This window comes from Chinchilla lanigera, unplaced genomic scaffold (assembly GCF_000276665.1).
Source record: "Chinchilla lanigera isolate Chin_1 unplaced genomic scaffold, ChiLan1.0 scaffold00025, whole genome shotgun sequence".
NCBI classification, from domain to species: Eukaryota; Metazoa; Chordata; class Mammalia; order Rodentia; family Chinchillidae; genus Chinchilla; species Chinchilla lanigera.
In genome coordinates, this window is record NW_004955426.1 from 25,771,174 (window position 1) to 25,843,262 (window position 72,089).

General features: G+C 37.0%; 2 pseudogenes; one reads left to right on the plus strand and one right to left on the minus strand.

Annotated features, from left to right (window-relative positions):
* The first annotated feature begins 22,738 nt into the window (after positions 1–22,738).
* LOC102012558 lies at positions 22,739–30,405 on the plus strand (annotated as a pseudogene).
* A 27,364-nt stretch (positions 30,406–57,769) lies between these two features.
* Positions 57,770–58,125, minus strand: LOC102012878 (annotated as a pseudogene).
* Between the last annotated feature and the right edge of the window lie 13,964 nt (positions 58,126–72,089).

Here is a 72,089-nt window from a genome sequence, read left to right on the forward strand (position 1 = left end):
CGATGCCAACGTTCTTTGAATTGTGTTTCTTTGCTAGTATTGTATCTCTAGGACCATAATTAAGCTTTACTCGAACTGTTAGTGGTCATAAAAGACAGCAACCCAAACTAGAGTATCAATGGAGCTGAACATATTTTTCCTTCCAAAATTATCCAAAAGAGAGATAAGAAGTAATTTTAAAATAACTGCAAAATGACAAATTGAAGCCAAACAAGTTAATTTTTTCTTTTTATAGGAAATGAAATATTTTAAATGGATAGACTAATTGCCTTATTTAAGAATATCTTTTAAACATTTTATCATTTCATATAATAAAATGAACAAATTGAAGGCAAAAGCAAAGATATCACAGTTCCCAACAAATTAGAATTCTTCTATCTACTGTGTTGGATAATTTGCATATAGCCTTACTGAATTGTCTACCATATCCTTGCCATTCAATTAAAGCTTAAGAATCATCACTAATAAGATGATTCATTTCAGAAATCATCTATTAAATCTTACACTCTATATTTGCATGGATTAAGATAAATATTTGAATCTCACTTTGCTAACAGATTTTAAAACTAATGTGTCTTTTCTAATTTCCAACTTCGTTTTGATTCCAATTATGTCAACAATATTTGAGATTTAAGATGGAAGAATTTTTTGAGGGAAGTATTTTTGTCCTTACAGAAGTTATGTGCACTGTAGTTATATGTTTCTCACAAAACCTGGCCTGGTATTTATTGAGCATCTCTATGTTTATGACAAATTGAGTTTCCAGAGAAGTTTTGTAGCTTCACTGAGTGCACTCATCCATGTTGTAAATGTCTGGGCTTTATGTTTAGAAAATATGGATGTTACATTCGGACAGCAAGAGCTGTGCAGATTTTACCAATTTTCCAGTTTTCATTTGGAAAGCTTAGTTCAAATTGCCTGAAAAGAGAAAACTGTCACACAGTAAAAAGTGACTTTGCGAAGACCAGGAGAATGTTTAAAGTGGACACCACAGTTATTTCTTGAGCTACAACTATAATTTAACTTATTCAAATGCAGATTGAATTAGAGAAAAATATTCCAAACAGCAGTTCTCAACCAGTGCAAAAGTCACAAGTCAGCCTGAAGGAGGCACAAGCTCAGAGGCATTTTAGAGATCCACGCGTGTGCTGGGCAGCTTGTGCAGCTCCAAGACAGACCATGGGAATAGTGCAGAAGGCAGCAAGAAGGCTGAGTGTTTGAGCTGCATGTGAGTAGCCAGCCTCTCTTCCAGGTTATCCAGGGAAACAAATAGACAAGGCTGAGTTGTCATGATGGAAAGCTACTTGTGAAATGGATACAAGGAAACCAGAGGCAGTACCCTGAGAGGGCTCAGGGCGGCATTTATCCTGTTACCCTCCTCGGGCCTTCCTTCTTCCCTTGGTGTGAATGAATAAAGGAACACACTGTATTCAATAGTCTCTTCCTCCATCAAGTCCATGTTCATTCAGAATGTTAAAGCGACGTCATGTAGGAATATGGTCTTTGCAGATGTAGCTAGTTAAGGATTTTGACATGAGATCATCCTGGATAAGACTGGTTTCCAAATTCAACAACTAGCATCCCTGTAAGAAGAGAAGACACCCACACAGATACAGGAATGAAGGTCATGTGAAGACAAAGGCAAAACTGGAGATGCTTCCACATACCAAGGAATGCAGGAGCCACTAGAAACTGGGCAGAGAAAAGTTCTTCCTTAGAGCCTTCAGAGTAAGCATACCCTGCTGACAACTTGATTTCTGACTTCTGACCTTCAGACTGGAAAAGAATAAATTTGTCATCTTTTAAGAGTCTAGTCTGTAGCAATTTGCTATTGCAGCTCTAGAAAATCAGTACAGAGTGAGCAGTTCTGTAAAATGGCCTGAGATAAAGCAAGTCCTCATTAGACCACAGCACCTTGCTGCACTCAGGCTTACTCTCTCAGATTCACTGGCCGCATTTTATTTGTCGGTGGAGATCTAGAGCAGGTAGATAGTCACTGGACACATGGTGTGGCCTTTGGTGAAAATCATCTTATATGCAGTCCCATTTTTTAAAAATTGCAAGGTTGTTGAGGAGTAATATATGGGGAGAACATTCATACACAAATTGTACATAAGGTTTCCATGAAAACTGGTTCCCAGGAGATTTGGCATACAGATACAGTTTGCTGGAGATTTCAAAAAATGCAACCTACTTCTGCTTCCCCAAGGGTTAAGCAGAAGATTAAGTTTAATGTTGGGAGTATCTTTATAGCAAACCAAATCAGCACAGCAGGAACAGTTAATAGCAGCTAGAGGCTCCCAAGAGACAGCAGCTTTGATCATAAGATGTAGGAATCCAATTCAGGTTTTTAAAAACACAAGTAAAATGTGTAACTAATGCCTGAAATATAATATGTGTGATAGGTATTTAGTCGATGTAAATTCTTATTCTGGTTTCCTTCCCATGTTACTAAGAATGATTCAACCCTGAAGAATTACTGTATATGTTTTATGCATGAAATACTTTGATGCAGTGTCTTAGTTACTTGACTTAAATAAGTTCAAATGTAAATTCTAACCTTCTATTTCTCTTTCACTGAAGAGGAACCAACTATATATCTCATTGCAAGTCTTTTAAAGTGTCTTGTTTCTATTCTCCTCTACTCGAAACTGGGAGCCTCTCGTTCTTCAGCCCATAGGAACTTTTCCATCATGCTACCCAGTGCTTATCATTTTAGTTCTAACAGCAGCTCTTTTGTCTATGCTAGCTGTAGCCTCATTACACACTTCTGATATTTCTAGTTCCCCAGTTGTGGTCAGGCCTGTGGGGAACATAGCACTTCCTTCTACATTATTTTCTAAGGAACTCACATGGGAGAATTTCATCTTTTTTCCCCTTGAACAAGGGTAGAGGAAAAAGAAAATAATCAGGCAGAGTCAGGGAAAGGCTGCAAATCTCTCTCCAGTAAATACTTTTATTCAATTATATGCAACCTAACAAAACTATATTTGACTTTCTTGAGTAGCACAGTTTTATTTCCATCTCATCTCATTTAGAAGAACAGTGAGCCTTCATTTGCAATCTATTAGTCAAAATTACTGAAGGTGTATAATAGGTGACATGCTCTGGGTGAAGAAACAAGAGTAAGATTAAAAGCTTGCCTACAAAAGCATTGCCAAGAGAAAATGGGAGTGTTCCAGCATTTCCCTCTGCCCCGACATACCACTGATCTTGCTATACCTGTTCAACTTCTGTTGATTGATTAAGGCCCCCTTTCACATTTACTTCTGTTGTTGACTCTTTTTTGTGTGCCCTAGGGATAGTCTCTATCCTTGTGACCCTACATCACTTATTAGGCAGTTATTTTTGGCCTAACACTTTGTAAATTGCTGATATATCTACCTGTTTGTCCTTTATGATTGAGCATGTCTATCTTTATAGTTAATAGCGTACCTAAAAATATTCTCTAAATGTTGAAGAACTTGACCAGTTCTATATTTTATATATGCTATATTAGCTGTACATTTTGGGCATGTTCAGTTATTCATAATAAAAGCCATTGGGTCTAGGTATTTTTAATAAAGGTAATGTCTTAACTCATTTATTTACAGGTTTTCTGTTTGGAGGATTTAACATGCGTCGTTTGACTAAATAGTATGACTGAAGAGGTACCTGTTGTGTGCTCACTTAATGTCACGGTAAAAAATACCCAGACCTTCATTCCTTTAATAAGGATACCCTGGGGTCTGCCAGTAAATGAGTGATTTCTCCTTAAAAGAAAGGAGGAATGCAGAGGAGGAGAATGAAGGAAGTGGGCAGTAAGTCTGTTCACTGTTCGAGCAGCATATGAGCAGCCAGCCTCTCTCCCAGGGTATCAAGGAACAAGAATGGGCAAGGCTGAGTTGCTATGAGAGAAAGCTACTTTGTGAAATGAGTCCACGGGACAATGGGAAGCAGTACCCTGAGATCATGAGAAAAAACTGAAATGTGGTTCTTGGGGAGAGCCGTCAGCCTCTGGCCCTTTTATATTCTGGCTCCACCTTTATATTTTTTTCTCAAACAGTTTCCTCATCTATGCTTAGGACAGTCATCTGTGGGCCAGGGGCTTCTTGCGCTCAACCTCTAGAGGCTCCTTTTACACAGAGGCTTTATTTTGGTGAGGGTCATGATTAAAATTGGGAGACACTTTTGCTGTACAAGACCATGAGTCACAAGAGGGCAATACAGAAGAGGAATGACAAGAACTGAGAAATTCTTCTTTGGAAACATAATGGGATGGGAAGTTAGGCAACATTTGAGACTGGGTAATGGCCAGTAATCCTTGGGACACGTGGTAAACTAAAAATTGAAAAATGCATAGAAAGACCTGTTTTTATGGCTAGTCATAATGTTGGTTTGCTACCACTCATAATATAGATATGACCAAACATCTCATTGGAGAATTTACATGTTTATTTCAAATTACATTATCTTCCTTAACAAATACTTTGTAGGTTGCTTACCATACTGTTATTAACTTGAATGAATATTAGCACCAGTATATAAGATTGAGTGGCCCAAGGTACTGGCCTCACAGGATCACATGCTGACTCCATAGGCCAATTAGTCTACAGATATCATATTCTTTCCCCTGTAAAGATACTAACAATTTGCCAAAATTTGGGGGGTCTCCAGGTTACAGAATAAAAGTGAAGCTGTTATATTAGAGTTGTAGTGATAAATCAAGTATTGTTTATGTTAACAGTAGGAGTGCCAGAAAGCTAAGATGACTTTAAAAGTAAAATTTATTGGAAGCTGAAATTGCTGGCAGAAAAATTAGTCATGCCATTTGTCTCCTTTTTAATCCTCTTCTAGAAGAAACACAGGGGCAGAAATTTCAGGTCAAACCTTTTTATCACCAGCAGTTATACAGAAAGTGCATCAAATGACTTCCCTCCTTTTTTCATGAGCTATAAATCAGGTTGATTCTGTTTTGGACATTTTATTTCTTCAAAGAACAAGGTCCTCTATGGCCTACTAAGAACTTTTGGAATCTACAGCTTTGCAGAAGAGATTAGCTTAAAAGAAAACATTATTATCTGGCTTTACAGAAACTTTCAGCATTGCTTTAAGTCATGTGGGTCTTTTTTATTTACCCTAAAAAAAAGTAAACATAAGGGCAGAAAGGCAGATATTTAGAAGGTCATAAGCATTGCTAAAGACAGAATATATGAATTTTCTCAGTATACACTGAAAATTCCCCCATAAGTCCCTTGTTAACTTGGGGGATAGCTGGTGGGTTAGACATTGAAGAGGGATCTTTGAGGAGATGACTATCAGAAGCATGAGATACACTGGGGTGTATTGTGGAGGAAGCTCTTCTAGTACCCCCCAAAAAAGCTTTCCTGACATGATAATATATAAAAAATGACCTGAATGATAAGCATGAATAAATATTCCAAGGGAAAGGACAAGATATGTGAAGTATGGAGACAGAGAAATTGAAAGAAAACCCAGTTGAGCACAGTAAGAATGAGGTATAGAGAGACAAGAAACATTTAGATAGGTAAATAGACCTTGAAGGGACCTTGAAGATGTTACCACTGTTTTGGATTCTGTCCTATGGTAGTAGATGGGTGTTGCTCAGAAAAATAGCTGTCAGATGTACGTTTTGAAAGGTCATTCCAATTTAATACCTGATGCTGCCAGTGATCTTCCGTGGATAGTGAGAGTTTTGTGTCAACTTGGCTAGGTTATGGCACTCCATGGTTAGGTCAAACATTAGTCTAGATATTGTTATGAATGTATTTTGTAAAGGTATCACTAACATTTTAAATAGTAGTCTGAATAAATTATTAATGTGACTGGACCTCATCCAATCAGTTGAAGACATTAAAAGCAAAAGACTGAAGTTTGCCAAGGGAGGAATTCTCCTAAATTCTGCTACAAAGAAAACATGTCTTATTTTCTAGCCTATTATTTTAAAGAATTTGGAGTAAAGATTGCAGCATCAGTTGTTACCCAAATTCCATCTCAGAAAGTCGCCTTACAGCTTTCAAACTTTCTATCTCTCACGGTCACCATGGGAACTGTCTCCTTAAAATCTCTCCATCTCTGTCTCTGTCTAGTCTCTGTCTCTCTGTCTGGCTGTCTGTCTCTCCCCTGCTCTTTCTCTCTTTGTGAGTGTGCATTTAAAGTCACTTCTTACATTTACTAAATGTTGAGGGGACTGGATTATAAATATTACTTAATTGACAAAATTTTGCACTTTTTTTTGGTCTTTTTGAGACAGGGTCTCACTATGCAGTTCACACTGGCCTTGAATTCACTTTGTAGCCCAGGCTGGTCTTGAACTCCCAATAATCCTCCTGCTTCAGCTTCCCGAGTGCTGGGGTTACAGGTGTGGGCCCCACGCCCAGCAAAATTTGTATTTTAAATATTGCATTATAGCTTTGTGCTTTCCCTGAATTTGATTTTTAAATGCAGGAAATAAACTTGAGCCTGCAGTTGAGAGTGCCTCATTGCTCACAGACAAAGGGTAAATCAGAACAGTTTTAATCATGCAGAGACAAACTCAGAAATCCCAATAATTTTGTACGATTAACAGTAATGAATCAACGTGGTCTGCACACACCAATGGTAACATTTAGCACCAAGTAAGGGAGTGTTTCTGTGTTTTTCTATCAGCAAATTTTTAGTGCTTTGTTATTGTTTCTATTAAGGTTTTTTTTTTTTTTTTCCGTTTTTTACCTTTAAGGTACAAAAGGTAACAAAAAAGGAAAAACAGCTCATAACTTAGAAAAAATTTTGTAGATATGTGTCAGTGATCATTTGTTATTGCTTTCTCCTGAACTTGAGTTTCATGTTAATATTTTAAAAAGTTAGACATGATGGCTCAGTGGGAGTTTCAGGTTATCAGGGAAAATTGTTTCATAGAAGAAAACTGATACCAATTTGGATTTATGCAGGATTCTAAAATGCTTGTGGCACTTGAGAAAAGTAGTTAAACATGACCTCTACCAGAAGTTATAAGTTTATATAATTTTCAAAAGAAATAATATTAATTATATCAAAACTTCTTTGGGGCTGCATTTTCAAATTTCATCCCACTGAGGAGCATTTCAATTTATGAGACAGTTGGATGTTGTTCTATGAAATGTTAGTGCTCTGTCCAGGTAGAGAAACTGTTAAAGTTATTTCTTCTAGAGACACTAAATAATAGCAGCTGACATTCCAAGGAAATAATATTTACTAAGAACAGCAGGACAACAGGCCAACTAGAATGCCTAATATCACTTTTCTATGAGAATAACTTAAAATTGAACATGTCTCCTAATTGATTCATTCTGGTATTTTAGGAGCTAAACTTTTGAGAAAAGGCTAAAAAAGCAGAGAGCTCAATGTGGTAGCTAATCTTATAACAGTTCTCAGGATCCCTTGCAATGAAACTTGATTTCTTCAAAGTTACTCTAGGAAATAAAGTGATTTCTCATCTGGTGACTGCATGGAGTACTTAGCGCTTTAATTCAGAAATATTAATGACCTTATAGAACTGGCCATCCTTTGGAAAAAGTCATAAAGAGGCAGAAAGGCCATGAAAAACATAACACAGAAAAATGCTTAGCTTAATATGTCTAGCTTATGTCATATTTTAAACCTGAGTTCAGAACATAATGTTCTATTCAATTATTTCTAGCCTTTTCAATCTGAAATAGCTTTCTTTTGACTGAAACCATTCGCTCCTTAATTCTTTGGGCATTGAACCAGGCATAAACAAAAGCCAAGCAGTCTGAGCATGTTGAGAAATTACCAGAGAACATAAAATCTCATAGAATACCAATTCATTTCTCATCTTTACCTGATTCTATTTTTTTGTTGCCCTACCATGGAAACCAGATTCTGAAGATGTAAATTGTCTGAGTCTACCTGTAACACAAAAGCTGCCTGAGAGAATGAAGCCACATGACCTGTGGTCCATCAGAAAAGGAGAGAACCTCAGAACTGAGATAGATAAGGCTTGCATTTGTATCAAATTACCAGTGACAGAGAATCTAACGCGAATCATGTAAGCAAATGAGGAACACGGAGTCACATAAGTCAATAACACAGTGGCTGAATCCAGTGTGGAATGCACTGGGGCAAGGCAGTTGCCTGTCTGTATTATCTCTGTTCTCCTCTCCATTGCTTTCCTTGTCAGAAGGGATCTTCACCTTGGTGGGATACCTGACCACAGTTATTTGCTTACATTTAATCCATGAGAAACAAGAATGACTAAAATTCATGAAGTAAAAAGTCTAAGAATTAACTACAGGGAAACATTACATTGTTTTAAGTCCTTTGCCATCCAAAAATTAATCCTCATAGGAAGAGAGACGATTCTCAAACCACCAGGCTCAAATAACCTGTTATAACCAGAGCCAGGTCTTGTGTCAGTTCTACTAAAAGCACCTAAGCTCATAGTAGGTTAGGGTCAGTGTTTCAAGTCAAGTCACCACGACTGCAGAAAGAGCCCAAGGGAAGAGTAGGCAAAATCAGTAACTGTACACTAAACACTACTGTAATATCTGAGAAGCTTTATATAAATATATAAGATATCTGGGTATCATCCCTCAAAAATTCTAAAACATTAGATTCAGAGTAAAAACAGCATTTTGAATTTGCATTTTCAATGTGCCCTAGATGATTCAGTAATCACACAGTGCTAAAGCACTAAGTGGTCTCAATAAATTCATTTACTAAATGAATGTGGTAAAATAATTTAACATTGTCAAACTTTTCCATGTGAACCACTTACACAAGGCTAAGAACTCCACAGCACACCTATCTACTAACTCACTCATACTTCACCTGCTTCAGATACATCACTGTCATCGATATTGTTCCAGTAGGAACCACCTGAGAGAATCTCTTTTTAAAAAATTCTAACTAGGACTCTGAGCTCTGCCCTACTTACAATAATGTGCTTGCCAAGGCTACCAATGTTCTCTAGAATTCATTTTTTAAGTATAATGGAAAAATTCAGCTTAACTACATATTAAATATAGTATATTGAATTCAGAAAACACGTTACCTCTTCTTTGCTTATCCTTTCACTTAGCCAGTCTCTTAGCATTGAGGAAGTCATGTGACTCTTAAAATAATAAAATCAGCCCCATATTGACCACAGTCTTCTTTCCTTATTGCTACTTTGTTTAACCATTCTTTGTCCTCATCGGACCTCAAATTCCTTGACCCAATGAATGGGTGGGATGAAATGGGAATTCTATCCATATCATCAGACCCATTGGTCTCTACCTGTATTTATATGCCTTACCCAAATTAGATTACCAAGGCAACAAGTTCAATAAGTCTTGCTTAATATGTCTCAAGCTATCCATTGCAGTTCTGGCCAAACTCCAGCTCCTCTTCTAAGTTTGCACTCAGGCAAGTGAGCTTTGCTATAGAAAGATCCCAACATGCAAAGCCTGTCATATCATTAATGTGCCCAAATGCCCCAACTGCTTACCTTCTGATCTGATTAGAAACCAAATTTCTTCATGCCTAGGCCACTGTGTGATCTGATCAGAGTTTACACTCTGATCTCATCTTCTGTTCATGGAATTCCATGTACTTTCATCTCACTACTAAACCTTCAATAACCCAAGCGTCTTCCTGACTCGGAAGGTTTGCATTTACCATTTTCTTTACCTGTAATACTCTTCTTCCAGATGTCTACAAGTCTCATTGATCCTTCCATTTAAATGCCTTGCTCAAATGTCTCTTTCCTTGACTACTTATATAAAAGCTCTCGTCCCAGGACTCAATCATTTCTCTTCACAGTAATTATCACTACCTAAAATAATACATATAATAATAATAATACATAAAATAATAAAAATGTCTCATAATACCTGTGAGACATTTATAATTTATTTGATGTCTGCTCATCCTCCTCTATAGGAATGCAAGCTCCATAATAACATAGAATTTGTTTAATTTGCCTCTGTATCCTCACTACCTAAAACAATAACACTCAATAAATATTTCTGGAACAAAAAATAAATGAAGCAAGAATATTATAAGTTATCACTTCGGAATGAAGTTGCATTGTGGCCCAAGCCTACATGTGCAAAGTGGAAAACATTCAGTATACCCAGGTATTGACAAATATGTGAAAAAAATCACAATGAAGTAAAATTCTGCATGTGTACAACTATTTTGAAACTACTTTGAAAATTTTTCATGTAGAGGAGACCTGTATAAATAATAGAAAATATTGATGTCAATATAATTTCACAAAAACATACTCAATGATGGAAATATACTAAAGTGTACTCATTTTGTAAATCACACATGAATATCTGAAAATAAAAGAATATTATAAGTTATCAATACCTGCCAATCTGTTTTTATCTGTTTAGTTCAACCTCTCATTTTCCACAACAACTATTTGAACCCCCCCCCACTTTCTTTAAGCCTTTCATGTTCTCATGAACACATCTAGGCACTCCAGCCTGCACCTCACAGTATACGTCCTATGACCCACAGCCATCCCCTCACAACAACCCAGCTTACTACCTTAGAAAGTACATGCGCACAGACATGGAAACCCTTGCATGCTCTGTGAGAAGACATGCACATCTTACTTCATGCAGATTTACTCCTTTTGGATTGTTCACATTACCAAAGAAAGAATATACTTCCTGTTCTCTAAATTAATCTTTCTTTATATTATTACACCCTGTTTCCTCCTACTTTTTTAAAAAACTGTCTCCTTTCCAATCTACAAATAACCTCAAGTACATTCCACCTTAAAAAGCAGAATCAAAATACTCCCTTCAGCCGCACAACCCTCCACAATCACTCTGAATCTCTCCTGGGCTTCCCCTCCACACTTGAAAGTAAATTTCCTCCACTGTCTGCTCTTCCCACCCACTCCTCAGGCCATGCTCATCTGATTATACAAATGTATTTTCTAGGGTTGCAGATGACCTGCATTCACTTTGCCAAAGTGCAGTGGCATTTTTCAAGCCTCATCTATGTGAATCGCTGGAAGAATGTGTACTGTTAACCATGACTTCTCTTAAAATATTTTTACGGTCTTATTTAGCTTCTTTGACATCACACCTCCTAACTTCCCATGTCTTCAGCCAGCTCTGTTTCCATTGTGGCCTCGTTCTCCTCTGGATGGCTTTTAGTATCCACGTTCAGAACTCAGCCCTGGCCTCTTCTCTATTTATGCTGTATGTTCTATTTTGGCAATCTTATGGCAACTCGAAGTTTTAATTATCACATTACACCATAATATTTAGATTTATACCTCTATCCCTAACTACTCCTCTGAGAACCTAACTTGCCTCTCCAATTATTTTGTGTTTTCTCCAAGTGAATGCGTCAAAGATACCTCAAAATCAACATATCCAAAACTGAATCCATCTGCTTTTCCCTTCCCCAACACAGTCCTTCACCCTTGTTTCCACTGTTAGGGACTGGAAAGGCAGGAACAGGAAGTTGTTATGGATACCACTCTCTTCCTTAACTCTTTCATATAATTAATCACCAAAAGCTACCCGTTCTACATTTTAACTATGTAACGTGTCTCCTTCCACTGTGTCCTTTCTCTGTAATTCTCTGGCTACCTCTTAGTGTAAAATTCACCTCTCTTCTACTTAGTCTTCCCATTTTTCATTTGTCCACTACAACCTTGTCTCCCTACAGCAAACTGAAATGTCTTGTCAAAGTACAAACTGACGACTTCATAACTCTGCCAACATCCTTTAAAGGAAGTCTCCCACTTCCGCTGCCCTCATCTTCAGTGGTAGGTTCTTTGCTCTCCATCCACCACTTTGTATCCAACGCCCTACATTTGCTTAATTCATTCCCACTCTTGCCTCATTTTGAGAACTTAGTTCTTCAAAAAACTTTTTTTAAGAAAAAACTACCCTGAGTGACAGTCAGGAAAGTTTCTTCTCCTAAATGTTCTAATAATTCCAATTATTTTTCTTTTTGACTCTGATCATAGTAAAAATTGTAAACTTACACAATTGTATGGTCAACCTTCAGAAAATAACAACATCTGTACTTTACTTAGCCATTATTGTGGTCAGGGTTTACAAGGGAAACAATACAGGACACATAATTTATAGGATTATTTTATATAGTCACCCAAGCTAGGGATTTAGCTCAGTGGCAAAGCACCTTCCTGGCAAGTGCAAGGTCGTGAGTTCAATTCCTGGTACCAGAAGAAAAAAACAAAAAACAAAACAAAACAATAAATAAATAAATAAATATAATAGTTACCCAAAAAGTCATATACAAAGAGAGTGCAGGAAATCTGTCCGCACACTAAAAACCCAAAGAATCCAGCTGAGGGCCTGGATCCCACAGCAATGTTCTGCTTGAGTCCAGCTAAAGACCAAAAGCCCATAACAAAGCCCCCCACGAGATCACCTGGAGGCCTAAAGTTCATAACAGTGACTCAGGCAAGTCTGTTTCACAAATCTGCACTGGCAAGGCCCAAAGGTCAGTGGTGGAAGCTAGAAAGTCTGTACCAGTGGGATGAAGGATCTGTGCTAGCAGGCTGAGGGATATACACTGGAACCTGGAAGTGACACTCAAAGTAAAGACCATAGCTCCCCCAAAGTGAACTATAGCCATTCTCAGCCACAGATCCTGAGCTCCTTTGATAATGAGAACAGCCAGTTTCTTTGTTTTTGTTTTTTTTTCAGGTACCAGGAATCGAACTCATGACCTTGTGCTTGCCAGGCAGGCGCTGTGCTGCTGAGCTAAATCGCCAGCCCCAAGAATAGCCAGTTTCATCAGGAAAGTCAGCATGACAAGTTCCTCCAGGAAACCAACAGCCCCAGAAAAACCCAACAGCTTCTCCTATCAGCTTCTCTCCTTCTCCAGTTCTGCCACTTATGCTGCTGGCAACAATCCTCAGGTGGGCCTCCCACACCCAGTACCACGCCGGTTCAATTCAGCTAGGTGTTACAAGTTGACCACAAGTTGTCAATCCACTGCAACCATTATTTTTTGAGTTCATATTTTGAGGATTTATGGGTTTTTTTTTTAACTATTAAGAAATTCATATAGTGAAGATAAACTTTTTACACTGTGCATAAGGGAGGTGAATCGTTTTTAAAATAAATGCTGCTGAACAGTTAAAAAGTAGTGTTTGTTTTTCAAAAACAAAAGTATAAACACTGTCATTATGAAGAACATCACAATCCTAAAATACTAGCTAATGTCTAGAGAGATCTGGTTTAGTTGATCTGGAATGACTTTTGCGCATTGAGACTTTTTAAAGCTCCCCAGGTGATTCTGATATGTGATTAAGTTTCCAAACTCCTCCGCAGAAGATGCCTATGAAATACTTCTCAATGCTGTTTCACAAGTTGAGCACTACCGCAGTAAATGTATGGTTATGTATAAATACAGAGCACGTGGCTCTCCAAAAGAAAAATGGTGCCAGTTTAACAGCTCCATGCAGTGCTTAGCAGAGCACCATATAATCACAAACTCATGGTGATCATTACGTCCAAGTGGGGAATCATTCAGGTGAAATGACTCAGGAAGCTTTCCTTTCTCCTACTGATTTGAAATATGGCTTACTTCTGGAAGACATTGCATCGACAGAGTTGAGTCCTGCAAATCCGGGAGGCGGTCAAACCTGGAACTGATGAATTAGGACAAATGCTCTGATCCTACAACGAGATCAAGAATTCAGCTCTTAGCTCAGAATAGCTGGGTTTTAATCTTGGTTCTGCTCCTTGCTTACTTTGTGATCTTGATCAAGTACTTTAACTTTTCTAAGCCTTGGCCTCTATTTTTAATTCCTGGGAAGGGTAAAGGTACAGCAAAGTATTTAACAGTAACTATTTTAAAGGCTTGTTTTGAAAGCTAAATAATGCATGTAAAGAACTGAGCGTATTTCCTGGTCCATAAGAAGTACTGAATATACATCAGCTATCATTACTTTCTCAATTCAAAGCTGGAAATGTCTACCAAAGAATAGAAGTTGTCCCTTTGGTTTTTTTAAAGTTCATTTGTAGATCAAGGAAAGTAAAAACTAAAATTTTAGCTTACCTAGAATGTAATAATGCCGATAAGAAAACTAAATAACACTAACACAATATTCATTTCTCTAAGTCCTTATACTAATGAAGAAAAAAGGCTATATTTGATAAAATAAGTATCCAACAACAAATAGCCCTGAATAAAGCAAAAAGGGAAAGTTAATATAATATCATTGATTAATAGAGTACATACAGAAAAATACAGAGCTAAACAATGTTAATTAAAATTAATTGTTTAATTAATTAATAAACTTCTAGGTGATCTGACTTTTTTAAAAGTAGAATATGGAGAAAGAGCAAAATTAGGGTTTAGATGGAGACTTACTTTATGTTCCCATTTACTTTTGCTGTTTATTTCCTGTATTATGTCCTAGGCACGGTTTGAACTGACACCATGAGATTTACATTTTGTAAGTGTTATTTTTATTTTTATTAATCCATTAGTGGTTTAAGAAAGTAATAGTGGCACTTGCTGCCGGTGAATCTCTAGGAGAAAACAGCTGGACAGATATATTTTAGCATCTTGAGAACTAGTTGCAAAACCATCTAGCGAATTACTTACTAACTGCGGTACCTTTGTGTCAGGTTATGCTTTAGGTAAGTAAGTACATTTTTGGTGTCTGTCACTTAGGAAATATCAGTGACACACTCTGTAAGCATAAGCACAAAATCTCTAGAGAGGCCAAATGTACTAACAGCCACAGGGAAAAATATAATTGAAAGTCATCTTTACTATGATGGAAAAGCAATGGAAATGCTGAAGTTCAAGTTGCAACAGACTTAAAATATCAGCACTTAAGTTAAGCCACTGGGACTGGGGCCTACAGAGGAACTTTGGAGAACACATTTTTAAACTGAGAATCATAAGTGTTAATATGTCTTTGATGTCAGGAAAAACTGCATACCCTTGAAAAGCAGAGCCCCATTTATGTGTGATAAATATATACCCCACTGTGGTCCTCAACCAGGCAAGAGAAAGTTGGGACGTCTTCCAAGTTCTCCTATGTGGATTTGTACTGTGGGCATTTAGTTTTCAGAATGTATTATCAACCGAGTAATACCTCAGTAATAGCTGTCCTAGCTAGACTCAGCACCAAGCAAATGGGGTCTAGGAATATAGGTATTTTTGTCTTTGATTTTTAAGAAAGGACAGGTCACTGCAAGGTGATAGTTCTATTTTTAATTTTTAATTGATTAAAGACTTGCAATTCATTCTTTTCATAAGAACCAGTTGAACTAAGTTGTGTTTCAAAATTTGCATTTCTGACCTTTTTGCACTTTTGAAACCCTTATTTACAACTTTTTGCTCTTGGAAATTGGGACACGTGTATCCCTCCACACTTTTTCCCCTGCTCCTTCTCCCAGTCTCTGGTCTCTGGTAAGCACGCACACAAACACACGCTGGGATGCAGTGAAAGTGCTGATAAGCCACCTCTCCAAGGGAGGGAGAAGTCCCGATTTCTACTGCTCACAAATTTCTGTGGCAATATGCATAGTTCCACAGTGGCTAACTTTGAGCTAATATTTGAAATCAGGTTTTGTGGTCCAGTTCCACTGTACATTTTCTATATTCTGCTCTCTGCCTTTTGGCACTTAATAGTCAGGAAATTTATGAGTTTAGAACACACATAGACACTTAATGTCTAGAACATAAGTGCGTATGGGTAACATCACCGTGCTGGCTAGCTAGATTGATTCTCCTAGGATGGTGTTGTTTGTTGTGAATTGCTATGGAGTCAATTCAAATGGGCAGCCCTCTTACTTGAAGGCGTTTAGGTTGCCTGCTCTAACAAGGTCAGGAGCAAAAAGGAGGTTAGTACAGCACTGCAGCCCTCTTAATTGACAAGCGAGCTTTAATCTGTGAATGCCTAGATAGGACAAGCTTTCGCAGAGTTCTGCAGGTGGAGAGTGGTCACCAAGATCTGAAGAAAATGTATACGATACAGACTGCACAAGTGCTCTATGGAATTGCTGTGTAACCCAAGGAAGGAGTTCACAAGAGACAGAGAAACAACTCAGAGCCAGCTGTGCATATGCGGGAAGTTGTGAGTAGTCCAGAAACTTCTGGTGTCTGAAGACAGCATCGGTCAATCTCAGTATGTAGATAGCAGATGCTTGGAAGTTTCTAAAATGGAGTCGCATGGATGCCGAGCAGCCCATTCCAATTAGGACACTAGAGATGTTGCAGTAAGGTTGTTTGTGTTCCGAGTCTGTATTCACCAGGAGTCTCTGTGCAGATCTGAGGTTTATCAGCCGCTCGTAGGGTTAGGACAGCAGAAAGCAGGCCAAGGGGGCTGCTGGAACAGTTTGGCTTTGATTATTTTAGCTTTATCTCCTGAGGACTTTTTAGTCTGCAAAATACAGGGAGTCATAATTATTCTTTAATTTCCACAGCTGCTAAAGTGGTTCCATCTGGCACCTCCACACCCGCAGCTATAACCCAGAGACCTCTGCATTTCCGTGTGTGTTAACAGATGGTGTTAGCTAAGGGATAAATGGACTTACAGCGCTTCAGTTTGTTCTGTAGTTCAGTGTTCCTTCCTTTGAGTTCCTGTCAGGTGTTTTGTTCTTCATGTGTTCCTATAATGGTTTAAGGCATAGATTTAAAGGATTAGGTTTGAATTTTCCTGGAGTCATTAGATAATGGAAGGAGTTCTTTTTATCTTTTCCAGACATGGGGAGTAAGGCACAAATCATATTCAAATACATGGTGGGTCCATACACAGCAATATTCATTTTGCAAAATTTGAGAGTGAGGCATTGACCATTAACCCATGTTTGTGGAAACATTACAATAAGAATTTCCAAATTGAAAATTAACAAAGGTGGACGTGGTGGCACACGCCTGTAATCCCAGCACTCTGGAGGATGAGGCTGGAGGATCACCACAAATTCAAAGCCAGCCTAGACCCCACGGTGAGTTCAAGGCCAGCCTGAACCACAAAGAACCTACACAAACAAAACAAAACATAAAAACAAGATAAGATTGCCCATAAACAGGAACAAATGTGCAGACTAGATGGCCATAATCAGATTTAGACATGTACAGTAGACTAAGGTAGCATCATTCAAGAACCCCCAAACCCCAAGAATCAAAGAAAAGATGACTCCCATTAACCCAATCTACAGAGACAATCAGAGCCAAAACTTTTTAAAAGTTGGCAGCAAAGGAGAGCATGTGTAGACATTGTCTTAGCCTAATACAATTCTGTCTTGAGTTAGTACTGTACTATATATTTAGAATTTAACAGGGTTAGTTTAATTTTATATATTTTTAACACTATAGAGAAGAAAGAAATTGCCTCTGGACACTGAAGTTCTGTTTTTGATAGATCCTGATATTAGCAAGAAATTTTCTAATCCCAAAACTGATCCTGAGTAGACTTTTATGAAAAGTTCTACTTACATTTTTATTTCTGTGTTTATCAAAGAATCATGCCTACAATTTACAAATTAAATAAAAAAGGCAGTATAGTTTCATGACAAGGGCACAGACTCTGAACCAGCCTGCCTGGTTCAAATCATGGCTGAATTATGAGAAAATGTCTTAGTTATCTCACACACCAATTTTCCCACCTGGAAAATGAAAACAATAATAGCATCTCCTTCACAAGATTCTTCATATATGGGCTAAATTGTGTTCCCTAAATTCAGTACTTTGGAATGTGACTATTTGGACAGAGAGCTGTTAAAGAGGCAATTAAGGTAAAACCAGGTCATATGTGGGGGGGGGCTATAATACAATGTGACTGGTGTCGTTATAATAACGGGAAGTTAGGGGCTGGGGATATAGCTCAGTGGCATAAGCGCCTGCCTGGCAAGCGCAAGGTCGTGAGTTTGATCCCTGGTACCGGGGGGGGAAAAAAAAAAAAAAAAAAAAAAAAAAAAAAAAAACCAGGAAGTTAGGACACGTGCAGCAGAAGCTCAGGTGAAAACATTGCCTCAAGCCTGCAAGAGAGGTTTTCAGAGTAAAACGTCCCTTGATCTTGGACTTGAGGCATCCAGAACTTTGAAAGAAAAAATGTCTCTTATTTAATCCATCTAGTTTGTAGCATTTATTATCATACCCCAAGCAAACTAATGCAGAACTATATCTCATAAAGTGTTCTAAAAGGGTTGTTGTTATTTTTAGAAGATTAACAGTAGCAAATGTAGCAACCCACCCATCTTTTATTATAGCATAGTCTCATTCTTTTTAGGCAATACCTTTCAAATATTTAGTTCTTCACCTTCATATTTATCTTTGTATTAATTTCTTATTGAGACATAATATATATCTTTATGGACTGTATTATGATAATTCAATGCATGTATACAGTTGGTAATAATCAAATCAAGTTGACATTTTCATCTCTTCAAACATTACTTATTTTTATGTTGAGAATTTTTTTCTTGGTAATTTACTAGTCATTTTAAAATATATCTGTCTCGGTTACTTTTCTCTCCTTGCTGGGACAAAATACCTGATGCCCAAAATTAAGGAAGGAAAGGTTTCTTTAGCTCACAGTTTGTGGAGGTTTCAGTCCATACTGGGCTGGTTCCAAGGCAGGCTGACACAATACAGAGGGCAAGCATTCATGGTGGCAGAACACAGCAAAAGCCACAAGAGCAAAATGGACAGCAGCAGCAAGCAACCTCTTCTCCTCCCCGACACTGTATGCAAACTACCCACCCCAGGGTGGATGTAGCACTCACACCCATAATACCTGCATTGGATCATGGTAAATCACAAATCCTAGAAGCCTGCCCCATGACTGCATGAGGATTTGGGGGGACATGCAGATACAAACCATAACAGTATCATAGAATATTGTGCTTTCTTTTGTTTTGTTTTGTTTTGTTTTACAGTACTGGGGACTCAACCCAGATCCTTGAACATACTAGGCAAGCACTCTACCACTGAGTTTTTATTTTAAAACAGGGTCTCAATCACTAAGGCTTGCCTACATCTTGCAGTCCTCCTGCCTCAGCCTCCTGAACAGCTGATTACAGACATGTTTCAACTTTCCCAGCCCATATATTATTTAAACCAATGCTAAAGAATTAGAAGTAATTCTTCCTGTTTTGTTGTCACTTATATTCTCCTGTTTCTTCTGAATAATATGTTCTTACTAAGATTTCTAGATTTAACACATTTAGATACTATTTTATTTCCATTGTGGTATCTGGGGATTTTAATGGCTCTCAGTGCACTCCCCTACCATTAATTTAAATGTAATTATATCACTGACTGTTTAAATTAGCACTATATTTATATTACTTTGAGTATGTTCAAAACTGTTTTCTACTAAGTCAAGTAGTATAATACGATTATATTTCTTTTGTGTAGATTTTATTTTTCCTACAATGGTTATCTTCCTCCTTGATTTCCTTAATTGGTTTAATCTTCTATAAAACTTTAAATAAATAATCTCTGTTAAACCTCTTGTTTTTGGTAAAGAATATCTCTTAGTAACGTACTAAAAAACTGTATAGCAGAGATAAGGTTTCTGTATCTGCACATTCCTGAAATGCTCTTGATTTATCTTCATGTTTCATTGGGTGAAAAAATCCTTTAGAAAATCATTTCTCTTTAGAAAATCATTTCTCTTCATCTTATGCAGTGTTACTTTGGAAAATCTTGAAGCCCTTTCAATCCCAGTGTATTTCTCTTTACCCCAACTTTCCTCTCTAAGTTGGAGAGTCTTCTCCTTATTTTCAGCTTCTGAAGTTTTATAATGATGCACCCTGGTGTTGGTCTTTTCCATAAACTAAGCGGACACTCAGTGAGAACTACAATCTGGACACTCCTATTACAGTATTTGGAGAATTTTCTCATATCATTATTTATACATTCTCCTTTCCCCAACTTTTGTTTCTTCTCGTTTCTTGTTTCTTGTTGATCATATGTTGGATCACTTGAACTGATCTCCTAATTAAAGACCTCTCTCACATTCCCTCCCCCCTTTATTTCTCTTCCTCCTACCAAAACATTCCTCAAATTTAGTTTGCAGTATTTCTAATGCTCTTTTTGAAAAGTACTTCATCACAATTTTTATTCTCAAAAGTTTTTTTCTTATCCTTCAGATGTTATTTTATGCAGCATCCAGTGCTTCTTTTATAAACAATTATCATTTGTACACTTCCTGAATTTAGGCTTCATGGTGGCCCACGACAACACAGTGCTGCTGAAAACCAAGCTTTTCCTACTACGCCATCCATCTGCCCCTGCCATTCAGTCAGTCAGTATTTCTCTTGTGAATGTCTAACATGCATCAGACACCAGGCTAAGCATTAGGTTTAAAATTAGTGATGCTAACAAACATTGTAAGATTCTGCCTTGAAGGAGCTACCTAGCTCAGTTATTTCACTGAAGAGATAACTGACAAATACACTAAAATGAACACTCAGTTGTTGATGCTCTATCCCAAGAAGCTTCTTAGATTCCCGTGGAAATCAGTGCATTCAAATAGATACTTGGATGGGGGGAGATATAGCCCAGAAGCACAGCACCTGCCTAGCGAGTGCGAGGTCCTAAGTTTGAATCCTGTATCCCCTCCCCAAAGAAACCAAATAGATACTTGGAGCAGGGGTGAAGGAAAGGCACGTGTGTCTTCACAGTAGGCCCATCCAACCAAAACTAACCTCCAACTCACCCCAGTCTTCATTAAATGTACTGAATTTTCACTAAAGTTTTTGCAGAGGTAGGGTTCTTTTTTCCAACTGAAGGGATAAAGTAAAAGAAATGGAACCTATTCATCTTCCAGAGACAGTTCCACAATTTTGCTGTAATGCATAAGACAAGTATACTCAACAGCTGAGGGCGTGGTACACCACCATAAGGGGTCTGAGGTTGTTCACTTGTCTGCTCAGTCTAGGCGGGTCTTGCACACTCAATACAAAAAGTATTTACAGTCAGTGCTTCCAAAGTGACACCTGGGAAATGGAGATGACCTATCCAGGGCTAAGCAATCAGGAATCAGACTAATCACTGCAAATGCCTGAGGCTTCTTAGATAAATTATGTTATCAGTAGATGATCAGAGAAATTATTTTTTGTCGTATTGTTTCTAGTCATCATGTATATCCTTTGGGGAAAGGGATGTTAGAGACAGTGAATAATGTCCCATTTGTTTTGTGCTCCACATAACCTAGTATACATGGAAGGCAGCTGCAAGGAATAACTGAAGGAACTGAGTGTGTGAGTTCTGCAGAAGGCTAGTGATATGGTTTACACATACCACTACTCCTACTGCTATCCTTCTCTTCTCCTCCACTGGCCTTCCCTCCTGTCTTCTTTCACCCAAGATGAGTTACTAAATGCATCAACCAATTATATACCTTAGACTAAGGATGAGTCACATGCTACAAAGTTATAGTAACAATAAAAAACCCAAAGTGACAGTAATAAAAACAATGTAGTGAAATAAATGGGACTCATACATGTAAATATTGCACCATTTCTCTGGTGTGAAATACCAAATGTATAAGTAAGGAGCAAAGTGTATGAAAGATATTGTGAAAGAGGAAGAAATTGTTCAAAAGAAAGGGGAACGGGGCTGGGGATTTAGCTCAGCGGCAAAAAGCGCCTGCCTGGCAAGCGCAAGGTCGTGAGTTCGGTTCCTGGTACCGGAGAAAAACCAAAAAAAATAAAATAAAAAAACAAAAGAAAGGGGAACTATAGAGAGGGGAGAGGGCACAGGAAGGGGAAAAAGAATCTACATCTTAAATGAATAAATCGGACACACATGTCTAAATATCACATTGTTTTTCTAGTGGGAGAACTAAAAGGGTAAATTAGGACCAAAATGTATAACAGATACTGGGAAATGGGAGAAAAATATTCAAATGGGAAGGGGAACAAGGGATGGGGAAGGGGAAAGTAAGGAAGGGAAAAGGAAAAAAAGAATATGAAGACAAAGTTTTTATAAATAAGGAGGGGAAGAGGAGTAGAAGGGAGGAGAGGAGTTCTGGGAAAAAAGAAAGCTCAAGAAATATCACATAAAGATAGAAACTTCCTCTAATGAATGTGATCATTAGGTACATCTAAAATATACCAATAAAATTAATTTTAAAGAACTGTACATGACAAAAATTATGTTGAGCAAAAAAAAAACCAATGTGGTATTGGTATAAAAACAAATACACCATCTATTGGTCCCTTTCCTCTTAGCAAAAGGTGGTCCATTTGTTTTCGTGCCAGTTGCTCTAATTTCTGTATCTTTGCAATATGTGCCTCACCCCTAGCTTAGCTCTAAGAGACGGATGGAGGGGGAAGGAAAAGAAGATGAAAAAACGGTTGAGAGGTGTTATGTACATGGACCAACTCCCCATAAAGATTTGATCATTACAGAAACATGTACTAATAAAAATTGAAAAAAAAATCTAATAGATCAGAGGAACAGAATAGAGAACCTAAGTGTAAACTCTTACATACAAGAATCAAACAATCTTCATCAAAGATGCTGAGAACACTCAATGGAAAAAGGACAATCTCTTCTATAAATAGTGTTGCAAAATTGAATATCCACATTCAATAGAGTGAACTTTTGGACCCTACACACAGATTAACTGAAAATACGTTAAAGAACCAAACATAAGACTTAAAAGTATAAAATTCCTAGAAGAAAACATGCAGGGAAAGCCTCATGGAAGAAGAGGCAAGAATGACCCCAGGATCGCCCAAAGCTGCGCGTCGCTGCATCTTGTGTCCAGCACGTGCATCCTGCCACCCTGGCCACCATGCCCAAGAGAAAGGCTGAAGGGGATGCTAACGGTGATAAAGCCAAGGTGAAGGACGAACCACAGAGAAGAAATGAGGGTTGTCTGCTAAACCGGCTCCTCTAAAGCCAGAGCCCAAGTCTAAAAAGGCCCCTGCAAAGAAGGGAGAGAAGGTACACAAAGGGAAAAGCTGAGGCCGGCAAGGATGGGAATGACCCTACAGAAAGTGAGATACCCAAACAGACCGGGCACAAAAAACTGAAGGTGCTGGAGATGCAAGTAAAGTGTGTGCATTTTTCTATAACTTTGTACTTATGGCGACTGTGCAGTTTGAAATACTACTTTTTATTGAGTTTTTAAAAATGCAGAGGTTTGTTTTACTTTTTTTTAAGCTATGTTGTTAGCACACAGAACACTTCATTGTTGTTTTTGGGGGAAGGAGCATATGTCAGTACTACAGTGTCTCCAAAGCTGGAGTGATGTGGGAAAGCACCTTTCCCCACTAGTTTTAGGAAACTTCTTGACTCTTAGGAGAAGAGATTCCCTGATGTTGACACACGTGGCCACCTTGGCATAAATGCCTTGTGGTATGGGACAACTCCCAGTTCATTTATGTCCTCCTTTCCTCTGCCATCAGCATAGACTTAACTCTCTTAAGCCCAGAGACCTCTTGGGACCTGATTCCCAAAACTGATTTTACCAGTGTGTCAGGCAATCTGGACTTGCCAGTAACATTGACATGGTGTCCCACAAGAGCAATTGTTTCCTTTTCTAGATTGTGGACCTTCAGATTGGTAATTCTGCCATTTTCATCTCCTGAAAGTCAGGGTCAGCTTGTGAAAAGTTGTTAAACCACATGCTAAATGTGAAATGTCAGCCCTTACTCTAAACTTTCCCTATTTCAGAACCTCAGATGAAGACTTCATTGAATTTTATAGTGGCTTTCTGATGTTTGGTATTCCATCCAAGAAAGGAGTTTGAAAGTTGTTGTATACTGTTAAAAATTGTGAGCCCATGTCCTGCCTGAAATACCATGATTGTTTATGAAAAGTATCTTAATAAAGCTGGATACAGTTAAAAAAAAAGAAAGCCTCATGACATTTGCATTGGCAATGGTTTCTTGAATATAATACTAAACCACAGGCAACAAGAGCAACAATAGACAAAAGGCTACATCAAATTTAAAAGTTTTGTGCATCAAAGAACACTATCAATAAAAGGAAAAGGAAATCAATGCAATGGGAGATGTTTGCAAATCATATAGGGCTAATACCCAGAATATATAACAAACTCCTATAACTCCAACAACAACAAAAAAAAACTTGAATTTTAAAATGATCAAAAGATTTAAACATATATTTTTCCAGCATATGTATATGGTCAACATCCATATGGAAAATACTCAACATCACAAATAATCAGAGAAATGCAAATCAATACTATATTGAGATATTACTTCAATAAACCAATAAAAATCAGTAGTACAATTACCCAGCTATCTTTTACACACACACAAACATTATATATATATATTATATAATAGATATACATATTATATATATATACCCGTACACATATATTTCCCCTCCTTCTTTTCTCCTTTCCCCCACCTCAGCTGTTCCTTCCTTTTAAAAAAAGATAAACATAACAATGAAACCAAGTTTCAAAACTGGCTATTAGAATAATTTCAATAATCAAAACACTGTGTATTGTCTTTCTAGTAGTAATTCAGAGTAGAAGATATAGGAAAGATATCTTGTCTATAAAATATTAGCACAAAACTTTCTTTTTAATGAACTAAGAAGAACTAGCTGTGTAACAACTTAACTATCTTGTATATACATATATTCTTTTTCCTTTCTTCATTTCGCCTTTCCCCATTACAGTTTGTCTTTTCTTTTGAACAGTTTCTTCCCATTCACAGTACATCATGCCAGTGTCTGGTGATCTGAGCAGCTACTTTGAAGATAACAATATGTAATATAACAACTATTGTTAATTTCGTATCACACTGTTTTTAAATTCTGTATCATGTTTATTATTTTTTGTTGTTTTGTTTCTGGTTTTGTGGGTTTTTTGTTTGTTTGGGGGGGCTTTTTCTCTTAAAGAAAGAAATACCATTTCATAGCCATTAGGATGGCCAGTGAATTATAGAATAATAAAAAGGGTTGGAGATGATGAAACTTTAACATATCTCCTAGAGAAAGGTAAAAATCTAGGATTTCTGTACAGCCAGAAAGAGTGAGGTAAGAAGAAATAAATACACAGCACTGTCTCTGAGGAGCATCTGAGGATTTGGAACCCCTGTGCATGGTTGAAACAATCATAAAACGGTGCCATTGCTATGGAAAACAACATGGAGAGTCCTCAAAATATTAAAAATAGAACAAGCATGTGATCCAGAAAATCCACTTCTGAGTATACATCCAAAAATTAAAAGCAGGATCTCAAAGAGAAATATCCTTTCATAGCATCACTATTAACAATGTCCAAGTGAAAGTAAGCCAAATGTTCACTGACAGATGAGTGGATAAACAACGTGTAATATATACAGTGTAATATTATTCCACCACAATGAAGAAGAAAATCCTGTTACCTGGTACAACAGGGATGAACTTGATGACATTATGCTAAATGAAATAAGCGGGGTGCAAAAATTCAAGTACCATATGATCCCATGTATATCCAGTATCTGAAGTAATCAAACTCACAGAAACGGAAAGTACAATGGTGTTTACTAAGAACTGGGAAAATAGTAAAAGAGGAGTTGTTAAATGAGTACGGTGTTTCATATTGCAAGATAAAAAGCCCTGTTTCACCACAATGTGAATATCCTCATCACTTCCACACTATACATTTCAAATAGTTAAACCAGTACATTTTATGTTTTGCATTTTAACCACAACTAAGAAAGTATAAGACATGTGCACACTAAAAGAATAAATAGAGATAAATAGGGTGGTCCCCGGACACAGTGGAGAGCCATGTAGAAGTGCTGTATGCCTGAAAGGGATAGAAGGCATGGAGTTCCCTAAGTGGTTTATCCTTAGTAACTGCTGAAGAAACTACTAATTTCAGGGCTGAGCTCCAGGCCAGCCCTAAGCTTGATTTTGCTGCTTGGCCAGTACAATATTCTGAGTGGGGTATTCAGACACTCACCATTCATTAATCCATTCAACAAACATCCTGAGGCTCCTCTGCACCCTGTGATATGCAGGCATTGGATACACAAAGCACACAAAGTACAGATAGATTTACAGCCTCAAATCTGATTCCTTGAGATGTGTGTGAACTGGGTGCCCAGCTCAGACATGCGATGGATCGCAACATCCCAGTACTAAAGTGAAATCTGTTAGCTCAGTCCTTCCTCAGTGCTTTCCCACTGCTCTGAAGTAGCTCCTTTTTCTCCACTGTTGTGTTTGCTCATCATCCATCTGTGGAGAAACCCATACTCATGAACCATTTTCTATCAGCACTTTGATATTCACAAAAGTGATCAAAACCTGTAACAGGCAGATTGAGAAGTCTGCCTAGCTCTATTAAGCAAAGTTACCAAAATGCGCTGTTTGAAAAGCAGTATGGAGCTTACTTTGTTACTAACTAGGTATTTGCATATAAATAAAAAAATTTGGATCACACTTGCCTCTTTCACAGATTGTATTCATTGATCTCTGCCCCTTTTAAATTCTGAGGTCCCAGATGGATGATCTATAGAATCACCCAGTTGAAACTGTGATTTTAAATGTTTTATCTACCCCTAAAGCAGTTATTTTCAAAGTGTGGTCCATGTGTCAGCATCATTTTGGAGCTTATAAAAATACACTCACCCAAGAATTATGAGACAGAGTTGCTGGAGATGAGAGGGAAGGAATCCATGTTCCAAAAAGCCTCTGAGGTAGCTCTCTGCTTATTGAAGTCTGAGAAAGACAGCTGTAACACATGTCAGCAGCAAAATTTAAAACACCTGCTGGGGATTTTAAACCTCCTGGGTTGCTGTACTTCCAAGATAAAGTTGATCCCAGAAAGAATTAAAGCACTTTTGCCTTTTTAACATACTATTCTCTGTATGTGCATCTGCCACAGAATTTGCTTTATTTGAAACAACTAATTAATTAATTGACTGATTAATTAATATGTCTGTCTCCTGGAGAATGTAAGACCCTGGAGAGTAAGAATTGAATCTTTTTCAGCTTTGTAGCTTCAGGACATATCATGTGCCTATAATGTGCTGTGTTGGGAATGGGCACCTGAATGGATGTGTGAATGGATACATATGCGGATGGCACGGTACTTTGAAATCTTTAAAGCCTTGTTAGAGAAAAATAAAGGGTTAATGCCTGACAGCAAGAAACTGCCAATTTGGATTTTAGCAAGAGAAGTCTGCCATTACTGAGCTCAAATAATCTTTTTTTCAGCTTAAAGAAAAAGCTGTCCTGGCAAAAGTACTAATTCTGAATAAACAACTGAGATTTGCTTACCAGTCCCCCAGTCCCCCTCCGAACAGCCTGGAGACATCACACTGACTTCCAGTTCTCTCACACGAACAGGGCAGACAACACCACCTGCCCTGCGCCTGTCTCATAAGGACGCTGGGTGCATTAACTAATGACACTTACTAATTGCTTGTGAGCTTCTGACAGAAGGCTGCTATGTAGATGTATCAGCCTGCGCTTACTAGAGAAACGGATTTAATACAAGATATACAAATAAATAAGGATTTACAAGATTGGCTGACAGTCACCACCCAGAATCAGGTGTGGAAAGGTGCAAACGTGTCCTCATCATTTTGGAGCTTCTGAAAATACACTCACCCAAGAATTATGAGTGTTCCGTTTGAGCCCGTATCAGACAAAAAGGTCTGCACTGGAAGGTTGAAGATAACATCCAAAGTGAAGATGAAAACTAGAACTCCTCTGAAGAAACAGAAGTGATCCCTCCTTCTTTGTATCCCCATTATACCATTCAGGCGCTAGGCTGGGTCTTCTGTATTCGAAAAATCCCCTCAGCCTCACTCAGAACTTTGCTGGTCTAATTTACTTGTGTATACCTTACCCAAGTTGACACAAGTAGTTAACTATCACAATACACATAGGAAATATTAGTTAAAAATATTAAATGTGATAGTATTTAAAATATACCTCACCACCTTTGTCAAGGACAGGAAGAGTAGAGGGACTGCCTTCCCTGTTCTCATACTGCTTATTTCAAAGTAGATTTTACGTATGTGACTCACATAAAGCTTTCTTTTAAAATAGAAATGTAAACTGACAAGCTTGGAGGAATAGAAGGAAAAAATTAAAATATAGAGCTAAATTATCAGAATGGGATTTTTTGGGGGGGACGATACAGCAGGAGAGAAAAATAAATTCAAGTAGCTCCCTTAATTACTTACAACTACCTTTAAAGGTGGTAACACAAAATCAACCTGTGTTTAGCTAAGATTTAACTTCCTCCAGTAACACTGGCAAAATTAAGCTCATCTCCCGAGGATGTTGGGAAGATAATATAACATGAGAACAGGAGATTCAGGATTGTTTCATGGCAAAGAGACCCTTTATCAAACAATACCTTGGTTTTCATATTGCATTTGTTGATATTTCACTACAATGGGAGAATTCCACAGCACAAGTAGCCCCTTGAACATGTAGAGTAAGAAATATATATTAGAGTTTGCTAAGACATCTTAAAAATGATATTCTCTATTAGTCTACCTAATAGTTCTTTGAAGTAGACATTATTATTCCCACTTTATATATGACAAAAAATGTCAAAGAAGTTTAAGTGACAGAGCTCACACTTCCTCCAGGACTTCTGGCTGAACCTCTAAGTCAAATTCTCTCCTACTATTATAAGGGATATTATGAAGGAAGAGAGAGGGCAGGAGATAGAGATTTCTTATAACCTCATTAGATTTATGAGGTTATGAATCTACATTTACCCAGAGCAATGCTCTCAGGTGTTATATTGTGCTATTCAAAATTCTCTTTATTTGAAAACATATAAAACTTCATACTTTCAACTTCAGTAACATTCAGGGAAAAATTAAAATAATGTTACGTTATTAATCAGGTAACCCTATGTAAAAACTTAAAAGACTCTGAGGTCTTAATATTCAAATTTTGATAATTAGCTGACCAATTTCCACACTTTACAGATGTGAAACATGAGGCTCAATTATGTCAAATACTTTGCCCAAGGAAGTCCAATTTTCAATTCTTTAATATGTTTTCCTGTGGCACCATTTCTGTTCTGATGGTTTTTTTAAGAAGACCAGATGACCTGGAATCTTATTCAAACACACTTACTAATTGCCAAATCAAGAGTACCAAAAATTTTCCAAGTTGAATTGTGTTCCTTTCTTCTTAGGAGGAACCGTCACGAATCACATCTGTATTCCTCAGGCACTACTGGGGTTATGGCTTCTCTTTTGGCTTAACCTTATTCATGAGGTAAATTTATTGAAATTGTAACAAAACACAAAAATTCATGGAAACCCATACTGATTGTTAACAGACAATACATGTTATAAAGAACAAAGGGAGTTGGGTTAAGGGATACGTAGCATTCAGAGAACAAAGCAAGCCAGGTTCTAAGTAGATAAAGTTAGTTTTGAAAATTGTTTTTCTTTTTGTACATATTCTTTAGGAGACCTCATTTAGTTTGGGGGCTTTAATATTATCCATATACACACAAACCTCAGAATTTCATCTCCTGGGATAAACTCTACTCTAAGCTACATTCTCCTTTATAGAATTGCCTGCTCAAAGATTGGTTTAGATCTAAAATGGTGTGGGAGGAACTTGGGGAGGTTTTGCAATGCTGGATGGAGGAGCTCTAGGATCTGTGAGCCGTATTTGATGTGTGTGATATTCGTCAGAGTTTAGAAGACTAGAATGCTAATGAGAAAGCAGACAGTAAATGTCAGGCGAGGAGGTTTCAGTTGGGAATAAGGAGGACTCTCGTAGTAGTTGGACTAAAGACCATATGTGTTATGCTCTGGCAGAAAGGCCGTAGAGGTCGGACTGCCCAAGCCCTTTGGAGCTCACATCTCATCACAACCCATCCCAGCTTCTGCCCATAGAGCTACAGGGCTTAATGTTTACCCAGTTGCGTTTTGGTCTTGCTTTAATGCCATTCCCTTCATGCTCCTAGTCTTTCCTTTTGCAATGAAAATACTTACCTTGTGCCACTATATGTTCAAAGTATTTAACTTTCTTTTTTATTTTTATAGAAAGCATTTGCCTCGAGTCTAAGAGATTTTCAGCCTGGACTTTTCAGCAATACTGGAACTTTTAAAATTTTGACAATTCTTAGAGATGGACTAAATTCATTTTGCATTATGGGATCAGCATGCATCTTTTGGGGACCAAGGGTGGAATTTTATGGTTTATATGTAAAATTTCCCCAAAAGTCTCAAGTGTTGAGATTGATTATCTCATGGGTATCTTGTACGCATCAGTACGCTCATTCATTGGTAAGTTCAGTGCCTGAATGTGCTGTTAGGCAGTAGGGCCTGGCTGGAGGTGGACTGCTGGGGGCATAATCTGGAAAAGTATGTTCTCACCCCCAGCTCCTCTCTTTTTGCCCCGCTTTCTGTCTCCTATGAGTTTAACAGCTTTCCTTCTGCCATCACCTTCTACTGTGTGGTTTCTGCCTTTGAGCAAGCCAACCGTTATCTGGAACTGTGAACCAGAGTACACCTCCTCTGTTAAGTAGGGGGTGCTGGATAGTTTGTCCTTGCTACAGAGAGGTGGCTAAGGCAATGTCGGAAAAGCAGCTCAGACTCATTCTGTCCAAAAGTAATTGTTTGTTGTCTTCTTGTAAATCTCTTCTTCATGCGGTCTTCTATTTCTCAGTAAGTAGAAATTCCAAGCTTTCAGTGCTTAAACTGAAAAACTAAAGATCATCTTTGCAACTTCTGTTGATCTCCATGACCTATCAAAATCATCAACAAATCCTATCATCTCTACTTCAAAGTATATCTAGAAATATTTATCTATATATCATTTCTGTTTCCAAATATATTTATTTCAAAATATTTGACCCACTCTTAATACTTAATACTTCTTAGTACTTCTGTTCCTACTCTCAGTATCCATCCTATATCCCCTCAGATTATTACAAGGACCTCCTTACTGCTTTTTCGGTCTGTCCCTGCTGTCCATAGTTTATATTTCATACAATGGAAATAGTGATACTTTTAAAAATATAAGCCACATCACATCACTTTTCTGTTCAACACACACTACAGTCCTCCATCTTACCACTGCTTATGACAGCATACATGGACTTCTAGGACCTCTTAGTCCTGTCTCTTATCATTCTCGCTCCCTATTGGTGTTTCATTCATACTGGCCTCTGTGTTTCCTGCATGCGTCAAACACGCTCTTTCAAACAGAGATTTTACACGTTATACATTCACTTGGCCAGGGTTTCTTTCTACCCATCTAGTCTTGTCTTGCTCCCTTATTTTTCACAGTGTGATTCTTAAATGCCCTTTTTCATGGAGACTTCCCCTGAATGCTTATTTTCTGATATTTATACAATAAGGCAGCACACCTTCACCTCAGCCTTTCTCTTATTATATTTTGATTTCCTGCATTACTTTAACCTTCACTAGATTTCTTAAAATCTATTTTCTCATTATCTGATTTCATCCTCTCTCTTGGCACAGTCCAAGGCATTAAAATTGAGTTTGTGGGTCTGACTTATGTCACTTAACATGATGTCCTCAAGTTGAATCCATTTCCCTATGAAAGCCTCAGGTTTATCTTCCTTTATTCCATTATAGTACTACATTGTGCATAAATATATTTCCTTCTCTATTCATCTGTTAATGGACATGTACACTAAGATCTACTTAGTATAAATTGTGCTGCTATAAGCATGGGTATGCATGTATCCCTCGGACATAGAGAGAGGTTCATATATTTCCCCAAATTATAAATTCTTTTGTTTTAAAAATATTTCAATATATAGTCTAATGGGTTTCATTTATACTAGTAGTTTATTGCAGTTCATCAAAAATAAAGAGTTGTGTTATTGTTTGTTTTTTGTAAGAATTTTTTTGGTGTGTCTTGTATTCTAAGTAACTACTATGAAGATAATGATATATAATGTAATAAATTATTTTCTCATATTATTTGTTTATGCAATTTTGTTTTATTTTTCTTAAAAATGCTAATTCAATTTGAATCAAATTAGAAAACAACAGCTTTCAGTTATACTACCTACATTTTTGGTGTTTAGCAAATACAGTAAGCTATAATGCAACTTTGAACACTTAGATTTTACATGTACTATAGTTGGAGTTTCCATATCAGACATCCCATAAATAGGCCCTTAGCATTTATGATCAACTGATTTTTGAAAAATGTGCAAAGTAATAGAGAGAAAGGTAGTTTCTTCAACAAAAGATGCTGACTCAAATAGATACACAGAGACAAACAAAACAGAACTCAATCCAAATTTATACAACATACAAAAATTAAGTTTAAAGAATTCATAGACATAAATGGAAAATCTATATCTATATAGCTGCTAGAAAATAGGATGGAATTACTGTGTTGTTAAGCTAGGAAAAAACTGCTTAGCTACAACACCAAAAGCATGATCCAGAAGAGGAAAAAATCGGTAAATCAAACTTTCAAGATTAAGATTTTGCTCAGTAGAAGACATTGTTAAAAGAATGGCCAAGCCTCATCTTGGAGAAAAGATTTGTATGTTGCCTGTTAAAGAACCTCCTGTACAAAATATATTTTAAAATTCTCAGAAGTGCAATACTAAGAAACTAATGACCCAAGTTTTTAAAAGGGGAAAGAGTTTTAAACAAGCATGTCACCAAACAAGATATTCAAATGGCAAACAAGACACTTCAAGCTCATTGATGATTAGGGAAGGCAACTTTAAACTACAATAAGACACACCTTTTAAATGTCTAAAATTTTTAAAAGTTGACAATATCAAGACGACGTAGATATAGAATAACTGGAACTCTCAAGTACTTCCAATGAGAATGCAACATGGTGCTACCATTTATAAAAATTTTAGAAGTTTCTTAAAAATGCAATATATCTACCATATAGTACACTTATTCTACTCCATAGATCCAGTGGTACCGAAGAGAAATAATGTATGTGTACAAATACTTGTCCACAAATGTTTATAGTAGCTTTAGTTACTATAACAATACAAATGTCCATCAACAGGTGAATGGGTGAATAAATTATGCTATAATCATGCTATGGATTACTATTCATCAATAAGACAGAAAGAAACTATTAATATAACTGGCTAATTGATACAGCATTGACAAATCTCAAAAATATTAACTTCAGTTAAAGAAGCCAGATAAAAAGCATATGTACTATGTGATTCCCTTATGTAAAATTCTGGAAAACTAACACATTCATACTAATAAGAAACAAGACAGCCCCATGACTGTCTATAAGATGGCTAGAGGTATTTATTTGAATTATAATGATCGTTTACAAGCATTTATGCTGTGTGTGAAAACTTAGCTTATTGCAAAATTTAAATACATGAAAATTATTATATGCCAATTATGTGTCAAAATTTAAATACATGAATCTTATATGTCAATTATGTGTCAAAATCCATTAAAAATAAATACAGATCATATGTAGTACACAGTTGTGCTATTGGTATTTATTAGAGAGCTGTTTTAAAGTAGCACAACGTATAGACTACATAATCATTTGGGGGTTTTTCAATTTCTCACCCAGCTGATCTTGTTCTCTAAGTAATTTGGTGGATAAAAATGAATGACATGGCTGTCAAGATTTGGGAATGAATGTTATTGCAATGGATTCATAGATTATTTAAATTAGGAAATAGCTAAGTCTGAATATATGACAAGTTGAAAACATTCAGTCTATTTGTTCTGAATCCCATCCTTTATCCTCCATTACATGAGAAGAAACCACTCAGGAACAGGAAAACCGTAGGTATGTGGACTGCATGTGGACTCACATCCCAGCTCTGCTAGCCAATATCTGTGACTTTTAATGAATTTAGTCTTGTATTCCATCAAATGAGGATAATAATAGCACATGCCTGGTTTTGTGATAATACAGAAAGCAGATACTTAACATTCAATTTTTGTGATAATACAGAAAGTAGATACTTAACATTCAATATGTCACTGTCCCTCCTATTTATCTACTGCAGTAAGATCCCTCTCCTTCTTACTCTCCAGGCAAGCAGTGCTCATTTTTGTCTTGTTTGCTCCTGACCATGGTTACTCATACTGTAATAGAGCATGCTGTATAGATAACCAAATTCATAGATGAAATAAAATTAAAGAATAATTATTCAAGTAACCAAAACAGTGCTTATTCTACCAATAAAATCGATAAATTAGTTACCATTTTCTTCAAGATGTTAAAAATCTTTAGAGAATGTAAAACACCAAACTTTCATTTACATGTGAAATTGTTAATTTTAACCAGCATCCAATTTTCCATTAACCTCTCAATTTTTCCACAAGTATATTTTTCAAAAGCAAATTTGGTCTTATATACATTAGCTCAACCAATAATATGAAATGTAAAGTGTCAGAGAGGAAACTCTATTCGTCTATGAAACTCATTTATGCCTTGAATGCTGAAAACCTGACCCAATAGGAGCAAGTGAGGTTCCACTCACTAAGTTAAAATAGGAGAGAAAAAGAGAGAAAGAGGTACAGACTCAGCTGTGGTAACAAAGCAGTGGCAAGTTTTTCTCACATTCTGCATTTAGTTTGTTTTTGTTTCCAATTCTGGAATAGAAAAAACACAAAAGCAATAAAGCTGAACATGGATTCAGATAATATACAATAATTGCTAACTCATCAAATTTAAACACCAAAAGTTGAAAAATTGTGCCCTTAGCCTGTGGACTGAGAACCCTGGAGCAAATTTTCTGGGTTCTTGTTAAAAATGCCAGTTCTTGGGTGTAGTCCAGATCTCTTGGTGGTAGCTTCTGAGAACAGATTTTTACGAAAAACTCATGTGATTACTCATACTGGAAATTATAAGAACTCCTGGACTCTAAGGTGAAATGGGGGCTATGAGGCAGATTAGAATAAAGAATTGAGAGAAACATTCCTCTTTCTTGTCAAAAGAAAATTTAGAAGTAAGCCATGTGAAGGATGGTCTTTCATAACTGGGGGCAGTCTTGTACTGAGCCCATTTTAACAGAGCTGTAAAGCTGTCTTTAAAAAAAATCTTCCAGAGCCTGCTGGAAAAGTTTTCAAACACTGTGCTTTTAAATTATTGTCTCTGCCTAGCAAGCCTATAGTGCTTAATGCCTTTCTGTAAAGACAGAATGTCCGTAAGAGCAAAGCACGGTACTGGCGAGGTGAACAGCTTCACAGGGTAGCCCAACAAGACCTTTGTGTTCTGAACTCCCAAATGAGATGGGCAGGGTGGACGGGATGACAGAAATACTGGACATAGTGAACAGACATACGTTGGTGCACAGATGCTAGGAAAGACTGTAGCCAATAAGATAGGCAGGTGCCAATGGCCCGGCATGACTGCATTCTTGTTATTTATTCATTGTTGATCCTTTGTTCTATGGATACCACTGTAAGGGACCCTACATTGGAGAAGGACAAGCAGAGACATGAAGGTCACAAGGTCCACCACCGGACATTGCATGGGTTACTTCCAGACAATAAATGTTTACTTCAATCTCGGGAATTTTAATGGTTTTTTTGCTGTGGGTGCTCTATGCCCTTCGAACTTTGACCAGTGCCCAGGCCACAGCAAGCTGAGGTCTCTCTCCTGCATGCGTTCCTGCTCAGCTGGGAATCATCAAGCAAGACTGGAGCGGCAACCCCTGCAGACAGTGACTTGCAGAGACTGGTAAATGCAAATTCCCTTGTAACTCATTTCTCTTCTTCCCGTTTGAGAGAGTGAAGATATAAAGCAGGCACAATTTTTTTTAAATCCTACTTTCCTGCTTGGTGCTTGTGTGTGGGCAGTGCTGATAACCGTTACCTTGTTCTGAGAGCACTGCCCTTGTGACGGCAGGCGAGCAAGAAGCAACCCAAATAATACCCGATTATGTGAGGAGATGATGACGCATGATAAAGATTGTGCACAGACTCCATAAAGTCCCTCTTCCCTTGGAACTAGGGTACACATTGAAGGTTAAAAGGTTAGGAACTACAAAAGTGTTCTTTCCCCTTGCAAAGGTCCTTTGTCTCCCCCAATTTAATATTTCTAGCCTAGAGGGAAATTGAAACACAGTCATTGCAGAAACTGGACATTTGCTGATACTTCCCTGCCTGTGTTAAATCTTCCAAGGCTCAGCGTGAAAGGGAAATCAGGAGAAAGAGATGTGGCAACAAGTGACAGAAAAGAGCCCTTCAAATTCAACCTTATGTCTAATGCTACTCTTAGTAAGTTGAATCACCCATCTGCTGCACCCAGTTTCCTCTTCCTTTTCCTCCTCCTCCTCCTCCTCCTCCTCTTTTCTGTTCCTTGCACTAAGCCCAGTGGCTGATGATCATCTCTAGGCCCTGGAGCAATGGTCAGAGTACTCACAGCTCCTTTTCATGTTTTAAGCCTGACTTCCCAACTGCATTTAGCTCTTGTCATCCACTTCAGAATATCCAAAAGAAAAGCCTCCATTAGGACAGAGACCATGTACACCTTATTAGGAATTTTCTTCTTGCACAATACATAAAAGGTGCCTACATGTAGGACTCAAGGCGGAAATGTGTAAATATGAGTAAAGGAAGATCATTGGAGGCTAGTGGAAACGAAGTTGTTTCACATATTAGTCCAAGTTCTCTAGAATAACAGAACAAATAGGATGCATAGAAAGAGAGCAAGAAATTTATTATAAGAAATCAGCCAAGAAATTTTGGAGACTAACAAGTCCAAAAGTATGCAGGGTTAGTCAGTAATCTAAGCCCCAGGAGAGCTGATGGTATAGCTGCAATCTGAGTTTAAAACCTGAGTATAAAAAGAGTTGACGATGCAGTTCCAGACAAAGTACTAGTAGGTTCCAGACGCAGGATGAACCAGTGTTTCAGTTCTAGTACAAATGTAAGACAAAGGCAATCTAGAGTAAGAGTTTATCTCTTATTCAGCAAAGAGTTATCCTCCAACTGATTGCACAGTCCACCTGCACTAGGGAGGACAGTCCACTCCACTCCATCTCCCAACTGAAGCACTGATCTCATTCAAGCATGCCCTCACAGATACATGCAGTATAATATTTGACCAAAGGTATAGACATCCAGTGGCCTGTTCAAGTCACTGGTCACAGGAAGCTTAGTATCACAGTTTGCAATAGCTGAATTTTCATAAATCTGACTCTTACAAAACATAATAATAAAAAGACCATTAGGAAATATCACAATAACCGTGTTCTTCATAGTATAAAATTCTATCTCGGCAGTTTTTCACTGGAGCTGTAAGGAAAGTAGTTGCTTGACACACTATAGCTCACATCTGTAGTAACAAGATTTTGAGAGAGGAGTATTTGTATAATAGTAAAAGTTTCTCACCCATCATGTAAACAGGAATGTTAAGCCTATTTCCTCCCTAAAGGTATTTGGAATTGAAGGGTTTTCTATTAGAACACCTTTCTGACTTCCAAAGAGCCCAGTAGTGTCCAAAGGTAGTAAACAGTATGTTGGGCCTAGCCCGTCTATTTAATTCTTATAGTACATTGTTAGCTGGTTATATTGAAATGAGACTGTCCCACACATTAGGGTTATGGTTGGTCCCTCAGATTGCTTTACAGATAAAAATACTCAGAACTGTTTCAATTTAAGCTTGTATAGGTAGATATAGAATTGTATGGAAATATTGCACATGTTCTGATGCACGCAAAATTTTTGGACTTTATTATCTGTATTTTTTGATCCCAAGTCTGTTATATTTATCACATGAACAGGACTAATGTAATCCAGGTAAACCCTGGGGGATACTTTCTCACCTTTATGCCAATTTTCAAAAGAAAACATGGATCTCAACCTTCAAGGAAATTGAGCAAAGGGAGCACTCAGATATTTCCCTGACCTCCTCTTGATTGAGAAGGTCTTCGTAACTTGGACAATTTTGTCTGAGTACACTGGAGACACCCATACCTTGTGGGTCCCAGTTTATTGAGGAAAAAAAGGAATCCTCATCAGCAATGGAAAGAGCCCATCGTTACTCAAGTATATAGTTCCCAGCATAACCTTAACTACCAAAGAGCCATCCTTTATTTATTCCAGTTCACCCAGAAAAGAAATAATGCAGTGAAACTGTTTAAAGCCAAGTCCACAAACTGAACTTAAACTCCAGGGACATGTGAAAGCCTAGACTGTATTACAAATGCATAATAAAATGGTATAACTGATTTATTGAAACATTACTTCCTTAGCAACAACAAATACTCAGATATTAAAAACATTAGCCTGAAGAACAGCAGTAAAATCCCTGCAGAGGGATATGTTGTTGTCTTTTTATATTATCTGTAGAACCATGCCATCCACTGACTACTATAATAACATACACCCAGACTCTGCTCCACATACACTTAAACTTTTTTGCAGGATATGAGATGTTTCTTTTCCAAGTAGTCAGGTGGTAAGATTCACTCTATAATCTTCAATGTCCAGAAAGTGCTGTCCACCCCATTTGATTCAAGTCCAAGGTATTTATAGAGCAAAGCAAATACTCATTGCTTAGGTGTGGAACTGTTTTCAGCTCCTTTCTTTCCCTTTTTAAAACTACTTTCAATGAAAAGTAGCCGTCCTCTGGAATGAAAGAATATATAGAAAATTTATTTTTACCTTAATTAAAAATAAAGGTTTAAAAAACCAATTTTTAAATGTCATTTCATTATCTGACATCAGGCAAGATAAGGGCAACGCACCACTCTGCTTCATGTGTGACTGGAAGCTGCTGTGCAGGGGTGGAAGGTTGTAGCCTATGACAAAGAATTTATGCCAAAAGTTGAATCAATGAAATCTAATAGTCAGTCAAATCAATCAAAATATAAAATTGACTTTGTTTCCTTATCAGAAATCCATACAACTTTAAGATTCTTCTCTTTTTCAGGGAAAGTGTGATAACAGCCACATTAATATGCTGAAAAGTTGCCACCAATAAAACTCAGATTGAAAATAGTCAGGTTAAAAAAATTACTTAATGCTTCCTTTATGTAATCCCCTTTAAAAGTTTGGGGAAAAAAATGTAATTGAGATTGAGATTTTATAAATAGATCCCTTCAACAAAAACATGTGAAAGGAAACTTACTTTCTCGGTTTTAAGGATCTTTATTCAAAATAAATGTAAACTCTAGTAACGAAATGAGACATCCCGAAATTTACTATACCTATCTTGGGACTCTCTAGAAATAAGTAAGTGACTGTCTCAAAAATTACTTCCAAAGCACTTATCCCTCTAAAACTTTATACACCTCTTGGTATATAATATTTAATTATTTCTGTTTAACTCTTCTAATAAAGGCTTGTACATTTCTGAGGAGGGGCTTCTCATGGTCTACTCATAAATATGACTTTGATTTACAATGACCTCTCAGTAGCCACATGCGTAAACTGAAGGTTCTGGACAATGCATCTCAGAGCTCTCTACTTTTAATATCCAGTAGAAGGAAAAAAAACCAAAACCTGATCCTGCACTTGTGTGATTCAACTCACTCAGCCCGTGCTAATCTCAGCTGTGATGTCAGCTTGTATTGGAAGGTCTCCTCTGGATCAGATTCAGTCCTTCCCTGGTCTTGTGGGACAGAAAGGTTGAACAATAAAAACACAGGGAGAGAAGGCAGTAGCCACTGGGATAAAACCTTGGGAAGTTGCTAACTTCTCATGGAAGCTCCAAAGCCGCATGTAGATCCTGTTAAGGAGCTTCTTCAGAGAGCTAGTGGTTTTCCCTCTCATGGTCCCATCTCCAGAGCCATGTTGCTGTCTATTTATTTTCTGGCTATTTAAGTATAGCCTGGAGCATTTCCACGCCACTCTGCTCTCTCCTCAGATGAGCCCCAGAAGACTCTTTTCCACCCAAGATTTTCTCAGGTCCTACCATGCCTTGGCCCAAGCCCTCTTGGTGCTAATATGACATAGTTAAAAAAATTCAAGCCAAGTAGGGAACAATTGAGCTGATTTTTTTCTGCATTTGAAAAAAGCTAACAGTATGGCTTTTTCTTGTCTGTTTTCTAAAGAGTAAGCCAATTATATGACTTCCTGTTGATAGATGTCTTATTTCTCCCTGAGGTGTGGCTAGAACAATCCAGGCTGAATTGGCCTTCTTTGTAAAACTGTCATTAGTACAAATGACAGAAGAGATAAAAGGAGAGTTCTACATCTTGGCCTTGTTTTAAATATAATTTTGATATTTGCTCATGAGTCATGGAGTATGCTTTTAGGAATTCCTGTTAGCAGAAATGCTGGATTCAGAAAGATGTCTGACCTGAGGCATTAACTAGAGCAAAAAATTATTCCTTTTGTTCCATCCCAGCAGAGTACATTTTGAAAGTGAAAACAACCCATGTAGATTATGCAGAACAATGTGCATTGCAACAAAAGCCAATCTTTCCAAAAGCTTGAGGACCACATTTGGATATGGTCTTTATGATCTCCTGCTAGTTTCCCTAAATGACATAACACAAATACCATTTGGATTGGGAAAACTCTAATTGTCCAAATCTAAAAGCCATGGTTCAGGAAAAGATTAGCATTAAAAAGAAGCCAAGTACTTTCCATGTGGACAATGGGAAAGAGGCTTTGAGGATATCTCAGGAATGTGCAAGACCATACCCTTTACAAGCTCAAGGGTGCCAGCTGTAAGCTTTTATTTAAGAAGATAGGCATAGAATACTGTGCTCTAGAAACTAAAGAATTAGTTTTCTAGATTCCATTTATAGTTCTCAACAACCCAGATACTCAGAGGCCTCTGCATCCATGATCCATGAAAGCATGACCGCTGCTTGATCTGGTGACAGATATTGGCATTATCCACACTGTGCTGGTTTCCAGGCCTGCAGAAAGTATGAACTGTTGGGTCAGGCAGTCTTTCAACCAGATTTCAGAAGAAGGTTTTGAAGGCCAGGCAGTGTTCCCATGAGAGATAGGCAGTACATGCAGCTGTGACAGTGAAGCTGAAAGTTCTGTGGAGAATCCAGGAATTTGGAGAAGGCAAAAGCATGGAATATATGCTCAGGAAAGTTTCAGCCAGTGAGCAAAACTACTCTAAGAGAGAAGCCATAGGAGCTCAGCTGGCAATGCCATAGGGATGGGGCTGCCCAAGCTATTTGGAGTTCACACCTTTGCCCCAGGTGCTGGGCAAGGAACCATGGTACTTAATGTTTGCCCCGCTAGATTTTTAGTCTTGCTTTGGTCTGGTTTCTTTCTCTCCCTATTTTTCACTTTTGGAATGGAATGTTTTCCCTGTACCATTATATTGCAGCAATATTTGACTTTTTTTTTTTTTTTTTACAGGACCTTACACCTAAGGGTTTTCCTTTAGTCTCAGAGGAGACTTTGGACTTAGACTCTTAGGCAGTGTTGGGACTAGTATGACCAGCGATGGCAAACATTTTAGACCTTTCTATAACAAACATCCCACTGTGGCCCATGTGCCATAGGTTTGCCACCACTGGTTAATAATTTTTGCAGCTTTTACAGATGGACTCATAAGTGAAATAAATCAAACATACATGTGCAAGCACCGCATTGTGTCACTAGTGTAAAACTTGAAAGAGTTAAGTTAAACTCGGAGGTATGATAGACACTGTGAAATGATAGGAAACCACCGAAGAGTAAAGGGCTTCTGGGATGTGGGAAAAGAGAAGGGAAAGAAGGAGAAATTTTGTATGTATGTATATACAGGATAGATAACATGGTTGTTCTTCTATCTGCTGTTTCTATGCTGAAAGAAACTGTCAATGAGTCTTTGGTTGACCAGTATTGCATGTCTATATCTGTTTTCATGAGAAGCCACTTTGAAGATATCAATATGTAATACAACCACCATTGTTAATTCCCTACCACTTTGTTTGTAACTCTGTATTGTCTGTATTGTGCTTGTGATATGTTGTAAAATGTTGTATGTCTGTTAATGTTTCCCTCCTTTTATCCTTAAAATAAAAAGATGCTCATGAGTCTTTTGGGGGGCCAGGGGCCACAGTTTGGACCAAGAATGTTCCTCAAAGGCCTCATGAGGTCACAGGCAGGCCTGCAGATGGTGACTGAATCATGGTGGTGTTATACTCATTACTGTAATTATGTACTGATGAGTTCGGCAACTGAGTCTGCTGTTGGAAGGTGGAGGCTGCCTGGAAGAGGCAGGTCACTGGGGGAGGGTATATCTCCCTTCTAACCTCCTTCCTTCTCTCGCCTTCTTCTCTCTCTGCTTCCTGGCCACCAGGATGTGAGTAGCTTTCCTCTGCTATAGCCTCTGCCATACCATTTTTGCCCTGACACAGGCCAACCATGGACTGTAGCCATGAGCCAAAATAAACCTCTCCTCCTTTGAATTGTGTCAGGTATTATGTCACAGCAATAAGACAGTGACTAAGAAAAGAGACATGTTGGAGAATTAACCTTGGTTCTTCAGATTATAACTTCACTTGAAATGTAGTCATTATAACATTATTTGAAATAGAGGCATTATAAAGGTAATACAGTTAAAATGAGGTCATTAGGCTGTGTTCTACCACAATGGGACGTGTCCTTATAAAAATGGGGTATTTTGACACAATGATAGAGAATGCTATTTATGCATGAAGGGTAGTCAAGATAAGGCTTGTTCAAGCCAAGAATCACTAAAAGTTGTCAGCAAACTATCAGAAATTAGGACAGACACTTGGAACATATTCTCCCTCATTTCCTCAGGAAGAAACTAACCATGTTGACATCTTGATGTTGGATTTAACAGCTTACAGAATTGAGACAATACATTTCTGTCGTGCCAACCATTTAGTTTGTATTTGTCACAGGAGGTCTAGTGCTATGGCTTGTGTTTACATGTTTTCCTAAAGCCTCATGCAGTCAAAGGTGGGGATTTTCAGAGCTGACTGGATCTAGGTTGTGCAATACTGAGGTTAAAGGTGTGGGCTACTAATTTAGTCCACTGTTTGGAAGTAGCATAGTTCTACGTGTGGCTGAATGGATTTACTGAAAAAAGCAGTCCCACCCTGGGTGAAAGGTTTGTAGCCTATTTGGGATAAAAGGGAAATGCATGTTCACTTCTGGTGCTGCTGCTGCATGCTGGCTTCTCCTTGCCACACTATGAACTATTTCTCCTCTGCAGTGCCCCTCTGCTGTGCTGCCCTGCTTTGCAACCAGCCAATAATAATGGATTGAAACCTCTACAAACTGTGAGCTGAAATAAACCTTTTCTCCTTTAACTTTTAAATGTCAAGTATTTTGTCTCAGGAAGGAGAAAAGTAACTAAGACATCTAGAAAATTAATACAGAGAGCAAACCCAAGGCCAATTCCAGCAATATTTCTGTAGTTTCCAATAAGCCCTGAGACGAAATCTTCCCAATCACTGACTGCACACATTCAATGACATTACATCTTGCCCATGAAGTCATCTGCCACGCCTTTATTTTTTTTTATAAACTGTGATTCAAGTCCAAGAGTGCAGTTTTCTGAAAAATGATCTGTTAGTCAACCAAACTGAGGTTGTGGTTTCAAAATGACCTAAAATCAGAATGTTCAAAGTCTGAAAAGAATTCTTGGGTTCATCTTTGACTGACTAGCAGAATTTCTTAGAGAAAATACAAGGAGACTTTATTTTAATAAGCTTTAAAAGTGTGTATGTGTGTGTGAATGTGTGTACAGGTATGTATTTGTGTGTATTATAATTTATCTCCTAAATAGTTCATATATTCACATCATTTAAATTCAAAAGGTTACTTCCCATTCTGTTTCAATATCCTATGGCTTTTTCCATATCATTATCCTGTGCTCTTTCACAAGAGGAATAGGCTTTTATATATAAAATATTTGTTTCATGTACTTGTCATATGTGTTTTTTATCTAGTTTGTACCTTTCATACATTTTACTAAATGGTAACTTATAATACATAACTCTACACTTTGTTTTATGTGCTTAACCATACATCCTGAAAATCTTTTTATGTTAATACATAAAGAGATTCATAAAATCTTTGTTCAAGAACCATTGTTTCTCACTTATACCTGAAATGTAGGTAACAGGGAAAAACTAGACTGTTGTCCTGAGGTGAAATTAATTTCCCTTGCATCTGAAGTAAGGACAGTGAGATTAGTGTGGAGTAGTTACTCCTATAGAAAATTGATTCATATGCTGCCAGCAGAGACAGAAAGTCATACTATGGAAGGAAAAGGCAGGGCAACAAAGAAAAAATAATAAAACTAAAGATAATAAAAACTACTACTGTCTTAGTTCTTGTAGAGTTATATTAATGCAAGGATACAAGAGAGTCCAAAGAGAAATAATTGTCCATTCCCCAAGAAATGATTTTTAATTTTGATTGTAATTTAGAAAAATATTACTTGATTTAAAAAACAAAAACAATCTAACAAAAATTATATGTCACAATATAATAAGAACTATGTCTAACAAATTTCCAAAGTGGTTGTACCAATTTATGTTCTCAGCAGTAGTGTGTTATGATCCCAGTTGTTCCATCTACTAGCCAGTCTGTTATATTTGCTTTTCCTTTTTAGCCATTCTGGAGGCTATGTGGTTAGATTTTCTTGTGGTTTTAGTTTCTATCTCATTGACCCTACAAGAAGTTGAGGTCTCTGTAAGCTTCTTGTCATTCAGATGCCCGTTCCTGTAAAGTGTTTGTTCAAGCCTTTACAGTGCTCTTAGGTTATTCTTTTCTAATGTTCCTAGGAATTCTTTGAATATTCTAGCTATGAGTCTTTCAACTGATATAAATATTTCAGATATCTCCCTACACTATAGTTTCCCCATTTACATTTCTTAGTATCATTTGATGAACAGATGTATTTATCTTAAAATTGGTAAAATTGCTTGTGAAAGTTGTTACACAATATGCACTAAACCTGAACATATGCATATAAGCAATGAACATATGCAATTCTGCTGAATATATACTCAATAGAAACATATGCATATGTTCATCAAAATATATGCATGGGAATATTCATAATAATGTAATTTGTAATGACTGAAAACAGGAAACTATCCAAATGTGCATCAGCAACAGAATAAATAAATGAATTGTGGTCTATCAATACCATAGACTATTAGACAATGATGAAAATAAACTATGACTACGCACAACAATATGAATGACTCTCACACACATAATGTTGAAATAAATAAGCTTGTTCTCAAAACAATTGTTGAAATAAATAAGCTTGTTCTCAAAAACATATTGTGATTCTATTTATATGAAACTAAAAGAAAACTCCATCAAGATAATATCTTCATACAGAAAGCTGACAAAAGAGACTATAAAATGGGCACCAAAACCATGGAAAATTTTGTTTCTTAATTTGGATTCTGGTTACACAGACGTGTTGAGTCTGTAAAAGCTCATTGAACTCTCTCTTATAATGCATGTATCTCATATGTGTATGGTAATATGTAATATAAATATGAATCCACATAAAATTAACAAAACTAACAAAATCAAACAAAACAACTGCTAGAATATATTACACGGGAATTTCTTAGCAGTGGGTAAGGAAAGACCTCTTCCCTGAGAATATGATCCAATTGATTTTGAATAAACACAGAAATTGAGCACTTCAAGTGAGTTTAATAAATAATCATAATTGAGAACTACTATTTTCAAGTGTCAGTGTGATACACAACAAGAGTCTACACAAATAGTAAATATTCATGTTAATGAAGTTGGCCAAAAATTATTAATTAACTCCATCAAATAAGTCCTTCTACATGCTGTTTCTGGCAAAGTTTCTGCAACAGACTAAAAGCCATGAATTTTGAGTTCACTATAGAAAGCAATAAGAATACTATAGATAAATAAATATAGCCTAAAGTTAACATGGAAGAAAGGAGAATTCTTTTAATTTTCAAATCTATGGGTCTATGGTGTCTAACAGTAGTACACACTGTCAACGCTTACTACCTATTTTGTTTTGCTTAGTCAAAAATTTTCCTCATTAGGATTTTATTGCAGAAATGTTAGTCCTTGAGCTTCTCTTCATAGCAAGTTTCCAAGTAGCCTTTACTTTGCTCTTATTTTCAAGTTCCAAATGAAGAATCTATGACAATCCACAGGTGAGTCTTAAGGTGTGCACATTGTTCGCAGCCTGCTTTAAACAACTACAGGTTTGTTTTGTTTTTTTGGTGTTGGGTTGTCTGTTTGTTTTCATCGTACTGGGGATTGAACCCAGGGCTTTCAAGTTGAGCTATGTCCTACCTCTGGTTTTACTCACGGATTCAGATTCTTGTTGTTTTATCACTTTCAAGAGGAAGCCTAAAAAAAGAACCTGAACAAAGTTTCTGCTTCTGACAGCTGCCTTGTCATCATGATTGGCTGGAATCCTAGGCTAAGAAACTATGCTTATTTCTGGTATGCAGTCAGTCATTCAAGGTTTAGCTCAGGTAAATGTTTGTGCTTGACCATAGTTAGCTTGGTGGAAAGTGATCCTCTCAGTTATCATGGAACTTTTCTCACAGGCAGGTGTCTGCTCTCACCTTGACCCAACTCAAAGATCAAACACTCCCCTGCAGCTGACACCTGATTCTGTTCTCTCATTCAGCCCTAAGATCTCCACTAATATCAAAGGGTATTCCCACAGGGCGTGATGAAAAGGCCAGTCTGGTCCCTGTAATTGAGCTAGCAAGACCACAGGAGTGTGGAAGTTATGATTCCTTTGAAATATGCTTGAAACGTGGCTGAGTATGGAGACAAGAGTCCTAGCAACACTCAGTCATCTGTATCCTGCCTTTGCCAGTTTCATTCTATAATTTCTGCTCTAAAGAAAAGATATGCAAATAAACATTCATTTCATTAGATGTAAAATATAGAAGGTTACATACCGTATTTTGAATGTAGTATAATACACATTGGTAGACATTTTGTGTTTCTCAACCCTTTCCTGAAAGCAGTTTAATCTATTCATTGAGCATGATTGTCTTCTCAGTCAGATGGAGTATGATGCTAATCAGGTCAAAGGCTTCACTGTCAAAAGAACCGGTTAGTTTTACCTCATTCCTAGTCTTCATTATTCCCGGATCCCAAGCAGCTTGGAAATGTCTGTGATTGTCACAGGAGAGAAAGAAGATATGTGATTTTGTACCATCCTTTTACAGTACCCATCTTATCACCTTCACACACAAGGGATGACATTAATTTGTTGTATCATAGCATCACACGATGCTCTGGAATGGCCAAAGGAGTCAGCACCCAGAAATAGAACACAAGAAGGTGTCAGTTCATCTCTTATTTGCCAAATTTTAGCAGTGTGACTGAGTAAATCACTCTTCTTCTACCTCTGCATCTGTAAAATAAGGATAAAGAAGCAGATTATAATATATATATATTATATAATGTATATAATATATAAGCTCTGCAGTGTTTTCTACATAACACTACAGTATTGTGAAGGGTACAATAGATCATGCGCAGAAAAGTGCTCTAGGAAATATCTGTTTGAAAGGTAGTCAGTTCTTATTGCTATTCACCATTTTGAATCTCTCATCAGTCATGGCTTGAAACCATTTGGGCCTGATGTTAAACACAGTTTGTTAAGTATAATATCAACACCATAGAGACCCTGACTTGGAATACAGGGAAAGCAATATCTCACATTGTATAGAGGCTGGTATGACTCGATTTCAAGAGCCATTTTCTCCCAAAGCAGATGAAGCCTGTATGGAAAAAGCAATGGGCCCTCATTAATAAAATTAGAATTAGCAAAGCTAGGAAAATATAGAAGCCATTTTACCAGAAAAGACCTGGACCTAAAACTAATGAGAACTTACTGAATTTGTGGCACAAAAAATTTAAAGGAAATACAAGTCTATGACAAAGAGGTATGGGGTGGGACATCTCTAAGCACCTTTCTTCCATAAGCAAATCTTTGTCACAGAACTCTGAACGACTTCTTAGGGTGACACAGGGTGCCATCACTTACTCTGTCTCCGTCACTATAGATAGCTCATGCCTTGGATAAATGATTTGTGAAAAAATATCTAATGACTGGAACCCTGGAGTTCAGAGTCGCCTGCACTAAATGCCCCAAATTGGGGTAGATGAGACTGTACCTAAGCCCTACAAGCACTTCATAGCCTCCGTCATGGACTAAGATGAGAATCAGCACAACACAGTGTGTTGAATAGACAGCATGGGTTGTTGCTAGGAGTGAAATTTGGGAAATATAGGTAAAAAAGACCCCCTAAGGGTTTACTTTAGCACAGAATACTTTTATTTTCCAAGTCTTTGGTCCACAGTGCTAATTCAGTGTGTCTGGAGAGGGTACTCAATTTGCCAAGCTTCATTAAGTATCTACTTACAACCTTCCATATAACAATTTTCAAATCTTTTATTAAGATATTTGAAAAACAAAACCATTAATCTGCTTTTCTCTGGCTAATTTCAAAGCACTTATCTCTCTAGTCCCCAGGAAGGCAAAAACAAATCTAATAAGCAGGGAAGAGGAATTATTCTCAGTGTCTTCTACAAGGAAACCAGGTAAATTTGAACAAATACAGGCATTTGAGTACCCTTCTCTCTGCCAATTGTAATACTGAGATACAGAGATATGGACAGCCAAGCCACTGAGGATACTAAGTAAGATTTTTCTCCCCTTATTTTTGGTTGTTTAAGTGAGATTTCTGTACTGAAAACATTTGCTAGCTAAATTATTTCAATCTTTGTTGATCAAACTGGCTGCAGTTTAAGCAATTTGGAAATTCTATCTTTCCAACAGATTCCCAGCTGCAGGTAACTACTCAGGAGCAAACATTTTGTAGAGAGGCTAGAAGTCCCCTTTTGTGCATAGACTTCCTCTCACTGCCTCTCTTTCCAGCCATGTTATAAGTGGGTACAATATACTAAGCGTTATTTGAGAAAACATCTGTACTATTTCAGCACATCAATGAAGTCGAGATATTATCTGTACTACTCAGTGCTCGCCACATTAACACACCTCATTCATTTGATATTACCACAAAATAAAGTGTTTCAAATAAATGAATTTTCCAGGTAACTGTACTTACGCTTTAGACCCTTGACAAGTGTTTTATTTAAACAATTTGTTTTAAAATGTTTCTAAACTACATTGATGCTTTTCTGCCGCTTAAGCAGAAGCTGCCTGTCATGATTCTGCCTACTTACTTATTTTAGCAATTCAGAGTCAATATTGCAAACATACTATATATTAAATATTCAGCAGAGTTGTAATACAGAAATGCTTTCTAAAATCAGTGGAGAGGGTCACTTCCCACACCCAAAATGGCCCTGTGCTACTTCCTGCAATGTTTGCTGTCCTTGAGTCTAGATTTTCTCATTTCCCTACGTTCTTTGCCACAATGTGACTGTCACTTGTGGCTTCTTGCTGATTCTAATGGATTTGACCATTGTTTTAATGTAAGCTGGGAAAAGACAATTGTAAGTTTATCAAAATTTTGTGTAAAGAATATACTGGCTCCAAGTGAAAAGTGGAAGAACTGTATACACAAAGCTTATGAACTAAATATATGAGTACTGAGAAATCCATTTGGTTGCTTACAGGCTTTAAAAAATATTACATTCTGGTTATTTCTCAGGTAAATTCCAGATAAAACATGACCCATGAAAAAGAGAAGTGATACAGTTTTTAGACATGTGAGATGCCTTTGAGTCATATTTGCTCATGACATATTTTTGTAAACATTATTCACCAGCCAGACTGTGATTATGAGTATGAAGCAGATCTCAAAAGGGGTTTCTGTGTTGGAAAGGTTTGTCAATAATATTGAATCAGTCAGGGTTTTCCTAAACAAACAAGTATAACACGAGATATACAACTGTACAAGAAATTACAAGATTGGCTTATGATGTCCAGCCACAGAGTTGGATGAGAAAGTGTACAGAGGGTGTTTGCACACTAGAGACTGAAAAGTTTCAGCCCAAGGTCTGGAGTTCACTGCAGTGTTCCATGCAAGTCCGTATCAGGAGGCTGACGGATCTGCAATGGAAGGCTCATTAGTCTGTGCCAGAAGTCTGAAGGATCCAAGGTGGAAGCGAAAGAGTCTGCACTAGAAGCCAGGAGGGGATGTCCAAGCTGAATGTGAAGAGTGCAGCCCCTTCAAAAAATTGGAAGCTCATCTGTCCTTCCTCACTTCCCTTTATACCATCCAGGGGAAGAGCTGCCCTAGTGTGGGTCTTCTACACCTTAGAGTTTAGAATTGCTGAGCCAGTTTAGTTAAGCTTCTAAACCTCTAAGTTGACACAATCAATCAACCACTACATTTATTAACCTACTAATATCCTGGGTGATACTCTCAGTCATTCAATCATTTCATTTCATGTTAGTTAGGCCATGTACATTCCTATACTAAAGGCACTGACTACTGAAGTCTTGTTAATGTCATGAATTTTGCATTTACCACAAATGTATAGAGTGGCTTGGACCAAGTCATGCTCTCTAGTGCTCATGATCTGGAAGGAATAGCCTTCCTCAATGGAGCCAGGAAGAACAGAGTTACTAGAGGCCCAAGAGTCTGCATAGAATTTGTTATTACCAGAATTACCTCAGGAGCACAGAAACTTGCCTGGAAATAGGTCAGAAGTGGCTAATTTCAAAGCCATCATCAGAATGGGGTTTTTAAAGAAATGGGGTTTTCTGAATTCCCTGTTAAATAAGTGTCTCTAAAAATAGCTTTTGCCTTTTCTCCCAAACATCTGAACCACAGGAAGTTGGAAAATGGGGAAGCTGAATGCAGATAAAGGACTCTAGAAATTCTCACATTAAAAGAAGAAGCGTTGTGTGTTGGCTCATCTCTTTTGTTTTCCAGATAGTTAAGGGGCTCAGTAACCCCCCTACCATATACATCTTAATTTTGTTTCACTTCTAAAACTGGTAAAGCCATCAGTCAAAAGTTTTGCAGTTTCATCCATTCTCGTCATATTTTCAATGAAAACCTTAAAAACAACAATAAAGAGTCTTCTCAATCTAAGTTCACAAGTTTCAAAAATTTCGAAGGAATATCTAAACCACACCACAGCTCTCTTTCATCTATTCTATTCTATCAGTCTATTATGTCATCTGAGCCTGTGCTGTTTTACTTTCATATTTTTGTAAATCACAAGCAAGCTTAAATTCTAAAGAGAATCTTCTTATTGATAAGCCATAGCCCACAAGACCAAAAAAATTTATTATATATGTGATGCCTATCTTAGTCCTAAAAACTGTCTTTAAAATATATCACTTCCACAGGTAAAAATAACACTCTCGTGTGAAAAAATATTCACTCATCCATTTAGTCAACCTGCAAAACTTTAATGAGCACCCGGTATCTAAGAGTGTGCTAGAGTTCTGCACCTTACTAGGGTACAAAACAAACTTGAATTGAGTTTTTACAGATCTTGTGGGATAGATGAAAATTTGTATAAATTAATCATCTGAATATCATTGTGGAAATTTCCCTGAAGGAAAAGACCTGTAACTGGATTCTGTAACTGGGGACCACAACCAAACATAAGAATCAGCACCAGCTTTCCTGAGGGTGATAGGGGTAAACTGAGACTGAGGCTAAAGAGACATTGACTAGATGAAGAAGGGAGAAGAACAGCCAGTTAGAGAGAGGATGAGCCTGGGAAGAATTGTATTTGCTCAGGCTAGGAATTCTATTTGCTAGGAGTTCTATTTGCTCATGCTAGGAAGCATGAATAGACACATTTAGAATCTTTATGGCCTTTAAGTCCTCCTGCTTGTGAGTCTCTAGTTTCTTCCAGTTTTACCAAACACTGCGAGCCTTTCCTGCCCACCACAGCTACTCAGACCCTCCTGACTCTAAAATATTAATTATATTATTCATTTAGTTTTAAAAGTTATTTTCCTTACATTAGTCTACCTGGACTGCAATAACAAAATATCATGGATGTGTGGCTTACACAGCAGCAATTATTTCTCACAACTCTGGAGCCTGGAAACTCTAAGAACAAGGTACCAGCAAGGCAGGTTTCATTCTGAGGTCCTCTCTTGGCTTACAGGTAGCTGTACCTCACTACACGTTCACAGGACTGTTGCTTGTGCAGGTTCAGTCAGGGTGACGGGGAGTAAGCTCTCTGGGGTCTCTTCCTATAAAAGTTCTAATCTCATCATGAGGACTCCATCATGACCTTATCAAAGTTGAATCAACCTTAATTTCCTCCACAGGTCTCATTTCCACATACCATCCAGCAGGTGAGAGAAATTCAACATGTGATTTCTGAGGAGCACATTGTCTATAACATTCCTCTGTGAACACATTCATCTTGATGATAGTATATCTTGCTTCACCAACTATACTATCATCAAGAGAATATAGTGGATTTGTTCTACTATGAACTTAAATCCCCAAAGCCTATTGTACATATCAAACAGCAAAATCAACTTTAGTGACTAATCTCTAATAAATTTAGTGACTAATCTCTAATAAATAATTTCTGCGCCTATGTGATGAATCAAAAACACTTAAGAGACCGTATGTCAAATGACTCAGTGTTGACTAGAAAGGGAAACTTTTTCTTTGGGTGGGAGTAGAAAGGGAGGGAAAAAGCAAGAGAGCATTTTTTCTTCTACCTAATTTTTTGCAACTTGTTACTGGCATATTCTATTCCTCCCTAAAATTTTCACTTCTATAGCTAATGAAGATTAAAATGATCAAGAAAAGAAACTACTAAATGAATCCATGCTGAAGACATACAGTTCAATAAAAAATAAATTATAAAGAACAACAATGATTCTAATTTTACAATGTCTGTATATATGAAAGCCAATAGACCAGAATGGTTAAGAATGAGACTGAAACACAATTATCTGTCCTGTGCAAACATGAACTCCTCTACTAATGAGATCTGCAACTCTGGACAAACCACCCAACTTCTGTAATCTGTGTGATGGACATAATAATACGATTCTCCTGAAAGTTAACTGAGTTAATATTTATAAACATGTTGAACATTAAAACCTTCACATCACCTTTTATACATAAACTGAAATAAAATAAGATAAAAATGTACCATATAAAAGACCATGAAAAAAATATGCAAAGATATTGAGAGGTGATCTTTGATAATAATGTTCTTTATTATTTTTTTGTAGTGAGTCTTCTGTATTTCCAAATTTTCCTCAAAGTCATATTATTGAGTCAAAAACAACAATATAAATGTATTATATAAGTATGTATGTATATAAATGTGCATATAGATTGATCTGTATCTATATCTATCTATATATAATTGTTTCAGTGTTTACAAGTCAATTTTCTTTTCCTAAGGACTACAATAGTAAATATCCTTCAAGGATTTTGTAAGAAATAAATAGTTAATCCACAAACATGGTTCTATACATTATTCTTGGACCACAGTAAAGGGCTCTCTTGATCTCTGAATTTTGGTTAAGTTTGGCCATAGCAGAGAATTACTATGAGTGCTGATGAAGAGAGAGGTAAAAAAAAATTGAGAAGGCACCTTCTAGATGGCCAGACATTCAGAGGCAGGACCTGGTGGGGGATCAGTCTAAGGATGTAGTTCTCAAGTTTACAGACTTAGAAGTCACTTCACTGTTGATAACCAATGCTAGACATAATGAGAAGAGCTGACTCTCAGTAACCATATACACCAAAAAAATGATGTGTGAATCAGTGTGTCAAAATGTTTATAAACATTTTCCTGTGACCCACCCCCCAAGTGAAGTCAGGAAGCCTGCTATGATCTCAAGGTATCTGAAGGGAAGAAGGACAAATGGGGTCTGAACTCGTAACTGAATGAGTACTTAGGAAAGGGAGATCAAAGAAAAATGAGTTACTTGTGGAGCAAAAGAGTAAAATAACTGTGTGTGTTTCTGTACCATGAACCAGTCCCTTCAAAAGCCTGCCATTTTCAGTGCCCCTCATACTGAAGTTCTGTCTTCCTGGGCTGAGCTACATATGCTCACTATTAATTTCAACTCATTCTTGTTTTTGCTGTAAACAGACTTCTCTTTTCTTAAAAGAGATCCTTGATTCAGAAACTTACACTGAGCCATTTAAGCCTGATTTCTATAGCCTGTACACTTTTCCTTCTAGATCACCTGTGATCCTGTCCTCAGGGTAATACCTGCAATACCTTATGCCATATCGTGGGTGGTCTTTATGGATTTAGTGTTCAAATCTTTGAGACTACAGTGTAGTTTTCTGTGAACTACCCACCTTGAGAGCATTGGGAGACCCACTGGGGCTGCTCTATAAGACCTCACTAAAGGCCTCAGGCAGGATCTAAACTGAGGTAGGTATACACACTCTCAAATGTGTGAAAAGTACTTTGAGCAAACGATAAAACAAGAAAGAGAAGGGATCACAAAGGGAGCATGACTCAAGACAAAAGAGAAAGGATTTGACCACGGTATGGAGGACTTTGAACTCTAAGCCCAAGAATCAGGAATATATTATAATATATAATACTCAATATTACTGAACAGGAAGTTGACATATGCAAAGAAAAGCCCATTGAAAATTAAGTTGGGAATAATGTACAGTGAAGTAGGGAAGTAGATTTGGAGGAGGAAAGAGATGACAACAAATGACTGTTCAGACTCTGACAAAAGAGAAGGCAGGATAATAGACCTTACGTCCTCTCTTGGCCTTATATACTGACTATGCGGTATCATTTGTAAAACTACAGTAAATGTTTAGATTTTTTAAAAAGTATAATAAAAGACACCTTCTCACTATTCTTTCTCAAAACATTTTGCCTTACTTCAGACATACTTATTCCATCAATTTTGCCATTTTCTGAAAGAGTTCTGGAAATCCCTTTACATAAGTATCTTTAGCTGCACTACAGTGGCCATTTTTATGTCCTGGACTGATTCAAAAAATTTACCTTACATGATCATTTTGACTTTAGGGAAAAGCTAGAAGTCACAAAGAGCCAGATCTGATAAATAACATGGATAAGGACACACCATAATGTGATTACAAACCTGCATTTCCATTGGCTGGCACTCAGCATCAACTTTTACATCTGCTGAGTTTTGCAAAAATACAGGACAGGACTTCCAGAACTGCTTCAAAAGGTTGCAATAATGATGGGATAGGTATGTTCAAAGCTTGGGGTGGTCATTTGAAGGAGATTAATGGGAACATTTCTTTTACTGTAATAAATTTTATATTTAAACATTCACCATATTTGTCTATCTCACCTCATAATTATAATACAGGAAGATGGTGATAAAAATATTGAAAGTAATACTCTATTGTTCATTTATTTAGAAATTATTAAAAGTCATAAAAAATGATCTGACTATGTTTGGCCATGTCATTCTTTCATCTTGTCATTCTTTTCATAGAGTTGATCTCCGGGTTCCTTCCAAAAGTTCATAACCTTATACCAACATTTTTCCTTCCAAGTAAATCTGCATGGAATAGATCAGGATGTCTAGGAAGGAAAAGAATGAAGACTCTATAAAAATTCTGAGGAGTATTGGTTCCTTATTTGCTAAATGAAGTTACCAAAATTTATCATGGTTAGGGGATAGGCCGTAGTTACAAAAATTAAATCAGTGATCAGGCTTTGGATCTCAGTAGGACTTTCCATACTAATAAAACAAGAAAATTTGAGCCCAATTTCTGGCATTTATGTTCAAGAATCTCTGCCTTCTAAAAATTCAGGCCCTGGATTTAGACTGAGATTAGAAACACATTTATTCACCTATTCACTGAAAGAATTTTTATTGAGAGTCTACTTTGTATCTATTTTATATTTAGTCTTTTATATTTTGTTGAGTTTGGGACTATACAAGGCAGATATTATGTCTACTCATATAATTTATAGTCTAGTGACTTAGACAAAAATTTAAAAATAAATAAGATCAACAAAGGAAATGAGCAACATGCAATCAAACAGAAGGTATAGGAAGGAGTATATAACTTAGATAAGCAGTAAGATTGAGATATTAAGTCTAAAGGACAAGACAGAGTTGAAAAATAACAAGGAAAAAACTGTCTTTCAGGCAAGAACAGAACTACTAAAAGGTAAAATACAACACAGTATGACAAGAAATACTAAAGAGGATAAAGAAATAATAATGACGTCTCTACTAGGCAATCTCCACATACTCTGCTGTTAGTGTTAATCACCATCATCTCTTTCAAGCCAAACAATTTTCCTATAGGTAGATGGTTGTATTATTCCAATTTTATAGAAGAAGAGACAGAAACAAAGTAGTTATATTCCTCTCTCATGGTCATATAGTAAATGGTAGAGCTAGTATTGGTTCCCTGGAGTTCTTATCCTCAGGTCCACATTCACAAATATGATACTTAGAGCATTAAGTAGCTGGTAAATAGCACTTCAGTTGGAATACAGGCACCAGAATAATAGAGAGGTATGGTTGGAAAGGTAGGTAAGAACCAAGTCATGAAAGGATGGACTGACTATAAGAAATAACGACTTACTCCAGTGTTTAATGGGAAGTGCATCAGTGTTCCAAGCAAGACTGTGGCATGGTGCACGTTACTCCATAAACAGTCACTCTGATTTCAGGGCAGAGATGTTTTTAAATTACATTTTCAATTTCATTGACTGATACTAGTTTATTTAGAATATTTATATCTTCTTGATTCAGGTCTGGTAATTTATATATATCTAAGAATCTATCCATTTCTTCTGCATTTTCTATCTTATCAGAATATAGTTTCTCAAAGTAGATACTAATGATCTGGATTTCTGTAGAACCTGTTGTGATTTTACCCCTTTTCATTCCTAACTGAATGGATTTGAGTCTTTTATTTCCTTTTTTGATAAGGTTGGCTAGCGATTTGTCAATTTTACTTACTCTTTCAGAGAACCAACTCTTTGATTCATTGACTCTTTGTATTGCTTTATTAGTCTCCATTGCATTAGTTACTGCTCTGGTCTTCATGTTTCCTTCCTTGTGTGAGCCTTGGACTTAACTTGTTATTCTTTTTGTAGAACCTGAAACGTTCAATATTACTTTGTTTATTTGAGCTTTCTCTTTTTTTATGATATGGGAATTCACTACTATAAATTTCTCTCATAGGACTGCTTTCATTATGTCCCATAATATGTTGTATTGGTGTTATCATTTAATTATAGAAACTGTATAATTTCTTCTTTAATTTCATGTTTGATGCATTGATTGTGCAGGAGGGTGTTATTTAATTTCCATGTGTTTATGAAGTTCTTATGGCTTCTTTTGCCATTTATTTCCAATTTCATTAAACAATGGTCTGATACCTTGCATGGGATAACTTCAATTCCTTTGCATTTACTAATGCATGTTCTATGGGCTAGAATGTGATCTGTTTTGGAGAACATCCCATGTTCAGCTGAGAAGAATGTGTATTGTGATTTGATAGGGGGTGGAATACTCTGTAGACATCTACTAAGTCCATTTATTCAAAAGTTTGGTTCATTTCTAATTTCATTGTTAATTTTTTGTCTAGTTGATTTGTCCACTTTTAACAATGGGATATTAAGTTCCCCTCATTACAATTATATTAGTGCTTATTTGATTTTTGGTGTCCATTAATAGTTGTTTTATATAGTTGGATGCACTGCCTTTGGTGCATATATATTTATGACTGTTATCATTTCCTCTTGGATTGTTTCTTCTTTGCAAGGATGTAGTGTATTCTCTTCTTTGTCTCTTTTAATCACTCTTGGCTTGAAATGTACTTTATCTTCAGATGGAATAGCTACCCCTGCTTTGTTCTGGGTTCTTGCACTATGCAGTATTGTTGACTTTTGATCTATAAATCTTTTTTAATTAAATGTTTCTTTTTAAAAAATTTTTTAGTTATGCTACATCATTTTAAGAAAATTGTAGCTCAGAGGTGTTTTACTGTAAGAAGTACTCATATACATAAACTAATATGAACTGAAAATGCATCATACATTTACTTCATTTTTTTAGTTTGACCTTCTAGTAAATCTTTAGCTTCATTGATTTTGGCTGCTATATAAGGAGATCCTCCTTTGTGTGGGTGATTTAAGAGCATAATTCATCAATGAGCATCTGTTATTTTCCCTTTATTGGCAGTAGGGCTTACATCTAGTATTAATGCTGCTTCCATTTTGTTATTTTGGGTTCAAACTCACTTCTATGATAGCCACCACTGAAGGCAGATTTTGGTAGACTCTGGAAAACTTGTTTTATATGAGGCTCCATATGTTTCATGGCTTGTGAAACATAATGGCCTGCAAATCCTTCAGCAGCAGTGGCCAGTCCCACTGCTACCACTGTACTGGCCATGTTTCAGGCCAGCTCTCCTGCCTCAACTGGGGGTGCAGTTCATTGCAGCCCAAAGGCCGTGGCCACCATCTACCTGCCCTTACCAAAAACTGACGTGACCACGACCACTGTGCACAAACCTCCCATGCACACGAGCACTCTTAAATGTGTTTCTTGTATGCAACATATTGTTGGATTTTGACTCTTGATTCATTCTGCTAGCCTATTTCTTTTGATTGGTGATTTGTGACCATTAACATTGATGGTTATAATGGATATATACTGACTTATCCTTGTTGTATTATTTTCCCATTGTTGGTTCCCCTATTTTCCCCTCAGTTTAAATGTTTGCCTTTCCTGGTGGATTCATTCTGTTGGGGTTCATGTAATTGTAGTTCTCATTATTTTTTTCTAGAATATCCAAAATATTTTGGAGTTCTGCTTTGGGTACATGAATTTCCTCAGGTGTTCTTTGTCATGGAAGTATTTTATTGCTCCATCAATTTTGAAAAATAGTTTTGTGGGGTAAATAAATCTGAGTTGGAGGTTATTTTCTTTTAGGGCCAGAAATACTTTACTCAAAGCTTTCCTTGACTTGAGGGTTTGTATTGAGAAGTCTGCTGTGATTCTGATGGACTTTCTTTATTGTCAGTTTGTTTCTTTTCTCTAACAACTTTTAATATTCTGTTTGTGGGAACTTTATTATAGGCTTTAGTGTAGATTTTTGATCATATCTAATTGTAGTTATGTATTCCTCACTTATCTGTATGGCAAATTCTTTTGCCCTGCTTATGAAGTTGTCTTCCATGACTTCTGTAAACAGGGATTTTATACTATTTGTTCTATCCTCTGCTTTTTTATTGACTCCAATCTATCTTATGTTATTCTTCTTTGCATCATCTAGCAGCTGCTGTACTGATTTCTCATACTCCCTTGCTATTTTAAAGGAGTCTTTCTTTTCATGATTGCTGACTGAAATCCTATATACTGTATCTGAGATTTTGTCCTCACATTGGCTCATTCTTCTGTGTATACTTTCAGTGGAAATTTTAAACTCCTGGATATTTTTTTGAATCTGTTTCACAGATTCCACTTCCTTCCTAAATTGAGTGTTCAAGGTTTCCATCATTTTCCTAAGCTCTTCTGTTCTTTATCTGTATCTGTTCTAGAGGTACTAAGCATATCTTTCATTATGGTCACCATTTCTGTAGTTATCTGAGAAATTATTTCTGATTTGATTTTTTTAGAGCCTCATTGATCTGCTTTGTTAGGTCCACTGTTACTTCTTCAGAGTGTCCAGGTGAGTGGCTTTCAGATTGCTCTACCTCATTTTCCTGTGTTTGCCTTTGGTGAGTTCAAAGTCTTTGATTGAATCTTGCTTAAATGTCTTCTCATTTTCTTTTTTTTTTAGTTTAATTTCTGGGTGATGCTTGTAAATTGGCTATGATGAATAGCTTTATTTCTAGTCTTACTGGGAAATGATTACTTCTCAGAGTTATCTTCCAGGTGTCACTGGCTTTTGGGTTTTGAATCTGTTGAAAGATCCTACCTTATCAATTTATTGAGGATGAGGAATTGCTGTCTACTTGGCTCAGCCAGTGGTTCTTTGTATTTTTTATGATCCTTAGGCAATCTCAGTCTTCTTATACCAGTAAAAACAACTGGTTAGAACAATTATGTCATTTTGGCCAAAATGGTACAATCAACAATAACAGTAGCTTGAAAAGCAGCCCAGAAAATGACAAATTAAGGTAGTAATTTGCCACCTTTAACCATATGAGCTAGATGTGTGCTTATATAACAAAATCTAGAATGAACTAGAAAATTTTATACAGTAAATAAGCCCTCAATATGGGCTTCTGAAGAGAAAATTTACCTTCTGAAGAGAAAATTTAAAAGGGGTTGGAGGAAAATAGAGACATAGAAGAAGAGATTAGAAGCCAGGCTGTAGGACAATGGAAGATAAGAAAACTTTGGGAAACTAGTGAAGAAGACAGGAGGGAAAGAGAAAAGGAAGAAATAAAAACAAGAAAAGAATAGAACAACAACAAAAGACTTAGAAGCCATGTTCACAGGCGTATAAAAACAGGAACAAACAATCAAGGAAAAACAAATAAAAACAAGAAAAAAAAGAAAAAAATATCCATTTCAAGTTGTGTTTGTTCTGTCCCTTGTATACAATGTGGGCAGAGAGGATCTAGATCTGAGCTGATTAATCCCAGCTAGCCAGCTATAGCTTTACAGTAGAGTAGTGGATAATCACAGTGAGCCTGCATCTTTATTTCCACTTAAGTTCAGGCTGGGTTCTTGCCATGAGGCTGGAATCAGACCCTTTCAGCCTGCAGCAGTTCATGCATCTCCTTCCAGCTTGCACATGGCTCTCTGCCAGCTAAAACTCAACTCCCAGACCTCCTGCCAACTTGAACCTGACTCCTACACTGGGAGCTGCTATATGAAGCCTGCAGTTACTCTGAGTTTCAAGATAAATTGGCCCCTCTCCAAGATGGATCCTGGCCAATTGCCCTCTCCTGGGGAACTTATTAACATGAATATCTCACCAGCCACTGAAGTCTGCTGCTTCTACTGCTCTGTTCCACTGGTGTGTTTCTTCATGAAGACCTCCGGGGTTGCCAGTAGTCTCCATGTTCTACAAGTTCAAGCTGACCCTCCCACATAGTGAGTCCAATCTTAGGGAGAAAGAAGTCCTGCCACCTCCTCTTTCTTCATTGAAGTCTCTTTGCTCCCGATGGGCTTCAATTATTGCTTCAGATCCTTCCTGGTTCCCAGGGACCCACCTCCCTCCTTCTTCTCCTCTTCATGTTGCTGTATGCCAGTGTCTGGACACTAAATCTCAGAGAGACTCTTTTTCTACTGCTCACCATGCTTCCATATGACTATAATCTTGAGCAAAGGAGTACAGGTTTCTAGAAAGCAAAGTCAGAGATTCAGAAGGCTTAAATTAGTTGATGTGTTAAGGTCAGATAAAGCAGAAATTTAGGAAGGAAAGAGGTCATGATCAGGGTCTAAATGGAGAAAACTCAGAGAAATAAATTCTTACCCATGAAAAGATCATTTGAGGACCTTAAATGACTGCCATTGGCTCCACCTTTCATGACCCATGCAATACACATGGATATGTCATCTATGCCTCAGGTAGAGTCCATATTGATCAGAAAATCACAATCAACTTGAGAATGATCCAATGGATTTAGTTTTTCACTTAAAATTTGCTAGTTATTGGCCTAGATTAAAAGAATAAAACAGTGAATAAGAAGTCTCTCCAATTCTTTCCTTCAGTATCTTACATTGGAGGTGGGGAGAGGAAATGGGGATGTCCAAGGGAGAGCAGAAAATAAGCAAACAGATACAATTATGTCAAGAAGTAATAGTTTTAATTTTTATTTTTATTAGTACATGTTTTCAGTACATGTTGATGACATTGCTTGTGGGGAGTTGGTACATGTGCTAACACATCTTTATTCTTTTTATCCACACTTCTCCTCCATATCTCTTGGTTCCTATTCCATATACAAAAGTTCTATCTCTACTTGCTATGATCTATCTTTTATTTTACTCTTTAATTTGTTTGTACTTTGAATTTCTCATATAATAGAAAACGTGATATTTAAGCTTGTGTGTCTGATTTATTTCACTTAATATTATGGTCTCAAGTTGTCACCATTTTCTTACAAATGAGTCAAGTACCAAACTAGACCAGACTGGGTGGCTAGAATAGTCTGAGAAGGCTCATTTCCCTGGAGTGGTGACATTTGAGCAGAGATCTTAATAAAGATTGAATTAGGATGAAATGGAAACTGGATTGTTTTTAAAACACTTATCTATAAAGAATATCCTTAAACAGATTGTTTGGGAAATGCCAGCTTTGTTCATTCAGCAAGCTTCTTCCAAAATGATGATTATCTATAGTAAATAACTAAGGATCAGACCTCTAAGAAGTCATAACAAACCTTTCAGAGCAGTGGCTCGAAGTTCTGTCTTTCTCTGCATGTCTGTGAAACCCAGGCAGGATTAAGGGGCTGTCTGAGCCATCAATCAGTTGTCTGGACAGTGCTGAGTTACAGGGCACAGGGATACTGAAAGCACTAGCTCACTCTTACTGTCATAAACTCCTTCTCTTTAAACATTATTATACCATTTTCTCCTGGTGAGTTCTCAGAATCACAGTCCCGCTACAGCACTCTGGCAGCAATTTCCACAGCAGCTGCTTCCTTATGACACCCTCAACCTCCCTAAAGAGCTTAACTAGACTGAAGAAAGACATGACCCAGTCTATTAGACGGTCAGCCTCTTTACATCTATAAATTCCATCACAAAAATTTCTCCACTTGAAGACCCAGACCTAAATATATAAATGCCTCCATTTAGTGGAAACTGAAATTTCTTCATGAAAATCTAAGCTAATTTAGAGCACACTGAAAGCTTTTTCCTAAATTAGAATTCATAGTCAATTGTTTCATTCCCATCATGCACCAGTGAAATTCTATTGCAAGAAAATTTATTCCCACTTTGTGAACTTAGAAGGCCCATAAGGGAGTTTGATTATCTAAATTATATACCTCTATTTTGAAAACTATTCTTTTCCTGAATGATGCCTAGTTTTGAAAAAAAAATCCTTTTTTTTAGTTGATTGTAACCTTATCCCCAATTTGGCTAATAGATCCTTTGATGCCTTTCTTAGATGTAAATGGCACGTACACCTGCCTTAATAAAGTTGAATGTTGGCAGGTGAGACATTTGTTCCCTTGAAAAATGTTATGTCCCTGCTGAGTACAATGTATTTAAAGATATCATTTTGGCCAATAAAGGTATTTTCATGATATGACATGCTATACATATCCTTATAGTATCAAGATCATCTGGAAAATGCATTACTTCAATTAAGTGTGTCAAACCATAAGCCACAATAAAACACAAACTGCCCTCTCTGCCACTTGACAGTACATACTGATTTATTCATAAGGTGGCTCAAAAGCTTGTGAAGTCTCAACTTTTAATAGAAGGAGGAGTTTCTGTCATGAAACAAAAGCAAAAACCTTGCAGTATAAAAGGAAGGCCTGCTTAAGGCCATGGAAGAGAGAATGCAAAAGATTCCCTTCATAAATTAGTTTAGTTTACAATATATCTCAAATCCAAGGTTGACTTAATATTAACGAATCTTGACATGATCCTCAGAATGTGGAAACTTGATCAGTTATTCTGTTATTATATCCCAAATATGGTTTGCATATTTGGGATATAGATGTTGTGTAACTCTTATAAGCTCCTTACTGAAGATTGACATGAAAATTGCTAACCATGTACAGTTTATAATCCCTTACATAAATTTTGGATGGAGGTATATAGGAATATAATGAAAATATGGCATGTTAGTAATTATTTTAGATTTCCTACCTCTCTGCAAAACTATCAGAAACTAGAGAAGTAAATACCAAGTGGTTTATTTTAGAAACCAGTTGTAAGGTGTGAACAATATTAATGTAGTGTCAGTAGGAGAAGGAAGTCTTGTCTTTCTTAAAAAGGAAATCCTCAGTCATACTGTATCACCACTAAATCTTTTTTCATAGTCCATATGGAGTGAATATGACCCAGCTTGTGGTATATCTGCCCTTCTTCCTGCCAGCTATCTCTAAACCATTTACTTCCAAGGCAGTTTTCTCAATCTTGGCACTGTTGATAACCTGTATCTTTTAATTATTTCTTTTAAGGCCTGTTTGGAGGGTAGTTGAATGTTTATTGGTATCCTGGCTTTTTCTACTAGATATCAACAGCACATCCTTTATCATAACAACAGAAAATGTCTCTAATCATTGCCAAATGATTGACTTGGGACAGCTAATTTGCCTTCCAGGTTGAGAACCACTGCTATAATAAATATTTGGGGGGTAGGTGATAACAGTATTCCCTGTGGCAAGTCACGTGATAGTTTTCAGCCAGCTGCAGTCTGTGGATCACCAAGATGCCAAATGTCTCAGTGACTATGGACTACCCCGTTTCTTTAGGCTGGTCATGGAACTACCAATGAGGTCCACTTCTTGGATTTAGATGATATGTGACTAGACCATAAATAAAGTTCTTTTTCCTAGTGGTCGTGGTAGAGATAAGTATGTCATGTGTGAGCTGGATTGAACTGCCCAGGGTAATGTCCAAGGTGGTGAGGTACATCATGTGCCTCCCAGCTAACCCATGGCAGAGCAGATCAAGAACTCATGACCTTCATTTCTCATTATCTAGACAAGGACAACAAAATCAAAGTATTTATTCAGGCAGATCACAAAAGATGATACCTCAGACTTCAGTAATAACTCTGACATGAGTATGTCAGAAGTAATATAATCCATGAAATAAGTAGATGTATCAGTCAGTGTTTTACTAGAGAAACAGATATAATACAAACTATACAAATGTATAATAAATGACAAGATTGGCTTATGGCGGTCAGCCACACAGTTGGTTGAGGAAGTGTTCAGAAAGAGTCTATGCACTGGAGACTGAAGCTTTCAGCCAAGGTCTGGAATTCGCTACAGCATCTCATGCAAGTCTGTATCAGGAGGCCAATATGTCTGATGGGAGACTGAAGTCTACACTGGAAGACTGAAGGATCCAAGGCAGAAGCTGAAGAGTTTGCACTAGAAGCCAGAAGATGATGTCTAACCTGAAGTGGAAGACTGGGGATCCTCAAAGAACAGCAGCAAGTCCCTCCTTCCTCATTTCCACTTTATACTGTCTAGGTGACAAGCCACCCCAGAGTGGGTCCTCTACTCTCTAGGGTGCAGACAAACTGCCCTAGGGAATGTCCTCTATACCCCTGAGTGTAGAATTGCTGAGCCAATTTAATTAAAGTTCTAAACTTTTCAGGTTGAGACAATTAATCAACCATTACAGTAGGTATATAATGTAATGGTACTCAAGATAAGAAAGTAACAAGGTTAAATGACATAAACTTACAAGTGAAAAAATGCTTTATGCTTTTAACCCATAATGTAATTAGTTAAATACATTAGCACTGAATATTTTGATAAATTTTCTTTTCTTTCCTTTCTTTTTATGTATACATTCACACTAGACACTTAGGGACTATGGCACATTTTAACTTAGGATATGGATTCCACTTTTCCATAGAAAGAATATGGACCCAGGTTCTAGATCATGGCGTCCATCATCTAGAAATTATCCTTTTCCCATTATGCACAAAACTGATTCAAGAAATGCTTTCTAAAACTCTATTTTAGTCCCTAAAATAAATGTAAAATGTAAAACATTTCTCCACTGGAAAGAGCTTCCTTTCTTGCTATATGCACTGTTATAGTTTGGGTGCTGTTGTGACTTGTCTTCCAAGCGTTTGTGTGCTGAAGACTTGATCCTCAATATGGCAATGTAGAAATGTGGAATTTTTAAGTGATAAGGCCCAGTGGGAACTTATTCAATCCCTGTGGGCACTGACTATGGAATAAAATATTGGTCTCTTGGAGTTGGTTTCCTTTAGGGAGTTACAAAATCCTGAGCCTGACTCTTGAGTCTCTTTCTTGACAGGTGTTAGGCTTTCTTGCATGTATTTCCACCATAACAAACCACTATGCAACAACACAGCCTGTGAGACTCCTCATCAGAGTTTTCACCATGCTGTTTTCCTTTCAGCTCCTAAAATTGTGAACTAAATACTGTAAATCTGTTGTTTTTATAAAGTTAACTGACCACAGGTATTTTGTTACAGTAATAATAAGCTGACTGATGCATTTTAGATCCTTCTGAGATCTTGGTTCTTCTAAAATCACAGTATAATATTATCAGATAATAACAGCAAGATATTACACTTTTATAGCACTGTTCCATAGCACACTCAGAACTTTCTCACACATTATCTCATTAGATCCTCACAAGTACAGCTGTCCTTTTTAACAAATGAAGAAACTGAAACTTAACTCCTTTTCAGTAAAAACCAGGAAAACTAGGGAAGAAGATTAAACACTGCTACTCTGGTTTGCATAAAATAAGAAAACAGCTTTAATCATCTACATTTTTTTAATATAAAAGAGATACAGTGGTACCTAGGTTCACCAATGCTTCTGTTCAGGAACAATCTCTTTTGCAAAGAGAAGCATTGGTAAAATGTTGCTTCCATTGACAATCTCTGCATCAGGTAACAAAAACAAAGGTGGCCTGTCTTACCCCGAAACACGGAAGAAATTGAGTTAATGAACTGAGAGATACCAGTGTATATTAGTTGATAAAACTGTTTAATACTGTAAGATTAGATATTTGATTCTGAATGGTCAATTTTTAAAGAAAAAATGATAACAAACTATAATATGACATTCTAAACTGGCTTTTTGGAAAGTTAAAAGGTTTGGTGGACCATATTCTTTAAGGAAAGCAACACCAGTGGTCAGCTACAATTCCAAAGACACACAGATGTAAAGCATATTTTGCAGAATGTGTACTTCTTCCTCCTTCCAGCATAAATTGACCCAAGTAAAATCAGGACAACATGAACACTAGAGATAGCACTATAGCTAAAGGATAATCATTTTGGCTACAGAAGAAAGCAGTTTCCATTTCAGTACCTTGGCGATGACAGAAGGGCTTGTGAACACATTTTATGGATTTTTTTTTTTTTTCACCAGCTAACAAATCTACCTCCTTTTTTTTCTCCCAGACTGCCTGAAAAATTTCTTTTTAGCAGCAAGGCCAGGCCAGTCCCCATACCCATCACTCCCACCATGTTCCCAAACTTCTGGATCTGGGGGGAAATCTCCCACCTCGGCATGGTAATGACAAAGGGAGGCTTCCTAGTTCAGCGCGTACAGAAGAGCGAAAAAACAGGGCTTTGTGGTTCACACCTTTCCCTTAGGGATCGATTTGCCCCGACATGTATTTTAACACTCAGTGGAATGTAAAATTGAGGCTTATTTCTAAAACGTCTTCCTCCTCAGGGCAAAGCTTATGGAAAAAACAGTTTTTATCTAGTTAATGTTCACCAGATAGTTGTAAAGAAGAGATCCTAGATGATGGACACTGTATAAAGCTACAAGCAGATAGATTTAGGAATTAAAGCATTCAAAGTTTATGAACCACTATGACACGGCAACACGTGGTCTGGCCAAATAACGTTGCCCGTGCTTACTGCCCTCTTGAAGTTGCTATGCACCAATTATCGCTCTACATTATCCCCACTATTTCTGATTTAGAATAACGGTGAGCCAGATTTTCCTATGGCTTTGTTACTTTCTGATGCTACAGGAGGAACAATAACTCTTTCAAGTGTTTAGGGTGTCATTAAGGGCACAGCAATCATAACATGCGAAGTGGCACCTAGTGCCCAGGAAGAAATAATCTATTTATTTTAGTTCCTGGCACAAAACCAAGAGTTCACCTCAGGTGACAACAGAGCCTAATATTAACCATGCCACATAAAACAGTAACACAAAGAGCTATTTTAATCCAAGCATTGAGTTATAGTGAAAAATAGACTTGGTGCTTATGAGTCTGTCCTTGGCTGTAGTTAAAATTTTAATTTCTCCTGAACTTTTTGCAACACATGGTCAAGCTGGAACTTTGGCTTTTGGACTTACATTTCATGGCTCTTGCCTGAGAGCAAATAAAGATGTAGGCTTGCTAAGGCAGGGTTTTTGACTTTGAGAACTCCTAAAAGCAGATTTTTTTATTTTATTTTAAAGATAAAGGAATGAAAACATATTAACAAATACACATACATTTACAAAGTGACACAAAAATAATACAAGCAATACAGAATTTCAGACAAGGTGATAAGAAATTAACAATGGTTGTATTACATATTGATATCTTCAAATCGGTTACAAATATAGACATGTAGGATTGATCAAACAATTAAACATTAACTATTCCTTTCAATAAAGCAATAGAAGACAGTAGTCCAGCTATGTTAGCTATCCTGTATATACATATATACACAATTTTCCCCTTCTTTCTTTTCTCTTTACCCTCATCCCAGTTGTTCTTTAGTTTTGAGCAGTTTCCTTAACTTTCACAATATCTATCATACCTCCTAGTTTTTTATACTTCAAAACCTTCAATAAACAAACCAACAGAAGAAAGATCATTGGAATCAGAGACTATTTAGAGACTACACAAGGGTGCCCTGTTATGACAGTGGACACTGGCTTCTCCTCAGTGAAAAGTTATTATATGGAAATTGAAAAGCATCTACCTTTTCAAAAAGATCACTTGTATTTTCTAACCAGTCCAACTTTTTTCCTCAGCTCTTTAGGAATTTCAACATCTACAAAAACTAGTTTTACTTATTATTATTTTATTTTAATGTATTTTATTTATTATTTATTTTAATGTATTTTAATATGCCATGTTCATATTACATTTTTAAAAATACTTGGTTTCAAAGGAGTGTTTTCATATCACTATTAACATATTTTGATTATATTTATCTTCCCCATTACCCTCCTTGTACCACTCCTCTTCCTTGTACCATTCCCTTCTCATTCCTCATTCCCTTTTGTCCAATAATAGTATCCCTTTTGCTTTTATGTCATTTTTTAAATTCCATATATAAGGGGAAACATAACTGTTGCCTTTCTGAGTTTGGTTTGTTGTGCTTAACATGATGATCTCCAAATGTCATTTTTCTGCAAATGACATAATTTTGTTCTTCTTTATGGCCGAATAATACTTTATATGTACACCACATTTTTTATCCATACCCCAGCTGACATGCACATAACCAATTCATAGCTTAGCTATTGTGAATTGTGCCCCAATAAACACAGATATTCAGGTTTCTTTATAGTATGCTGACTTAGATTTCTTAGAATATATACTAACAAGTGATATAGCAGGATTATGACATAGTTTTATTTTTAGGCTTTTGAGGAACTGCCATAGTGACTTTCTGTAGTGGCTGTACTAATTCATACTCCCACCAGCAGTGTAGAAGTGTTCCATTTTCCATGCATCCCTACTAGCATTTATTGGTTTTGAGGTCTTTGATGACAGCCATGCTGAGATGAGAAGGAATCTCAATAAGTTTTTGTAGGGGACAATGAATCATAGCATATTATTTTAGATAAAATAGTTTTAGTAAAAGCCTAAGAAGTACCTTGGGAAGCCTCCCAGGACAGTGTAAGAGCTAATTCCCTAGTGAAACTCTGCCCAGGAGTGTCTCCCCAAGATAAGAGATGCTCAGACCTAGGTAACCCTCCATGACCCTGCCTGGTTAGCTCCATCTCCTGGCCCTAGGTAAACATTGTAACCCTAAAGGAATGCATAGGTGGTAAAAAAGGAGACAAAGAGAACATAATGGGAGAAACATCTATCATGGTTAGACATGCAACCTGCATCTGACCTGGGGTCCCACAGGATGAGAGAAAGACCAGATGGCCGCTGGGGTCAGTGAAGGTAACAGCTCAATCTGTTTCCATGGAAACCAAAATTGTATATAAGTTGGGAACAAAGGCAGGCGCCTCGCCCACTTCCCTGATTGGCAAATCAGGAGGATGGGAGGCTAGCCTCAAACTAATAAACGCTTCTTTGTTCTCAATAGAGTCCGTCACTTGTGGAATACAGCCCAATTTATGCCAGGGGATTTTTGCCGTTACATTTTGATGTACATTTCTCCAATTGCTAAAGACATTAAACATTTTTTCATATATTTACTGTCCATTTGTAAATCATCTTTTAAAAAGTGTCTGTTCTATTGATTGAGTTTTTTGTGTTAAGTTTTGAGATCTTTTTCTTTCTGGATATTAATCCTTGGTCTAAGGAGTAGCTCACAACGGTTTTTCTCTTCCATCTGTCAGGCTGTGTATCTTCACACTGCTGATTGTTTCCTTTGTATATAGAAGCTTTTTAATTTGATGTAGGTCCCATTTGTTGAATCTTGCTCTTAGTTTCTGATTATTGTAGCCCTATTCAGGAAGTCTTGTGCCTATGGCTTCTGGAAAAAGCTCAGCTTTTATAATGGAAACCTCTGAAAATATTTCTTATTATTCCTAATCTCTTAAACAAAGTGAGTATTATTCCGATGTACCTAGTAACACCTTTAAAAGTTATTTGCAATTTGGACTGATATTTTTAGACTCTGACACTTTGGGATAAAGAATCACTATATTGACTGAATATCAGTGAAGTGACCCACACCTGTTCAGAATAAGGATGTGTATCATTTTCTCCCAGCTTCGATGCATGTATACCAGTTGCTAAACTTCAAATGGCAGGGTGAGTATTTTGAGCTATTCAATTCAATTCTTGACCACACTGTTAATACAAAGAATTACATTCCCATTATTGGTAAATAAACTTCAACAAATATAATGTCCCTTTACTTAAGTTAGTAGAGTTTTTCCATTATTATTACACTGTAAACTTGCATTTCTTCTCAAACAACTTCATATTTTAATCTCAGACACCCACTTGCATGCAAGATAATCTCTAGCAACTTTCTCTCTCTTTAATTTTTTACTAATATCATTTTAAAGTGTAAATTATCTTTTTTGTTTGGTTGAATAAATGATAGGCTAAGATGTAATTCATTAAAAATGTGCATAACAATGTGGCACTTGATGTCTACAGAAATGAAAGAATATTCAGTAAAAGCCCAGTGTTTCATTGTCATGTAGCTTTGTGCTATTCTTTCTCATAGCTCTAACCTCTGCACTCTTCCCACAAAAAAAAAGAATCAGAACATAAGAAATACTTTAAAAGCCGAGTTTATTATAAAGATGGTCAGTTCCCATCCCTTTCATCTTACTTTATTGTAGCTGCTGAAATGGGACTCTAGACAGTTTTACATTCCCAAAGCTGCTTCTTAATAGAATCTGAGAGTCACCAGGTTATTTGAAGAATCCTTGCTATATTTTGATGGAGAAAAACACTCTGTGATATGCATGGTATGCTTTGAATTTAGAAATACAGGTAGCAATTCCAATTCTGTTACAACCTTACTCATATGAGCTCCAATCTTTCCGTCCATCCTCTCTCCTATGACTCTTTCTTCTGTGTTCCAGAAATTCATAAACACTACAGATATTTATGAATTAATGCAATATTCATGATAGCTGCACTTTTTTGAAAAAATATTTGACAACATTAAACAATTCATTTTTCCCTTAGATGTGTATGTCTTAGGCAAACTAACAAATATACGATAACCCTTCTTTATGTTGCCAACTAATTGGAAGACAAATAATATAGTTGTAAATACTATTGTAAAAAGATTTAATAAATTTGGATTATATCTTAAAATATATTTAATTTCAGTTTATTACAATTAATTTTAATTGTAGTAACTGTTAATCATAATTTATATTTTTGTTCAAATTTCATTGATAACTGCAAACATTACATAAAGCTATATAAAAAAATAGCTTTACATAAATTTGTAAGTTCTTACTATAAAGGTAAAATTTGAAGGTAGGAGGATAAAACAAATATTTAACAGATTGTTCATTGATTTGTAACTTATAAATGCATAGACCACACAAATGTCAGGGGTGAACCTGTTCTTTGCTTTTAGTAGATTCCCAATTTTGTGCTTAGTGCTCCTGTCTTGGTTACTATTCTTGTGGCTGGGACAAAATACCCAACACACAAAGTTAAAGGAGGACAGATTTATTTTAGTTCACAGTTCGTAAAGGTTTTAGTTCCTAGTCAGCTGACTCTAGGACAGGGTGACATGGCAGAGGGGCATCACAGGAGAGAAATAGCTTATGCCATGGCAGAACAGGCAGAAGACAACGGCAAGCAAGCCTGCCTTCCCTTCATCTTCCATCCAGGCTATAAACCTCATGATTGGTGCCACCCACTCCAAGTGTGGGGCTTCCATTTTCTGCACCTTTAATCCTAGCATCACAACCTTAATCTACTTTCACACACCCTAATCCAACCACGTTATGAACACATGAGGCTTTGGGGGAACATCTAGATGCAAGCCATAGCAGCTACCTTTTTTTTTGGTTTTTTATCCGGTACCGGGA